Source organism: Drosophila hydei, unplaced genomic scaffold, assembly GCF_003285905.1.
Source record: "Drosophila hydei strain 15085-1641.00,03,60 unplaced genomic scaffold, DhydRS2 tig00000660-arrow-arrow-pilon, whole genome shotgun sequence".
Lineage (NCBI taxonomy): Eukaryota > Metazoa > Arthropoda > Insecta > Diptera > Drosophilidae > Drosophila > Drosophila hydei.
The window spans coordinates 1-60,177 of NW_022045781.1; the positions used below are offsets into that span (position 1 = coordinate 1).

Genomic DNA, 60,177 nt, shown 5'->3' on the forward strand with positions numbered 1-60,177 from the left:
ACCAATACACACATACACACATACACACATACACACACATACACACATGAAACCATACCAACTACATACCACACATACACACATACACACATACACCACATACAAAACACATACACACTACACACATACACACATACACACATACACACATACGACATACACATCATACACACGTCACACATAAACACATACACACATACAACATACACAATACACACATACAAACATACTCCACTACACAATCCACACATACACACATACACACATACACACATAAACACATACACATACATCACATACAACATAACACACAGACACCTACACACCATACACACATACACAAATACACACATACACACATACACAAACACATAAACACTACCACATACACACATACACACATACACACATACACACATACACACATACACACATACACACATACACACTACACAATACACACATACACACATAACACACATAAACACGTACAGACTTACAAACTTACACACATACTCACATTTAGTTAAGGGACGATGGATGCAGCTATGCACACATGCTGCGAGTCCTTAAGAACGACCCATCTCTAGAACACCTCAGTGCATATGTATACGGAATAAGAAAGACAGTTGAAGAGGAAGCCGGAGCAGTGCGCTGTGGTGCTACAAGCTGATTGCAAGGCCCTGGGAAATAGAGTAGTTGTAAAAACGCTGACCGAAACGGCTAACCATCGAGATTCGTGACTTGGACGAACTGGCCTGCAAAGAGGAGATCTCCGAAGCAATCAATGAAGCAGTACCGGACTGATCATTATCGGCGGATTTTTATAAACTCGCTCCAAACAGGTTTCGGCGGCCAGCAGAGAGCTACTGTCGAGCTCCCTGTGTGTAAGGTCAGAGCCCTTCTCGAGCTGTCGAAAGTGCTAATTCGATGGCTTGTATGCCGAATTTGCGCGGTGCATGGAGTATGGCTATGTCGCGGTAAACTGCACCAGAGATGAAAGCTTAAGAAGTGCTTGCTTCAGGTGCGGAGAGATGTGCCACATATCGAAAACTTGCGCCAAACCCCAAAACGTGGAGCCAACTGACCTCGCAGCAGGCAGCTTTAAGTGACCCTCATACCGAGAAGGTGTTCAAAAAATAACTGCGCAGCTGCACAGGATCTACTTGTACAGAATGTACAAGCCGCTCTGTGGATATGCGAGATCTCAACGACCAAGCTATTAAAAGCAGCCTGTGGGTGTACAGCTGCTACCTGACACCCAGCTTGCAGCTCAACGAATTCGTAGCAGTGCTCGATGAACTCGTAGAGGATGCGAGGGGACGGCGGGCCATTGTAGCACGAGACTTCAACGCATGGGCGATGGAATAGGGTAGCGAAAGGACTCATGCCAGTGGTCGCAGTCTTCTGGAATTCTTCGCGACCCTGGACTTGGCTCCGCTCAACACTGGAAACCAGTTCACTTTCAGCCGGTCTGGTTGCGGTTCTATACTTGACAAAACATTTGTCTCCTCATCGCTGGTTAGGGTGGCAAGGTGGTGCATCTGTGATAGCTACACAGGCAGCGAAGGCGTACAAAACAGTATTCAGTATTCAGCCTATGGATCGTGAGGATCATGGTTCTGGTTATACCACAGACAGCATATGCGTTTGCTGAGCAGTTCAATATGTGCCTGGTGCAGAGAACGTTTTCCGCAATCTGGAAGAGGCAGAACCTTGTTCTGCTACTTAAGGCTGGCAAACCGACGGAAGAGCCATCGTACTACAGGCCCATCTGCCTCCTAGATACAATAGGAAAGTGGTTTGTGAAGCTTCTTTGCTATAGGCTCGAGACCGGAATCGCTAACGGCGGTGGCCTATTCTCCAAATTTAATTAATTTGGCTTCAGAAAGGCCAGATCAACAACGGACGTTTGGGCAAAGTCTTGGACCTTTCAACTTCAGCAATCGAAGGTACCAAATGGAAGCATGGCGCGAAGTAGGTCAGCACCATAGCGACTCTGGATGTAAAAAATGCGTTCATCACGGCCAACTGGCATATGATACTTGATGCGCTAGCTCGATACAATATCCCTAAATATCCCAGAGAAATTGGTAAGAGCTACTTAGAAGGCAGAACAATAATATATAAAACGAGTGAGGGCGCTGAAATTTAATCAGTGTCTGCCGGAGTTCCCCAAGGGTCAGTGCTGGGGCCTCTGCTATGGAATGCGATGTATGATGGAGTACTGCGTCTAGATCTACCCGCAGGCTCGCACGCCATCGGCTTTGCTGATGATTTAGCCGTCGTCACCAAAGGAAGGGAGCTCAAGGATCCAGAGGATATATTTATCAGTTACATCCGAGATTGTCTAACAGCAGCAGGACTCGAACTAGCAGCTCATAAAACTGAAGCTGTCCTTGTCAGCAGCCGCTAGAGGGTGGAAACGGGCCATATAAAGATTGGCAGCACCACCATTGAGTCAAGGAGAGCGGTAAAGTATCTTGGAGTCCTGCTGGACACAAGAATGACCTTCCGCGAGCACCTGGAATATGTGCACAAAAAAGCTGCTGATTCCTGCAGAGCTATGTCTAGAATCATGCTGAATACAAGGGGATCGAAGCAACAACGGCGCCTTCTCTGAATGAGCGTCATAAGGTCCGTCATCCTCTGAGCAGCGCCAATCTAGGTATTTGCGCCGCATACCGTTTGAGCGCAATCCGAGTCAGCTGCGCCTACAGAACAGTCTCCGAAGAAGCAGCGCTCGTCATAGCAGGAATGGTTCCCCTAAAACACCTGGTCACGGAGGCCGCATAACGGAATACCAGAACACAATCCCGACGCTCGGACCGACTCAATAGCATCGCTCGATAGCAACTAAACTGGAGCAATTCAACGAAAGGACGCTGGACACACTCACTTATCCCGAAATTTTAAACCGTTGATCAACCTTAGGCATGGTAATACTAATTTTTATCTTTCATAGATATTTTCTGGCCATTGATGTTTCCGCAGCTATCTGAAGAGGTTTGTTAATGAGGACTGACGAGTGCTCCTGGTGCGGAAGAGGGATAGTGGAAGATGCCAACCACATAGTGCGGTCGGTTTCTGGAGGAGAGGCTGAGTTTCGAGGAAAAACTGGGCCGACCCGTCAGAGTGGAGAGCGTTGTTAACATCATGCTGAAGTCTAAGACAGCTGGGAACCTAGTTAGTTCCTTCGCAGCAACCATAATGATGGAACTGCGTAGAGTCGAGCGCAGTAGAAGGAGCATCTCCCACGTTTAAGGTAGAGAAAAGTGCTTGAGAAGCAATGCTTTACGGCCGTACCGCTAGCAACATTCTCTACCGTTTACCTACTAAAATATGTAATATATATTAAGTGCAAATAAACGAATACAAAAAAAAAACACATACAGGTTAATACGTCCATCTTAAAAAAAGTCAACGACTGCAACAAAGTTGCAGTAATGTTCTACCCAAGCAAATCGATAACTCAATAGGCGTGGGGAATGCTCAGTTAATACAGGAACATTTTGTACTTTTTGATTTCAGTATCGATTTTGTATTCTAGCTTTCAGAATTGATTGAAATACAAACTTTACTAGGGCTCTGCCGTCACTTTTTATTTAATACATTAATATATCACTGAGCCACAAGGCCAGTGATTGGAAGTAATTCCCAACGAAAGCTTCTCTGAAGTCCGCCAACCACTGGAGGAGATACAGAGGACGGAGGATCTTCAGGACGCAACTATTAACTTGCACATACAAACACTCACACACAACACAAGCGTCAGATATGATATAAACCGCCATTGAATTGCCAACCGTAATAGAAGGAAGGAATTATCGACAGCGTGCACTTCGCATAAGTTTCACTTATTCTGGCCCCAGGCCAGGCCAGGCTTTTTTTGGCACCCAGTGGAGGACTCTTCATCGCGAATTGTGTAGATCTTCAGACCAGGGACAACGAGGCTATCCGCTCTGCTTTGTCCGTCTGTCTGTCTGTCTGTCTGTTCGCCCGTCTGTCTATCCGTCTGTCCGTATGTGTGAACTCGTGGATTTCAGCATCTATAAGAGCTAGAGACTTGAAATTTTTTGTAGGTTCGTGTATAGCACGCGCATATCGAGTTTGTTTCAAATATTCGATAACTATTCACATTTAATTGTTATCGAATAAAAGCATGATTGAAATGCAGTTAATAAAATATATGTCGGACGTCTTAAGAACTAGAGCCTCCAAATTTTGTATTTAGTTTTATGTATATTTTATACAATTTTGTTTTTTGTTGGATTTTGGATACCGGCTCCAAAATTCCCCAATTTCTTAAAATTTATGTTCAGTTGGAAATAAGGCCAATATATAAGAGTCTTTGCATATCTATGAATATGTAGAGCATATGCTGAAAATATCATTAAAATCCACTATGTAATACAGAAGTTATTAAACAAAGCGTTTGCCCAATTTTCAAAAGCACATGTCAGCAGCGCCACGCGCACGCATTTTTCCTATGCGTGTGCATGCATACATTCAAATGCGTGTATTCTTTTCTATTCGAAGAATTGTGCTGATTTGCATTTAAAAAGTATTGAATTTTCAATCTACCTTATAATTTAAATGAACATGAAGCGATTGATTGCAATTAGTTTCGATCTAATCTTAGGTAAATTTACCCTTATTCTTTTTAATTGAAACCAAAATAGAGGTCAATCTCTGATAATGATAAAATTCAGAGCTATCTCCAATTAAGGAAGTGTGGTGTTCAAGTAAAAGCTGCTAACCTTTTTCTTTTAATGGTTAAATTCCATTTACACTTCTATTTATATAGTTTAAATAAGACTTTACATTTTCATTGTAAGAATAAAATTCTTTTTTTATAAATTATTCACTATATTCACTATATTCAAAGGTTTATACTCTAAATATGAGCTATTTGATTTATAAAACTATAAAAAAAAATATTGTTAAAACTAAAATTCAAAATACAAATAATATTAAAAAAATTTTTAATCTATTATTATGTATCAAGAATAATTTACTAATTTTCTGTATAAATGTTGACCCCCAAAATATTCAGACCAACCTTGGTCAAAACTTTTACAAACAATTTGACCATAATTTAAAGGAAAATAAATTAACCCATAAGTTCTAATACAAGGTATAAATCATATAGATCCTATAAAATTTGTTAAAGCATAAAATCTTAAAGATTTATTTACTCTGTACAAATTTCTTAAAGAAATTAAATAACCTATTAAACCCCCTACAATACAAACAAATAAAATTAATAATTTTATATAAATAGGTAAACAGATTATAAAACAGATTATAAAAATTAATCAATTTAATATTCTTCCTCCGACAATTCTTATAATTAATAAGCCTAATATGCCCCGCAATATAACTCAGCCTTCATCATTTAATATATTTAAACTTCTACAACTTAAATCCCCTGTTATTGAATAATAAACTAACCGAAAAGAATAACAAACAGTCAACCCGGTAGAAAAAAATAAAGAAAAAAAGAAAATATATTAATGCTTCTAATTATTACAACTTCTAAAATTAAATCCTTTGAATAAAATCCAGCTAAAAAGGGTATACCGCACAAAGCTAAATTAGAAACATTAAAACAAGTAGAAGTTAAAGGCATGTGAATTCTCAATCCTCCTACTAACCGAATATCTTGTGAATTATTTATTTTATGAATAATTGCTCCAGAACATATAAATAATAAAGCTTTAAATAATGCATGAGTTAATAAATGAAATAGTGCTAACTTATAAAATCCTATAGATAAAATTCTTATCATTAATCCAAGTTGACTTAAAGTAAATACAGCAATAATATTTTTTAAATCAAATTCAAAATTAGTCCCTAACCCTGCTATAAATATTGTTAACCCAGATAATAATAACAAAAATTGACCTAATCATCTATTTGCTAATAAAATATTAATCCGAATTAATAAATATACCCCTGCTGTCACTAAAGTTGAAGAATGAACCAAAGCAGATACAGGAGTTGGAGCTGGTATAGCCACTGGTAATCATGAAGAAAATGGAATTTGGGCTCTTTTTGTCATAGCGGCTAGTATAACCAAACTTCCAATTAATATTATTTCATGTTCATTTTATATAATTTCTAAATAAAATACATAATTTCATCTAACATAATTTAATATTCAAGCAATTGCTAATAATAAGCCCACATCCCCAATACGATTAGATAAATATTTTGAAAATAAATCACAAAACAATGTGAAACCAACCCTAAACCATCTCACTAAAGTAAAATTCTAATTAAATTAGGACTAATAATTAATATTATTATTGATAAAACAAATATTAATACTAATATAATAAATCGATTAATATTTACATCTCTTCTTATATACTCTTTTCTATAATAAATTACTAAATAAGCATTTATTAAAACAAAAGATATAAATAAAAGACTCATTCAATCAATCAAAAAAGTTATAACAATTGAAATCGAATTTAATGACACTAACTCTCACTCAATAAAATAAACTATATCATTCATTAAAAAATTTAATCCTAAAATAAAACATGATATTCTAATAAAAAATAAATTAAAAAATCTAATTCTACAAATTGATATATATTTCATGAACTAAAATGAATTCATCATAACACTAACACCACAAATTAGTATTTTTATTAAACTATTTAAGTAAAGTCATAATATACATGTTTCACTCTTTATAATTAATAAATTTAAAGGTAATCAATGTAGCAGTAATAATAAATATTCACGAATTTTACCCCCTCTAAATGCATAAGCCCCCGATTCTCTTGCCGCAGAAGAAGAAATTCTGGCAGCTGCTGTAACCCTTACGGACGGAATCCCCAATAAATAACGGACGGAATCCCAAACAGAGCGTTGAAGCCCTTGCATGCATATGCGTTTGCTGAGCTGTTCAATGTGTGCCTGGTGCAGTGAACGTTTTCCGCAATCTGGAAGAGGCAGAACCTATTTCTGCTACCCAAGGCTGGCAACCCGACGGAAGAGCCATCGTCCTACAGGCCCATCTGCCTTCTAGATAAAATAGGAAAGTTGTTTGAGAAGCTTCTTTGCTATAGGCTAGAGACCGGAATCGCTAACGGCGGTGGCCTATTCTCTAAATTTAATTAATTTGGCTTCAGAAAGGCCAGATCAACAACGGACGCTTTGGGCAAAGTCTTGGACCTTTCAACTTCAGCAATCGAAGGTACCAAATGGAGGCATGGCGCGAAGTAGTGCAGCACCATAGCGACTCTGGATGTACCAAATGCGTTCATCACGGCCAACTGGGATATGATACTTGATGTGCTAGCTCGATACAATATCCCTAAATATCTCAGAGAAATTAGGAAGAGCTACTTCGAAGGCAGAACAATAATATATAAAACGAGTGAGGGCGCTGAAATTTAATCAGTGTCTGCCGGAGTTCCCCAAGGGTCAGTGCTGGGGCCTCTGCTATGGAATGCGATGTATGATGGAGTACTGCGTCTAGATCTACCCGCAGGCTCGCACGCCATCGGCTTAGCTGATGATTTAGCCGTCGTCACCAAAGGAAGGTAGCTCAAGGATCCAGAGGATATATGTATCAGTTACATCCGAGATTGTCTAACAGCAGCAGGACTCGAACTAGCAGCTCATAAAACTGAAGCTGTCCTTGTCAGCAGCCGCTAGAGGGTGGAAACGGGCCATATAAAGATTGGCAGCACCACCATTGAGTCAAGGAGAGCGGTAAAGTATCTTGGAGTCCTGCTGGACACAAGAATGACCTTCCGCGAGCACCTGGAATATGTGCACAAAAAAGCTGCTGATTCCTGTAGAGCTATGTCTAGAATCATGCTGAATACAAGGGGATCGAAGCAACATCGGCGCCTTCTCTGAATGAGCGTCATAAGGTCCGTCATCCTCTGAGCAGCGCCAATCTGGTCGAGAGCAATGAAAACTCCCAGTTACAGCTGAGGTATTTGCGCCGCATACCGTTTGAGCGCAATCCGAGTCAGCTGCGCCTACAGAACAGTCTCCGAAGAAGCAGCGCTCGTCATAGCAGGAATGGTTCCAATAAAAAAACACGGGGTCACGGAGGCCGCATAACGGAATACCAGAACACAATCCCGACGCTCGGACCGACTCAATAGCATCGCTCGATAGCAACTAAACTGGAGCAATTCAACGAAAGGACGCTGGACACACTCACTTATCCCGAAATTTTAAACCGTTGATCAACCTTAGGCATGGTAATACTAATTTTTATCTTTCATAGATATTTTCTGGCCATTGATGTTTCCGCAGCTATCTGAAGAGGTTTGTTAATGAGGACTGACGAGTGTTCCTGGTGCGGAAGAGGGACAGTGGAAGATGCCAACCACATAGTGCGGTCGGTTTCTGGAGGAGAGACTGAGTTTCGAGGAAAAACTGGGCCTACCCGTCAGAGTGGAGAGCATTGATAATATCATGCTGAAGTCTAAGACAGCTGGGAACCTATTTAGTTCCTTCGCAGCAACCATAATGATGGAACTGCGTAGAGTCGAGCGCAGTAGAAGGAGCATCTCCCACGTTTAAGGTAGAGAAAAGTGCTTGAGAAGCAATGCTTTACGGCCGTACCGCTAGCATCATTCTCTACCTTTTACCTACTAAAATATGTAATATATATTAAGTGCAAATAAACGAATACAAAAAAAAAACACATACAGGTTAATACGTCCGTCTTAAAAAAGTCAACGACTGCAACAAAGTTGCAGTAATGTTCTACCCAAGCAAATCGATAACTCAATAGGCGTGGGGAATGCTCAGTTAATACAGGAACATTTTGTACTTTTTGATTTCAGTATCGATTTTGTATTCCAGCTTTCAGTATTGATTGAAATACAAACTTTACTAGGGCTCTGCCGTCACTTTTTATTTAATACATTAATATATCACTGAGCCACAAGGCCAGTGATTGGAAGTAATTCCCAACGAAAGCTTCTCTGAAGTCCGCCAACCACTGGAGGAGATACAGAGGACGGAGGATCTTCAGGACGCAACTATTAACTTGCACATACAAACACTCACACACAACACAAGCGTCAGATATGATATAAACCGCCATTGAATTGCCAACCGTAATAGAAGGAAGGAATTATCGACAGCGTGCACTTCGCATAAGTTTCACTTATTCTGGCCCCAGGCCAGGCCAGGCTTTTTTTGGCACCCAGTGGAGGACTCTTCATCGCGAATTGTGTAGATCTTCAGACCAGGGACAACGAGGCTATCCGCTCTGCTTTGTCCGTCTGTCTGTCTGTCTGTCTGTTCGCCCGTCTGTCTATCCGTCTGTCCGTATGTGTGAACTCGTGGATTTCAGCATCTATAAGAGCTAGAGACTTGAAATTTTTTGTAGGTTCGTGTATAGCACGCGCATATCGAGTTTGTTTCAAATATTCGATAACTATTCACATTTAATTGTTATCGAATAAAAGCATGATTGAAATGCAGTTAATAAAATATATGTCGGACGTCTTAAGAACTAGAGCCTCCAAATTTTGTATTTAGTTTTATGTATATTTTATACAATTTTGTTTTTTGTTGGATTTTGGATACCGGCTCCAAAATTTCCCAATTTCTTAAAATTTAAGTTCAGTTGGAAATAAGGCCAATATATAAGTCTTTGCATATCTATGAATATGTAGAGCATATGCTGAAAATATCATTAAAATCCACTATGTAATACAGAAGTTATTAAACAAAGCGTTTGCCCAATTTTCAAAAGCACATGTCAGCAGCGCCACGCGCACGCATTTTTCCTATGCGTGTGCATGCATACATTCAAATGCGTGTATTCTTTTCTATTCGAAGAATTGTGCTGATTTGCATTTAAAAAGTATTGAATTTTCAATCTACCTTATAATTTAAATGAACATGAAGCGATTGATTGCAATTAGTTTCGATCTAATCTTAGGTAAATTTACCCTTATTCTTTTTAATTGAAACCAAAATAGAGGTCAATCTCTGTTAATGATAAAATTCAGAGCTATCTCCAATTAAGGAAGTGTGGTGTTCAAGTAAAAGCTGCTAACCTTTTTCTTTTAATGGTTAAATTCCATTTACACTTCTATTTATATAGTTTAAATAAAACTTTACATTTTCATTGTAAGAATAAAATTCTTTTTTTATAAATTATTCACTATATTCACTATATTCAAAGGTTTATACTCTAAATATGAGCTATTTGGTTTATAAAACTATAAAAAAAATATTGTTAAAACTAAAATTCAAAATACAAAAATTATTAAAAAAATTTTTAATCTATTATTATGTATCAAGAATAATTTACTAATTTTCTGTATAAATGTTGACCCCCAAAATATTCAGACCAACCTTGGTAAAACTTTTACAAACAATTTGACCATAATTTAAAGGAAAATAAATTAACCCATAAGTTCTAATACAAGGTATAAATCATATAGATCCTATAAAATTTGTTAAAGCATAAAATCTTAAAGATTTATTTACTCTGTACAAATTTCTTAAAGAAATTAAATAACCGATTAAACCCCCTACAATACAAACAATTAAAATTAATAATTTTATATAAATAGGTAAACAGATTATAAAACAGATTATAAAAATTAATCAATTTAATATTCTTCCTCCGACAATTCTTATAATTAATAAGCCTAATATGCCCCGCAATAAATCTCAGCCTTCATCATTTAATATATTTAAACTTCTACAACTTAAATCCCCTGTTATTGAATAATAAACTAATCGAAAAGAATAACAAACAGTCAACCCGGTAGAAAAAAATAAAGAAAAAAAGAAAATATATTAATGCTTCTAATTATTACAACTTCTAAAATTAAATCCTTTGAATAAAATCCAGCTAAAAAGGGTATACCGCACAAAGCTAAATTAGAAACATTAAAACAAGTAGAAGTTAAAGGCATATGAATTCTCAATCCTCCTACTAACCGAATATCTTGTGAATTATTTATTTTATGAATAATTGCTCCAGAACATATGAATAATAAAGCTTTAAATAATGCATGAGTTAATAAATGAAATAGTGCTAACTTATAAAATCCTATAGACAAAATTCTTATCATTAATCCAAGTTGACTTAAAGTAAATACAGCAATAATATTTTTTAAATCAAATTCAAAATTAGTCCCTAACCCTGCTATAAATATTGTTAACCCAGATAATAATAACAAAAATTGACCTAATCATCTATTTGCTAATAAAATATTAATCCGAATTAATAAATATACCCCTGCTGTCACTAAAGTTGAAGAATGAACCAAAGCAGATACAGGAGTTGGAGCTGCTATAGCCACTGGTAATCATGAAGAAAATGGAATTTGGGCTCTTTTTGTCATAGCGGCTAGTATAACCAAACTTCCAATTAATATTATTTCATGTTCATTTTGTATAATTTCTAAATAAAATACATAATTTCATCTATATTAAAGCAATTGCTAATAATAAGGCCACATCCCCAATACGATTATATAAATATTTTGAAAATAAATCACAAAACAATGTGAAACCAACCCTAAACCATCTCACTAAAGTAAAATTCTAATTAAATTAGGACTAATAATTAATATTATTATTGATAAAACAAATATTAATACTTATATAATAAATCGATTAATATATACATGTTTCACTCTTTATAATTAATAAATTTAAAGGTAATCAATGTAGCAGTAATAATAAATATTCACGAATTTTACCCCCTCTAAATGCATAAGCCCCCGATTCTCTTGCTGCAGAAGAAGAAATTCTGGCAGCTGCTGTAACCCTTACGGACGGAATCCCCAATAAATATCGGACGGAATCCCAAACAGAGCGTTGAAGCCCTTGCATGCATATGCGTTTGCTGAGCTGTTCAATGTGTGCCTGGTGCAGTGAACGTTTTCCGCAATCTGGAAGAGGCAGAACCTATTTCTGCTACCCAAGGCTGGCAACCCGACGGAAGAGCCATCGTCCTACAGGCCCATCTGCCTTCTAGATACAATAGGAAAGTTGTTTGAGAAGCTTCTTTGCTATAGGCTAGAGACCGGAATCGCTAACGGCGGTGGCCTATTCTCCAAATTTAATTAATTTGGCTTCAGAAAGGCCAGATCAACAACGGACGCTTTGGGCAAAGTCTTGGACCTTTCAACTTCAGCAATCGAAGGTACCAAATGGAAGCATGGCGCGAAGTAGGTCAGCACCATAGCGACTCTGGATGTAAAAAATGCGTTCATCACGGCCAACTGGGATATGATACTTGATGCGCTAGCTCGATACAATATCCCTAAATATCCCAGAGAAATTGGTAAGAGCTACTTCGAAGGCAAAACAATAATATATAAAACGAGTGAGGGCGCTGAAATTTAATCAGTGTCTGCCGGAGTTCCCCAAGGGTCAGTGCTGGGGCCTCTGCTACGGAATGCGATGTATGATGGAGTACTGCGTCTAGATCTACCCGCAGGATCGCACGCCATCGGCTTTGCTGATGATTTAGCCGTCGTCATCATAGGAAGGGTGCTCAAGGATCCAGAGAATATATGTATCAGTTGCAGCCAAGATTGTTTAACAGCAGCAGGACTCGAACTAGCAGCTCATAAAACTGAAGCTGTCCTTGTCAGCAGCCGCTAGAGGGTGGAAACGGCCCATATAAAGATTGGCAGCATCACCATTTAGTCAAGGAGAGCGATAAAGTAACTTGGCGTCTTGTTGGACACAAGAATGACCTTCCGCGAGCACCTGGAATATGTGCACAAAAAAGCTGCTGATTCCTGCAGAGCTCTGTCTAGAATCATGCTGAATACAAGGGGACCGAAACAACAACGGCGCCTTCTCTGAATGAGCGTCATAAGGTCCGTTATCCTCTACGCAGCGCCAATCTGGTCGAGAGTAATGAAAACTCCCAGTTACACCTGAGGTATTTGCGCCGCATACCGCTCGTCATAGCAGGAATGGTTCCGCTAGAACACCTGGTCACGGAGACCGCATAACGGAATACCAGAGCACAATCCCGAAACTGGGACCGACTCAATAGCATCGCTCGATAGCAACTAAACTGGAGCAATTCAACGAAAGGACGCTGGACACACTCACTCATCCCGGAATTGAAACCGTGGATCAACCGTAGGCATAGTAATACTAATTTTTATCTTTCATAGATATTTTCTAGCCATGGATGTTTCCGCAGCTATCTGAAGAGGTTTGGTAATGAGGACTGACGAGTGTTCCTGGTGCGGAAGAGGGATAGTGGAAGATGCCAACCACATAGTGCGGACGGTTTCTGGAGGAGAGGCATATAGTTCTATTTATTCTTTAACAAGGGGAAATTTAACATCTTTGTGAATATTATTATTAGTCACATACCAGGGTGCACATGTTATCATTCTGATAGTCTTGTTCTGGTATCGCTGTATAATTTCGATATTTGAATTACTAGCAGTACCCCATAACTACAATGAGTAGGTCCATATTGGCTTCCTTACGGCCTTATATAGCCTTAATTTGATATCAAGTCTAAGCTCAGAACGTATCAGCCAATACATTTTCCTGGTTTTCATCTTGAACTGCTCGTTTCGATTTGATGTGCTGCTTCCGCCGGTCAAGATGAGTACCTAGATAGTTTACCGATTCACTAACAGGTATATCATAACCGTTTCTATTCGAAGAATCGAAATTGCGATTGAATTGTGCTGAATTATTAGCCGCTACTTAACTTTAAATTTAAATTTAAATTTTTTTTATACTCGATACAAACTACGGAAAATATAAAAAACGCAGGACTGGGAACAGGGTTTTCCTAAGCGGGCGCCCCGATTAGAGTTTTCATGTTTTTAATTGCTGTTTTTATTTGAAATCTGTCTTATACTAGACAATAAACAAATTTGTTAGTTAACCGAATGGCTTGGGCTCCAATGAGATCAATCCATATATTTACCAACTTTACACATTTGTCTATTTCTGTGGGGCAGGTCTAGGACAGGTAATCTTTTGAGTCGCCTATGTTTGCTTGAGTTATCCAGTAGTCAGCGCTATAGTAGTGTTGGAAAGCTTTGTATTATAGTTTAAATTTGAAAACTACAGCATTCAGGTTTTTCAAAAATCATTTTTTTTTTGTAAACTGAAAAAATTAATTGTAAATATTTTCTTTAGCAATGGGTCAACATTTTAATATTTCAACAGGGTATATACGACCAAAGTATTTACCAACAATACCAAATAATCCTCTTATCCGCCTTTTTGAAGTTATATTAATCAAACACAGCTAATGACAGCCTTTATGTGGGAGTACGCAAAACGAAGTCTGGAAGAGGAAGCCGGAGCAGTGCGCTGAGGTGCTCCAACAAGCTGTTGGCAAGGCCCTGGGAAATAGAGTAGTTGTAAAAACGCTGACCGAAACGGCTAACCATCGAGATTCGTGACTTGGACGAACTGGCCTGCAAAGAGGAGATCTCCGAAGCAATCAATGAAGCAGTACCGGACTGATCATTATCGGCGGATTTTTATAAACTCGCTCCAAACAGGTTTCGGTGGCCAGCAGAGAGCTACTGTCGAGCTCCCTGTGTGTAAAGTCAGAGCCCTTCTCGAGCTGTCGAAAGTGCTAATTCGATGGCTTGTATGCCGAATTTGCGCGGTGCATGGAGTATGGCTATGTCGCGGTAAACTGCACCAGAGATGAAAGCTTAAGAAGTGCTTGCTTCAGGTACGGAGAGATGTGCCACATATCGAAAACTTGCGCCAAACCCCAAAACGTGGAGCCAACTGACCTCGCAGTAGGCAGCTTTAAGTGACCCTCATACCGAGAAGCTGTTCAAAAAATAACTGCGCAGCTGCACAGGATCTACTTGTACAGAATGTACAAGCCGCTCTGTGGATATGCGAGATCTCAACGACCAAGCTATTAAAAGCCAAGTCGTTTAATGGGTTGGTACGCGCCCAATTTGGCAGCCTGTGGGTGTACAGCTGCTACCTGACACCCAGCTCGCAGCTCAACGAATTCGTAGCAGTGCTCGATGAATTCGTAGAGGATGCGAGGGGACGGCGGGCCATTGTAGCACGAGACTTCAACGCATGGGCGATGGAATAGGGTAGCGAAAGGACTCATGCCAGTGGTCGCAGTCTTCTGGAATTCTTCGCGACCCTGGACTTGGCTCCGCTCAACACTGGAAACCAGTTCACTTTCAGCCGGTCTGGTTGCGGTTCTATACTTGACAAAACATTTGTCTCCTCATCGCTGGTTAGGATGGCAAGGTGGTGCATCTGTGATAGCTACACAGGCAGCGAAGGCGTACAAAACAGTATTCAAGAAAATATAAGCCGGCAAGCAAGCGCAGCCTATGGATCGTAATCATGGATCGATCATGGTTCTGGCTATACCACAGACAGCATATGCGTTTGCTGAGCTGTTCAATGTGTGCCTGGTGCAGAGAACGTTTTCCGCTATCTGGAAGAGGCAGAACCTAGTTCTGCTACCCAAGGCTGGCAAACCGACGGAAGAGCCATCGTCCTACAGGCCCATCTGCCTCCTAGATACAATAGGAAAGTTGTTTGAGAAGCTTCTTTGCTATAGGCTCGAGACCGGAATCGCTAACTGCGGTGGCCTATTCTCCAAATTTAATTAATTTGGCTTCAGAAAGGCCAGATCAACAACGGACGTTTGGGCAAAGTCTTGGACCTTTCAACTTCAGCAATCGAAGGTACCAAATGGAAGCATGGCGCGAAGTAGGTCAGCACCATAGCGACTCTGGATGTAAAAAATGCGTTCATCACGGCCAACTGGGATATGATACTTGATGCGCTAGCTCGATACAATATCCCCAGAGAAATTAGTAAGAGCTACTTCGAAGGCAGAACAATAATATATAAAACGAGTGAGGGCGCTGAAATTTAATCAGTGTCTGCCGGATGGATGTATGATGGAGTACTGCATCTAGATCTACCCGCCGTCGTCACCAAAGGAAGGGAGCTCAAGGATCCAGAGGATATATGTATCAGTTACATCCGAGATTGTCTAACAGCAGCAGGACTCGAACTAGCAGCTCATAAAACTGAAGCTGTCCTTGTCAGCAGCCGCTAGAGGGTGGAAACGGGCCATATAAAGATTGGCAGCACCACCATTGAGTCAAGGAGAGCGGTAAAGTATCTTGGAGTCCTGCTGGACACAAGAATGACCTTCCGCGAGCACCTGGAATATGTGCACAAAAAAGCTGCTGATTCCTGCAGAGCTCTGTCTAAAATCATGCTGAATACAAGGGGATCGAAGCAACATCGGCGCCTTCTCTGAATGAGCGTCATAAAGTCCGTCATCCTCTACGCAGCGCCAATCTGGTCGAGAGCAATGAAAACTCCCAGTTACAGCTGAGGTATTTGCGCCGCATACCGTTTGAGCGCAATCCGAGTCAGCTGCGCCTACAGAACAGTCTCCGAAGAAGCAGCGCTCGTCATAGCAGGAATGGTTCCCCTAAAACACCTGGTCACGGAGGCCGCATAACGGAATACCAGAACACAATCCCGACGCTCGGACCGACTCAATAGCATCGCTCGATAGCAACTAAACTGGAGCAATTCAACGAAAGGACGCTGGACACACTCACTTATCCCGAAATTTTAAACCGTTGATCAACCTTAGGGATGGTAATACTAATTTTTATCTTTCATAGATATTTTCTGGCCATTGATGTTTCCGCAGCTATCTGAAGAGGTTTGTTAATGAGGACTGACGAGTGCTCCTGGTGCGGAAGAGGGATAGTGGAAGATGCCAACCACATAGTGCGGTCGGTTTCTGGAGGAGAGGCTGAGTTTCGAGGAAAAACTGGGCCGACCCGTCAGAGTGGAGAGCGTTGTTAACATCATGCTGAAGTCTAAGACAGCTGGGAACCTAGTTAGTTCCTTCGCAGCAACCATAATGATGGAACTGCGTAGAGTCGAGCGCAGTAGAAGGAGCATCTCCCACGTTTAAGGTAGAGAAAAGTGCTTGAGAAGCAATGCTTTACGGCCGTACCGCTAGCATCATTCTCTACCTTTTACCTACTAAAATATGTAATATATATTAAGTGCAAATAAACGAATACAAAAAAAAACACATACAGGTTAATACGTCCGTCTTAAAAAAGTCAACGACTGCAACAAAGTTGCAGTAATGTTCTACCCAAGCAAATCGATAACTCAATAGGCGTGGGGAATGCTGAGTTAATACAGGAACATTTTGTACTTTTTGATTTCAGTATCGATTTTGTACTCTAGCTTTCAGTACTGATTGAAATACAAAATTTACTAGGGCTCTGCCGTCACTTTTTATTTAATACATTAATATATCACTGAGCCACAAGGCCAGTGATTGGAAGTAATTCCCAACGAAAGCTTCTCTGAAGTCCGCCAACCACTGGAGGAGATACAGAGGACGGAGGATCTTCAGGACGCAACTATTAACTTGCACATACAAACACTCACACACAACACAAGCTTCAGATATGATATAAACCGCCATTGAATTGCCAACCGTAATAGAAGGAAGGAATTATCGACAGCGTGCACTTCGCATAAGTTTCACTTATTCTGGCCCCAGGCCAGGCTTTTTTTGGCACCCAGTGGAGGACTCTTCCTCGCGAATTGTGTAGATCTTCAGACCAGGGACAACGAGGCTATCCGCTCTGCTTTGTCCGTCTGTCTGTCTGTCTGTCTGTCATCCCGTCTGTCTATCCGTCTGTCCGTATGTGTGAACGCGTGGATTTCAGCATCTATAAGAGCTAGAGACTTGAAATTTTTTGTAGGTTCGTGTATAGCACGCGCATATCGAGTTTGTTTCAAATATTCGATAACTATTCACATTTAATTGTTATCGAATAAAAGCATGATTGAAATGCAGTTAATAAAATATATGTCGGACGTCTTAAGAACTAGAGCCTCCAAATTTTGTATTTAGTTTTATGTATATTTTATACAATTTTGTTTTTTGTTGGATTTTGAGCTGCTCTCGATTCGATTTGATGTACTGCTTCCAAGTTAACTATCGATCGAGATATTTTACCGATTCACTAACAAGTATAGCATGAGCAGGGTGGAAACGGCCCATATAAAGATTGGCAGCATCACCATTTAGTCAAGGAGAGCGCTAAAGTAACTTGGCGTCTTGTTGGACACAACAATGACCTTCCGCGAGCACCTGGAATATGTGCACAAAAAAGCTGCTGATTCCTGCAGAGCTCTGTCTAAAATCATGCTGAATACAAGGGGACCGAAACAACAACGGCGCCTTCTCTGAATGAGCGTCATAAGGTCCGTTATCCTCTACGCAGCGCCAATCTGGTCGAGAGCAATGAAAACTCCCAGTTACACCTGAGGTATTTGCGCCGCATACCGTTTGAGCGCAATCCGAGTCAGCTGCGCCTTCAGAACAGTCTCCGAAGAAGCAGCGCTCGTCATAGCAGGAATGGTTACCCTAGAACACCTGGTCACGGAGACCGCATAATGGAATACCAGAGCACAATCCCGAAACTGGGACCGATTCAATAGCATCGCCCCATAGCAACTAAACTGGAGCAATTCATCGAAGGGACGCCGGACACACTCACTTATCCCGGAATTTAAACCGTGGATCAACCGTAGGCATGGTAATACTAATTTTTATCTTTCATAGATATTTTCTGGCCATTGATCCGCAGCTATCTGAAGAGGTTTGTTAATGAGGACTGACGAGTGTTCCTGGTGCGGAAGAGGGACAGTGGAAGATGCCAACCACATAGTGCGGTCGGTTTCTGGAGGAGAGACTGAGTTTCGAGGAAAAACTGGGCCTACCCGTCAGAGTGGAGAGCATTGATAATATCATGCTGAAGTCTAAGACAGCTGGGAACCTATTTAGTTCCTTCGCAGCAACCATAATGATGGAACTGCGTAGAGTCGAGCGCAGTAGAAGGAGCATCTCCCACGTTTAAGGTAGAGCAAAGTGCTTGAGAAGCAATGCTTTACGGCCGTACCGCTAGCATCATTCTCTACCGTTTACCTACTAAAATATGTAATATATATTATGTGCAAATAAACGAATACAAAAAAAAAAACACACAAATTAATAAGTCCGTCTTGAAAAAAGTCGACGCCTGCAACAAAGATGCAGTAATGTTCTACCCAAGCAAATCGATAACTAAATAGGCGTGGGGAATGCTGAGTTAATACAGGAACATTTTGTACTTTTTGATTTCAGTATCGATTTTGTACTCTAGCTTTCAGTATTGATTGAAATACAAACTTTACTAGGGCTCTGCCGTCACTTTTTATTTAATACATTAATATATCACTGAGCCACAAGGCCAGTGATTGGAAGTAATTCCCAACGAAAGCTTCTCTGAAGTCCGCCAACCACTGGAGGAGATACAGAGGACGGAGGATCTTCAGGACGCAACTATTAATTTGCACATACAAACACTCACACACAACACAAGCGTCAGATATGATATAAACCGCCATTGAATTGCCAACCGTAATAGAAGGAAGGAATTATCGACAGCGTGCACTTCGCATAAGTTTCACTTATTCTGGACCCAGGCCAGGCCAGGCTTCTTTTGGCACCCAGTGGAGGACTCTTCGTCGCGAATTGTGTAGATCTTCAGACCAGGGACAACGAGGCTATCCGCTCTGCTTTGTCCGTCTGTCTGTCTGTCTGTCTGTCCGCCCGTCTGTCTATCCGTCTGTCCGTATGTGTGAACGCGTGGATTTCAGCATCTATAAGAGCTAGAGACTTGAAATTTTTTGTAGGTTCGTGTATAGCACGCGCATATCGAGTTTGTTTCAAATATTCGATAACTATTCACATTTAATTGTTATCGAATAAAAGCATGATTGAAATGCAGTTAATAAAATATATGTCGGACGTCTTAAGAACTAGAGCCTCCAAATTTTGTATTTAGTTTTATGTATATTTTATACAATTTTGTTTTTTGTTGGATTTTGGATACCGGCTCCAAAATTCCCCAATTTCTTAAAATTTAAGTTCAGTTGGAAATGAGGCCAATATGTACGTCTTTGCATATCTATGAATATGTAGAGCATATGCTGAAAATATCATTAAAATCCACTATGTAATACAGAAGTTATTAAACAAAGTGTTTGCCCATTTTTCAAAAGCACATGTCAGCAGCGCCACGCGCATGCATTTTTCCTATACGTGTGCACGCATACATTCAAATGCGTGTATTCTTTTCTATTCGAAGAATTGTGCTGATTTGCATTTAAAAAGTATTGAATTTTCAATCTACCTTATAATTTAAATGAACATGAAGCGATTGATTGCAATTAGTTTCGATCTAATCTTAGGTAAATTTACCCTTATTCTTTTTAATTGAAACCAAAATAGAGGTCAATCTCTGTTAATGATAAAATGCAGAGCTATCTCCAATTAAGGAAGTGTGGTGTTCAAGTAAAAGCTGCTAACCTTTTTCTTTTAATGGTTAAATTCCATTTACACTTCTATTTATATAGTTTAAATAAAACTTTACATTTTCATTGTAAGAATAAAATTCTTTTTTTATAAATTATTCACTATATTCACTATATTCAAAGGTTTATACTCTAAATATGAGCTATTTGAATTTATAAAACTATAAAAAAAAATATTGTTAAAACTAAAATTCAAAATACAAATAATATTAAAAAAATTTTTAATCTATTATGTATCAAGAATAATTTACTAATTTTCTGTATAAATGTTGACCCCCAAAATATTCAGACCAACCTTGGTTAAAACTTTTACAAACAATTTGACCATAATTTAAAGGAAAATAAATTAACCCATAAGTTCTAATACAAGGTATAAATCATATAGCTCCTATAAAATTTGTTAAAGCATAAAATCTTAAAGATTTATTTACTCTGTACAAATTTCTTAAAGAAATTAAATAACCTATTAAACCCCCTACAATACAAACAAATAAAATTAATAATTTTATATAAATAGGTAAACAGATTATAAAACAGATTATAAAAATTAATCAATTTAATATTCTTCCTCCGACAATTCTTATAATTAATAAGCCTAATATGCCCCGCAATATAACTCAGCCTTCATCATTTAATATATTTAAACTTCTACAACTTAAATCCCCTGTTATTGAATAATAAACTAACCGCAAAGAATAACAAATAGTAAACCCGGTAGAAAAAAATAAAGAAAAAAAGAAAATATATTAATGCTTCTAATTATTACAACTTCTAAAATTAAATCCTTTGAATAAAATCCAGCTAAAAAGGGTACACCGCACAAAGCTAAATTAGAAACATTAAAACAAGTAGAAGTTAAAGGCATGTGAATTCTCAATCCTCCTACTAACCGAATATCTTGTGAATTATTTATTTTATGAATAATTGCTCCAGAACATATAAATAATAAAGCTTTAAATAATGCATGAGTTAATAAATGAAATAGTTCTAACTTATAAAATCCTATAGATAAAATTCTTATCATTAATCCAAGTTGACTTAAAGTAAATAGAGCAATAATATTTTTTAAATCAAATTCAAAGTTAGTCCCTAACCCTGCTATAAATATTGTTAACCCAGATAATAATAACAAAAATTGACCTAATCATCTATTTGCTAATAAAATATTAATCCGAATTAATAAATATACCCCTGCTGTCACTGAAGTTGAAGAATGAACCAAAGCAGATACAGAAGTTGGAGCTGCTATAGCCACTGGTAATCATGAAGAAAATGGAATTTGGGCTCTTTTTGTCATAGCGGCTAGTATAACCAAACTTCCAATTAATATTATTTCATGTTCATTTTATATAATTTCTAAATAAAATACATAATTTCATCTAACATAATTTAATATTCAAGCAATTGCTAATAATAAGGCCACATCCCCAATACGATTAGATAAATATTTTGAAAATAAATCACAAAACAATGTGAAACCAACCCTAAACCATCTCACTAAAGTAAAATTCTAATTAAATTAGGACTAATAATTAATATTATTATTGATAAAACAAATATTAATACTAATATAATAAATCGATTAATATTTACATCTCTTCTTATATACTCTTTTCTATAATAAATTACTAAATAAGCATTTATTAAAACAAAAGATATAAATAAAAGACTCATTCAATCAATCAAAAAAGTTATAACAACTGAAATCGAATTTAATGACACTAACTATCACTCAATCAAATAAACTATATCATTCATTAAAAAATTTAATCTTAAAATAAAACATGATATTCTAATAAAAAATAAATTAAAAAATCTAATTCTACAAATTGATATATATTTCATGAACTAAAATGAATTCATCATATCACTAACACCACAAATTAGTATTTTTATTAAACTATTTAAGTAAAGTCATAATATACATGTTTCACTCTTTATAATTAATAAATTTAAAGGTAATCAATGTAGCAGTAATAATAAATATTCACGAATTTTACCCCCTCTAAATGCATAAGCCCCCGATTCTCTTGCCGCAGAAGAAGAAATTCTGGCAGCTGCTGTAACCCTTACGGACGGAATCCCCAATAAATAACGAACGGAATCCCAAACAGAGCGTTGAAGCCCTTGCATGCATATGCGTTTGCTGAGCTGTTCAATGTGTGCCTGGTGCAGTGAACGTTTTCCGCAATCTGGAAGAGGCAGAACCTATTTCTGCTACCCAAGGCTGGCAACCCGACGGAAGAGCCATCGTCCTACAGGCCCATCTGCCTTCTAGATACAATAGGAAAGTTGTTTGAGAAGCTTCTTTGCTATAGGCTAGAGACCGGAATCGCTAACGGCGGTGGCCTATTCTCCAAATTTAATTAATTTGGCTTCAGAAAGGCCAGATCAACAACGGACGCTTTGGGCAAAGTCTTGGACCTTTCAACTTCAGCAATCGAAGGTACCAAATGGAGGCATGGCGCGAAGTAGTGCAGCACCATAGCGACTCTGGATGTACAAAATGCGTTCATCACGGCCAACTGGGATATGATACTTGATGTGCTAGCTCGATACAATATCCCTAAATATCCCAGAGAAATTGGTAAGAGCTACTTCGAAGGCAGAACAATAATATATAAAACGAGTGAGGGCGCTGAAATTTAATCAGTGTCTGCCGGAGTTCCCCAAGGGTCAGTGCTGGGGCCTCTGATACGGAATGCGATGTATGATGGAGTACTGCGTCTAGATCTACCCGCAGGATCGCACGCCATCGGCTTTGCTGATGATTTAGCCGTCATCATCATAGGAAGGGAGCTCAAAGATCCAGAGAATATATGTATCAGTTGCAGCCAAGATTGTTTAACAGCAGCAGGACTCGAACTAGCAGCTCATAAAACTGAAGCTGTCCTTGTCAGCAGCCGCTAGAGGGTGGAAACGGCCCATATAAAGATTGGCAGCATCACCATTTAGTCAAGGAGAGCGCTAAAGTAACTTGGCGTCTTGTTGGACACAAGAATGACCTTCCGCGAGCACCTGGAATATGTGCACAAAAAAGCTGCTGATTCCTGCAGAGCTCTGTCTAGAATCATGCTGAATACAAGGGGACCGAAACAACAACGGCGCCTTCTCTGAATGAGCGTCATAAGGTCCGTTATCCTCTACGCAGCGCCAATCTGGTCGAGAGCAATGAAAACTCCCAGTTACAGCTGAGGTATTTGCGCCGCATACCGCTCGTCATAGCAGGAATAGTTCCCCTAGAACACCTGGTCACGGAGACCGCATAACGGAATACCAGAGCACAATCCCGAAACTGGGACCGACTCAATAGCATCGCTCGATAGCAACTAAACTGGAGCAATTCAACGAAAGGACGCTGGACACACTCACTCATCCCGGAATTGAAACCGTGGATCAACCGTAGGCATAGTAATACTAATTTTTATCTTTCATAGATATTTTCTAGCCATGGATGTTTCCGCAGCTATCTGAAGAGGTTTGGTAATGAGGACTGACGAGTGTTCCTGGTGCGGAAGAGGGATAGTGGAAGATGCCAACCACATAGTGCGGACGGTTTCTGGAGGAGAGGCATATAGTTCTATTTATTCTTTAACAAGGGGAAATTTAACATCTTTGTGAATATTATTATTAGTCACATACCAGGGTGCACATGTAATCATTCTGATAGTCTTGTTCTGGTATCGCTGTATAATTTCGATATTTGAATTACTAGCAGTACCCCATAACAAGATGAGTACCTAGATAGTTTACCGATTCACTAACAGGTATATCATAACCGTTTCTATTCGAAGAATTAAATTTAAATTTAAATTTTTTTTATACTCGATACAAACTACGGAAAATATTAAAAAACGCAGGACTGGGAACAGGGTTTTCCTAAGCGGGCGCCCCGATTAGAGTTTTCATGTTTTTAATTGCTGTTTTTATTTGAAATCTGTCTTATACTAGACAATAAACAAATTTGTTAGTTAACCGAATGGCTTGGGCTCCAATGAGATCAATCCATATATTTACCAACTTTACATATTTATCTATTTCTGTGGGGCAGGTCTAGGACAGGTAATCTTTTGAGTCGCCTATGTTTGATTGAGTTATCCAGTAGTCAGCGCTATAGTATTGTTAGAAAGCTTTGTATTATAGTTTAAATTTGAAAACTACAGCATTCAGGTTTTTCAAAAATCATTCTTTTTTTGTAAACTGAAAAAATTAATTGTAAATATTTTCTTTAGCAATGGGTCAACATTTTAATATTTTAACAGAGTATATACGACCGAAGTATTTACCAACAATACCAAATAATCCTCTTATCCGCCTTTTTGAAGTTATATTAATCAAACGTGAATGCTATATTAATGATTTATGGGAATTAGTGGGTCACGAGACGGTCTCCAATCGAGATATACGTGATGAACTGGATCGTGCTATTAAATGGCTTCTAAAGCAACTAGTTGCATTGAATGTAGTAGCATTTGGTGAACATATGGGTATGCAAATATTACCTGGTACATTGAAAATCAAACGTATGCCCAAAATTATTATTGGAATTCTTAAGAATAGTTCAGAGAAGCCGACAATTTTAGTGTATGTTAATCTTGATGTAGAGAAAGCACTATTAGAAGACGGTTGGGTTACTGATCCCTTTGTCATGTCTGAGGTAGGAAATTTTTTATATGGACGAGGTGTTGCGATTGATAAAGGACCTCTTATGTTCTGGCTGAATTCAATACAGGTATATCGAGATGCTCAGAACGTAACAACCAATGGTTGCTTGAGTCGTCCTGAACTCTTAGTGCTAGGACATTGGCGTGGTTATGTAGTTTATACATGTATCTGTTTGCATATAGTTGTATTTATTCTTTAACAAGGGGAAGTCTAACATCTTTGTGAATATCATTATTAGTCACATACCAGGGTGCACATGTAATCATTCTGATAGCCTTACTAGCAGTACCCCATAACTGCAATGCGTAGGTCCCTACTCGCTTCAGTACGGCCTTATATAGCCTTAATTTGTTTTCAAGACTAAGTTCAGAACGTGGTTCTAACAGCCAAAATATTTTCCTGGTTTTCATCTTGAGCTGCTCTCGATTCGATTTGATGTACTGCTTCCAAGTTAACTATCGATCGAGATGATCACCTAGATATTTCACCGATTCACTAACAAGTATAGCGGTTTGTTAATGAGGACTGACGAGTGTTCCTGGTGCGGAAGAGGGACAGTGGAAGATGCCACCCACATAGTGCGGTCGGTTTCTGGAGGAGAGACTGAGTTTCGAGGAAAAACTGGGCCTACCCGTCAGAGTGGAGAGCATTGATAATATCATGCTGAAGTCTAAGACAGCTGGGAACCTATTTAGTTCCTTCGCAGCAACCATAATGATGGAACTGCGTAGAGTCGAGCGCAGTAGAAGGAGCATCTCCCACGTTTAAGGTAGAGCAAAGTGCTTGAGAAGCAATGCTTTACGGCCGTACCGCTAGCATCATTCTCTACCGTTTACCTACTAAAATATGTAATATATATTATGTGCAAATAAACGAATACAATAAAAAAAACACACAAATTAATAAGTCCGTCTTGAAAAAAGTCGACGCCTGCAACAAAGATGCAGTAATGTTCTACCCAAGCAAATCGATAACTAAATAGGCGTGGGGAATGCTGAGTTAATACAGGAACATTTTGTACTTTTTGATTTCAGTATCGATTTTGTACTCTAGCTTTCAGTATTGATTGAAATACAAACTTTACTAGGGCTCTGCCGTCACTTTTTATTTAATACATTAATATATCACTGAGCCACAAGGCCAGTGATTGGAAGTAATTCCCAACGAAAGCTTCTCTGAAGTCCGCCAACCACTGGAGGAGATACAGAGGACGGAGGATCTTCAGGACGCAACTATTAACTTGCACATACAAACACTCACACACAACACAGGCATCAGATATGATATAAACCGCCATTGAATTGCCAACCGTAATAGAAGGAAGGAATTATCGACAGCGTGCACTTCGCATAAGTTTCACTTATTCTGGCCCCAGTTTGACGCGGCCGGAATATTTTTCCAGGCTTTTTTTGGCACCCAGTAGAGGACTCCTCGTCTGTCTGTCTGTCTGTCTGTCTGTCTGTCTGTCTGTCTGTCTGTCTGTCTGTCTGTCTGTCTGTCTGTCTGTCTGTCTGTCTGTCTGCCTGCCTGTCTGCCTGTCTGCCTGTCTGCCTGCCTGTCTGCCTGTCTGCCTGTCTGTCTGTCTGTCTGTCTGTCTGTCTGCCTGCCTGCCTGCCTGCCTGCCTGCCTGCCTGCCTGCCTGCCTGTCTGTCTGCCTGTCTGTCTGCCTGCCTGCCTGCCTGCCTGCCTGCCTGCCTGCCTGCCTGCCTGCCTGCCTGCCTGCCTGCCTGTCTGCCTGTCTGCCTGTCTGCCTGTCTGTCTGCCTGCCTGTCTGCCTGCCTGCCTGCCTGCCTGCCTGCCTGCCTGCCTGCCTGCCTGCCTGTCTGCCTGCCTGCCTGTCTGCCTGTCTGCCTGTCTGCCTGTCTGCCTGTCTGCCTGCCTGCCTGCCTGCCTGTCTGCCTGTCTGCCTGTCTGCCTGTCTGCCTGTCTGCCTGCCTGCCTGTCTGCCTGTCTGCCTGCTGCCTGTCTGCCTGCCTGTCTGCCTGCCTGCCTGTCTGCCTGCCTGCCTGTCTGCCTGCCTGTCTGCCTGCCTGCTGTCTGCTGCCTGTCTGCCTGCCTGTCTGCCTGCCTGCCTGTCTGCCTGCCTGTCTGCCTGCCTGTCTGCCTGCCTGCCTGTCTGCCTGCCTGCCTGCCTGCCTGCCTGTCTGCCTGCCTGCCTGCCTGTCTGCCTGCCTGCCTGTCTGCCTGTCTGCCTGTCTGCCTGCCTGTCTGCCTGTCTGCCTGCCTGTCTGCCTGCCTGTCTGCCTGTCTGCCTGTCTGCCTGCTGCCTGCCTGTCTGCCTGCCTGTCTGCCTGTCTGCCTGTCTGTCCTGTCTGTCTGTCTGTCCTGTCTGTCTGTCTGTCCTGTCTGTCTGTCTGTCTGTCTGTCTGTCTGTCTGTCTGTCTGTCTGTCTGTCTGTCTGTCTGTCTGTCTGTCTGTCTGTCTGTCTGTCTGTCTGTCTGTCTGTCTGTCTGTCTGTCTGTCTGTCTGTCTGTCTGTCTGTCTGTCTGTCTGTCTGTCTGTCTGTCTGTCTGTCTGTCTGTCTGTCTGTCTGTCTGTCCTGTCTGTCTGTCTGTCTGTCTGTCTGTCTGTCTGTCTGTCTGTCTGTCTGTCTGTCTGTCTGTCTGTCTGTCTGTCTGTCTGTCTGTCTGTCTGTCTGTCTTGTCTGTCTGTCTGTCTGTCTGTCTGTCTGTCTGTAAATTTTTTGTAGGTTCGTGTATAGCACGCGCATATCGAGTTTGTTTCAAATATTCGATAACTATTCACATTTAATTGTTATCGAATAAAAACATGATTGAAATGCAGTTAATAAAATATGCGTCGGACGTCTTAAGAACTAGAGCATCCAAATTTTGTATTTAGTTTTATGTATATTTTATACAATTTTGATTTTTGTTGGATTTTGGATACTGGCTCCAAATTCACCAATTTCTTAAAATTTAAGTTGAGTTGGAAATAAGGCCAATATGTAGGGGCATTTGCATATCTATGAATATGTAGAGCATATGCTGAAAATATCATTAAAATCCACTATGTAATACAGAAGTTATTAAACAAAGCGTTTGCCCAATTTTCAAAAGCACATGTCAGCAGCGCCACGCGCATGCATTTTTCCTATGCGTGTGCACGCATACATTCAAATGCGTGTATTCTTTTCTATGCGAATAACCGAAATTGTGATTGAATTGTGCTGAATTATTAGCCGCTACTAAATTTAATTTGTTTTAATACTCGATACAAACTACGGAAAATATTAAAAAACGCAGGACTGGGAACAGGGTATCTCCTAGTCGGGCACCCCGATTAGAGTTTTCTTGTTTTTAATTGCTGTTTTTATTTGAAATCTGTATTATACTAGACAATAAATAACTCAATATGTGTAGGGAATGCTGAGTTAATACAGGAACATTTTGTACTTTTTGATTTCAGTATCGATTTTTTACTCTAGCTTTCAGTATTGATTGAAATACAAACTTTACTAGGGCTCTGCCGTCACTTATTATTTAATACATTAATATTTGAAATCTGTCTTATACTAGACAATAAACAAATTTGTTAGTTAACCCAATGGCTTGGGCTCCAATGAGATCAATCCATACATTTACCTACTTTACATATTTATCTATTTCTGGGGAGTAGGTCTAAGACATGTAATCTTTTGAGTCGCCTATGGTTGCTTGAGTTATCCAGTAGTCAGTGCTAGAGCATTATTGGAAAGCTTTGTTTTATAGTTTAAATTTGAAAACTACAGCATACAGGTTTTTCAAAAATCATTCTTTTTTTGTAAACTGAAAAAATTAATTGTAAATATTTTCTTTAGCAATAGGTCAACATTTTAATAGTTCGACAGAGTATATACGACCGAAGTATTTACCAACAATACCAAATAATCCTCTTATCCGCCTTTTTGAAGTTATATTAATCAAACATGAATGCTATATTAATGATTTATGGGAATTAGTGGGTCACGAGACGGTCTCCACTAGAGATATACGTGATGAACTGGATCGTGCTATTGAATGGATTCTAAAGCGACTAGTTGCATTGAATGTATTAGCATTTGGTGAACATATGGGTATGCAAATATTACCTGGTACTTTGAAAATCATACGTATGCCCAAAATTATTATTGGAATTCTTAAGAATAGTTCAGAGAAGCCGACAATTTTAGTGTATGGTAATCTTGATGTAGAGGAAGCATTGCTAGAAGAAGGTTGGGTTACTGATCCCTTTGTCATGTCTGAAGTAGGAAACTTTTTATATGGACGAGGTGTTGCGCTTGATAAAGGAAACTGCTGATATACTATCATTTAGAAGTTGAGTGTGTAAATCGATCATTAAGTAGCTGCGAACACAAAGGGACTTTATATGAGATTTATTTTATTTGCTCAGCTCATTGGCTGACTGTCAATTGCATATTCTTTTTGAAAGCTCATTGGAATAATTTCAAATAGATCGAAATGTATTGCGCTTTACGGAATTTAATTACCACGAATTTGGACATTGTCTTGATATTCAAGACCTTCCTCATCAAGCTCAAAAGCAAGCAGCATTAGCTAAAAACTGGATCACGCCTCATTTATCAATACATGTAATAAAAGATGGTAATGTTGAAAGTGATGTACTCTTCATTATTCCGCATAAGGTTATAGGAATGTTTTCAATTTCAATGTCACCCAATCAGAAATCAGACCAGATAACAAATGCTTTGCAACAGCATCTTGGAAATGTATGGGTACAGAGGGTCTCCAAATAAGGTGAAGTTATGTGAGAAGTTAGTAATCCCATCATGGATTGGAAGCTGTGACAGTCCTGAGTATCAAGCAGCTTTTCGCGCAATGAATCGTACCTACAACACAAATCCCAACTTTATTCGGGATGGTGGTGCACTATTAGCCCCTTCTGTGTTTCAACGTTGTTTACAGAAGAATTTGCTAGTCTTGCCTATTGCAAGGAATGATTGTTTTGGTTGGCCAATTCACGAAAGAATTAGCGTACCGAATTATAAAATGGGAACACAGCTAATGACAGCTTTAATGTGGAAGTATGCTGAGCGAAGTCTGGAAGAGGAAGCCGGAGCAGTGCGCTGAGGTGCTCCAACAAGCTGTTGGCAAGGCCCTGGGAAATAGAGTAGTTGTAAAAACGCTGACCGAAACAAATCATCGAGATTCGTGACTTGGACGAACTGGCCTGTAAAGAGGAGATCTCCGAAGCAATCAATGAAGCAGTGACGGACTGCTCATTATCGGCGGATTCAATAAAATTGCTCCAACCTGGCTTCGGTGGCGAGCAGAGAGCTACTGTCGAGCTCCCTGTGTGTAAGGCCAGAGCCCTTCTTGAGCTGTCGAAAGTGCGGTTTCGATGGGTTGTATGCCGAATTTGCGCGGTAGAGCAACCTAAACGCATCTTCAAGTGCATGGACTATAGCCATTTCGCGGTAAACTGCACCAGCGATGAAAGCTTAAGAAATGATTACTTCAGGTACGGAGAGATGGGCCACATATCGAAAACTTGCGTCAAACCCCAAAACGTGGAGCCAACTGACAGCAGACAGCTGACATACCGAGAAGCTGTCCAAAAAATAACTGCGTAGCTGCACAGGATCTACTTGTATAGAATGTACAAGCCGCTCTGTGGATATGCGAGAACTCAACGACCAAGCTATCAAAAGCCAAGTCGTTTAATGGGTTGGTACGCGCCCAATTTGGCAGCCTGTGGGTGTACAGCTGCTACCTGACACCCAGCTTGCAGCTCAACGAATTCTTAGCAGGGCTCGATGAACTCGTAGAGGATGCGAGGGGACGGCGGGCCATTATAGCACGAGACTTCAACGCATGGGCGATGGAATGGGGTAGCGAAAGGACTCATACCAGTGGTCGCAGTCTTCTGGAATTCTTCGCGACCCTGGACTTGGCTCCGCTCAACACTGGAAACCAGTTCACTTTCAGCCGGTCTGGTTGCGGTTCTATACTTGACAAAACATTTGTCTCCTCATAGCTGGTTAGGGTGGCAAGGTGGTGCACCTAAAAACGGTACAAAACGGTATTCAAGAAAATATAAGCCGGCAAGCAAGCGCAGCCTATGGATCGTGAGGATCATGGTTCTGGCTATACCACAGACAGCATATGCGTTTGCTGAGCTGTTCAATGTGTGCCTGGTGCAGAGAACGTTTTCCGCTATCTGGAAGAGGCAGAACCTAGTTCTGCTACCCAAGGCTGGCAAACCGACGGAAGAGCCATCGTCCTACAGGCCCATCTGCCTCCTAGATACATTAGGAAAGTTGTTTGAGAAGTTTCTTTGCTATAGGCTAGAGACCGCAAATTAATTTGGACTCCAAATTAATTTGGCTTCAGAAAGGCTAGATCAACAACGGACCCTTTGGGCAAAGTCTTGGACCTTTCAACTTCAGCAATCGAAGGTACCAAATGGAAGCATGGCGTGAAGTAGTGCAGCACCATAGCGACTCTGGATGTATAAAATGCGTTCATTACGGCCAACTGGGATATGATACTTGAGGCGCTGGCTTGATACAATATCCCTAAATATCTCAGAGAAATTAGTAATTAGTGTCTGCCCCCAAGGAATCCGATGTATGATGGAGTACTGTGTGTGTGTGTCTCTATCTGTGTGTGTGTGTCTGTCTGTTTCTGTCTGTGTCTGTGTGTGTGTGCGTGTGTGTCTGTGTCTGTGTCGAGTTTGTTTCAAATATTCGATAACTATTCACATTTAAGTGTTATCGAATAAAAACATGATTGAAATGCAGTTAATAAAATATATGTCGGACGTTTTAAGAACTAGAGCCTCCAAATTTTGTATTTAGTTTTATATATATTTTATACAATTTTGATTTTTGTTGGATTTTGGATACCGGCTACAAAATTTCCCAATTTCTTAAAATTTAAGTTCAGTTGGAAATAAGGCCAATATGTAATGGTCTTTGCATATCTATGAATATGTAGAGCATATGCTGAAAATATCATTAAAATCCACTATGTAATACTGAAGTTATTATTCAAAAGCACATGTCAGCAGCGCCACGCGCACGGATTTTTCCTATGCGTGTGCAGGCATACATTCAAATGCGTGTATTCTTTTCTATTCGAAGAATCAAAATTGCGATTGAATTGTGCTGAATTATTATCCGCTACTTAACTTTAAGTTTAAATTTGAATTTTTTTAATACTCGATACAAACTACGGAAAATATTAAAAAACGCAGGACTGGGAACAGGGTTTTTCCAAGTAGGGTGCCCCGATTAAAGTTTACTTGTTTTTAATTGCTGTTTTTATTTTAAATCTGTCTTATACTAGACAATAAACAAATTTGTTAACAATAATATTACTTAACCCAATGGCTTGGGCTCCAATGAGATCAATACATATATTTACCTACTTTACATATTTATCTATTTCTGGGGAGTAGGTCTAAGACATGTAATCTTTTGAGTCGCCTATGGTTGCTTGAGTTATCCAGTAGTCAGTGCTAGAGCATTATTGGAAAGCTTTGTATTATAGTTTAAATTTGAAAACTACAGCATTCAGGTTTTTCAAAAATCATTCTTTTTTTGTAAATTGAAAAAATTAATTGTAAATATTTTCTTTAGCAATGGGTCAACATTTTAATAGTTCAACAGAGTATATACAACCGAAGTATTTACCAACAATACCAAATAATCCTCTTATCCGCCTTTTTGAAGTTATATTAATCAAACGTGAATGCTATATTAATGATTTATGGGAATTAGTGGGTCACGAGACGGTCTCCACTCGAGATATACGTGATGAACTGGATCGTGCTATTGAATGGATTCTAAAGCGACTAGTTGCATTGAATGTAGTAGCATTTGGTGAACATATGGGTATGCAAATATTACCTGGTACTTTGAAAATCATACGTATGCCCAAAATTATTATTGGAATTCTTAAGAATAGTTCAGAGAAGCCGACAATTTTAGTGTATGGTAATCTTGATGTAGAGGAAGCATTGCTAGAAGACGGTTGGGTTACTGATCCCTTTGTCATGTCTGAAGTAGGAAATTTTTTATATGGACGAGGTGTTGCGCTTGATAAAGGACCTCTTATGTGCTGGCTGAATGCAATACAGGCATATCGAGATGCTGGCCTACGACTTCCAATTAATATTGTATTCCTTATTGAAAGTATGGCTCATAGCGGCAGTTTAGGCTTGCAAGATGTGCTACAACAGCGTATTAGCTTTTTTCGTGAAGTATCCTGCGTTGTGATGGCTACAAGGCGTTGGCAAAGCAATATTACTCCATGTATTGTATATGGCTCCAGAGGGCTGATATACTATCATTTAGAAGTTGAGTGTGCAAATCGATCATTAAGTAGCTGCGAACACAGTGGGACTTTATATGAGGCACTTCCGGATTTATTTTATTTGCTTAGCTCATTGGTTGACTGTCAATTGCATATTCTTTTTGAAAGCTCATTGGAATCATTTCAAATAGATCGAAATGTATTTCGCTTTACGGAATTTAATTACCAGGAATTTGGACATTGTCTTGATGTTCAAGACCTTCCTCATCAAGCTCAAAAGCAAGCAGCATTAGCTGAAAACTGGATCACGCCTCATTTATCAATACATGGAATACAAGGTGGTAATGTTGAAAGTGATGTACGCTTCATTATTCCGCATAAGGTTACAGGAAAGTTTTCAATTTCAATGTCACCCAATCAGAAATCAGACCAGATAACAAATGCTTTGCAACAGCATCTTGGAAATGTATGGGTACAGAGGGGGTCTCCAAATAAGATGAAGTTATGTGAGAAGTTAGTAATCCCATCATGGACTGGAAGTTGTGACAGTCCTGAGTATCAAGCAGCTTTTCGCGCAATGAATCGTACCTACAAAACAAATCCCAACTTTATTCGGGATGGTGGTGCACTATTAGCCCCTTCTGTGTTTCAACATTGTTTACAGAAGAATGTGCTAGTCTTGCCTATTGCAAGGAATGATTGTGGTGGTTGCCCAGTTAACGAAAGAATTAGCGTACCGAATTATATAATGGGAACACAGCTAATGACAGCTTTTATGTGGGAGTACGCTGAACGAAGTCTGGAGGACCTGACGGATTGACATTGAATATAAGAAGTTACTTAATACAATACATACTCTTTTCTTTTTCTATTATTTTCATTAGTTTAGAAAATCATCAAACATTAATAACATAATTATGTCTGGGTATGAACTAACCATCTTAAAGTCGAAAGAACCAAAAGCTAAAAATTGAAATCCCACTGTAATTGGCCATCAAAATAATTCAAATTTAATTTCATATATACTATAAATTTATCGAAATTTAATATTAAATTTTTGACATTGGTAAATTAAATTTGTTAAGAGTATTATAATTTAAAAATACAAATATAAGTTGAACCAAAATATAATCATATATGCCAACCAATTTGTTGAAAAGGATTTTATCTACTGAATTCTTGGTATATATTGTTAATTCATAGTATATATCTGCTTTTTAAATATTCAATTGCATAAAAATATACTTATGTAGCTTAGTAGAAAAAGCTTATAGTATTTTATTTTATCAATACACAAAAAAATTACCTCTAAACATCCCATTGCGAAGGTTTTTCCATTAGTGATTGTAGTAGCGTTGAGTACCTATTACATGATAACATCCAGAATGATTTTAGCGATGACGAAAGAGACAAGAAAAATACGAAGAATAGTTAATAATAAGCAAATAATACCAAAATTCACACAATACACTTAACAAAGCTGTTAACAGCTTATAGCAACTAATTTAACCAGCTTTGTTCACATCTCCATTTCATTTCCCTTTCGTATAGGCGGGACCGTCTTGCTACCTTGAACTCTTAATCGTGGCATTGCTGGTATCGCCTTTATGTGCGAAGTAAAAGAGTATTAATTTTGTACAATGACCATACCAAAGCTGTTATCAGCTTATCTCAACTAATTTTACCAGCTTTGTTCAAATCCCCATTTCGTTTTACCTTCGTATAGGCGGGACTGTCTTGCTACCTTGAACCCTTAATCGTGACATCGGGCTCAGCGTCATTTACGTTAAAAGAATATTAATTTTGTATAATGCATATAACGACAGGGAAAACTATTTCACCGCTATTGCAGTTAGAGACTTGAAATTTTAAATGTAACACTCTGGCATTATAGTGTTAGGATTTTTTCGAAATTGTCACCAGGGGAGTGCAACTACAGCATATTAGAGATGCCAGAGACTTGAACAGTAGAAATGTAAATGTTCGGTGCATTTATAGACACACCTTTTTTAGGGAGGCTTCTTATTTTACACAGTTTCGGTACTTCATTTTAAACCTCTTTGAATGTATTTAAAATCGGTATATCGTGATCTGACCATATATTCATATTAAATTTAATTGATTTATAATATTAAGAAGTATTTAAGTTACTAAGTTGTATAGTCCACTTCAGACATCGTAAGAGATAATTAGGTTATAAGGGGTTAAGAGATTTATTCCAGTTCCTAATTACTCGCATTGTATCGTAACAATAAGATAATTGGATTATTGTGCGGCCAATCGCCAGGCCATTACGTTATGTTCTTACAATTTATACCACAATATGATTTGATTAAAAGAATTGAAATGAAATTAAAGTTGCACAGGTACTTGTACAGTATGTAAGAGAAAAACGGATAGACGTTGCTATTCTCAGTGAGCCGCACCACCACATGTCCAGCTGCCCAAGAACATGAGCCATATATATGAGAGGTAAAGCCGCGATGTGGATATGCGAGAACTCACCGACCAAGCTATTAAAAGCCAAGTCGTTTAATGGGTTGGTACGCGCTCAATTTAGGATTTATGTGAGGCACTTCCGGATTTATTTTATTTGCTTAGCTCATTGGTTGACTGTCAATTGCATATTCTTTTTGAAAGCTCATTGGAATAATTTCAAATAGATTGAAATGTATTTCGCTTTACGGAATTTAATTACCAGGAATTTGGACATTGTCTTGATGTTCGAGACTTTCCTCATCAAGCCCAAAAGCAAGCAGCATTAGCTGAAAACTGGATCACGCTTCATTTATCAATACATGGAATAAAAGGTGGTAATGTTGAAAGTGATGTACGCTTTATTATTCCGCATAAGGTTATAGGAAAGTTTTCAATTTCAATGTCACCCATCATGGACTGGAAGCTGTGACAGTCCTGAGTATCAAGCAGCTTTTCGCGCAATGAATCGTACCTACAACACAAATCCCAACTTTATTCGGGATGGTGGTGCACTATTAGCCCCTTCTGTGTTTCAACGTTGTTTACAGAAGAATGTGCTAGTCTTGCCTATTGCAAGGAATGATTGTTTTGGTTGGCCAGTTCACGAAAGAATTAGCGTACCGAATTATAAAATGGGAACACAGCTAATGACATCTTTTATGTGGGAGTATGCTGAACGAAGTCTGGAAGAGGAAGCCGGAGCAGTGCGCTGAGGTGCTCCAACAAGCTGTTGGCAAGGCCCTGGGAAATAGAGTAGTTGTAAAAACGCTGACCGAAACAAATCATCGAGATTCGTGACTTGGACGAACTGGCCTGCAAAGAGGAGATCTCCGAAGCAATCAATGAAGCAGTACCGGACTGATCATTATCGGCGGATTCAATAAAATTGCTCCAGCTCCCTGTGTGTAAGGCCAGAGCCCTTCTCGAGCTGTCGAAAGTGCGGATTCGATGGGTTGTATGCCGAATTTGCGCGGTAGAGCAACCTAAACGCATCTTCAATTGCATGGACTATAGCCATTTCGCGGTAAACTGCACCAGCGATGAAAGCTTAAGAAGTGATTGCTTCAGGTACGGAGAGATGGGCCACATATCGAAAACTTGCGTCAAACCCCAAAACGTGGAGCCAACTGACAGCAGACAGCTTTAAGTGACCCTCATACCGAGAAGCTGTCCAAAAAATAACTGCGTAGCTGCACAGGATCTACTTGTATAGAATGTACAAGCCGCTCTGTGGATATGCGAGAACTTAACGACCAAGCTATCAAAAGCCAAGTCGTTTAATGGGTTGGTACGCGCCCAATTTGGCAGCCTGTGGGTGTACAGCTGCTACCTGACACCCAGCTTGCAGCTCAACGAATTCTTAGCAGGGCTCGATGAACTCGTAGAGGATGCGAGGGGACGGCGGGCCATTATAGCACGAGACTTCAACGCATGGGCGATGGAATGGGGTAGCGAAGGGACTCATACCAGTGGTCGCAGTCTTCTGGAATTCTTCGCGACCCTGGACTTGGCTCCGCTCAACACTGGAAACCAGTTCACTTTCAGCCGGTCTGGTTGCGGTTCTATACTTGACAAAACTTTTGTCTCCTCATCGCTGGTTAGGGTGGCGAGGTGGTGCATCTGTGATAGCTACACAGGCAGCGAAGGCGTACAAAACAGTATTCAAGAAAATATAAGCCGGCAAGCAAGCGCAGCCTATGGATCGTAAGGATCATGGTTCTGGCTATACCACAGACAGCATATGCGTTTGCTGAGCTGTTCAATGTGTGCCTGGTGCAGAGAACGTTTTCCGCTATCTGGAAGAGGCAGAACCTAGTTCTGCTACCTAAGGCTGGCAAACCGACGGAAGAGCCATCGTCCTACAGGCCCATCTGCCTCCTAGATACAATAGGAAAGTTGTTTGAGAAGCTTCTTTGCTATAGGCTAGAGACCGCAATCGCTAACGGCGGTGGCCTACTCTCCAAATTAATTTGGCTTCAGAAAGGCTAGATCAACAACGGACGCTTTGGGCAAAGTCTTGGACCTTTCAACTTCAGCAATCGAAGGTACCAAATGGAAGCATGGCGTGAAGTAGTGCAGCACCATAGCGACTCTGGATGTAAAAAATGCGTTCATTACGGCCAACTGGGATATGATACTTGAGGCGCTGGCTCGATACAATATCCCTAAATATCTCAGAGAAATTAGTAATTAGTGTCTGCCAGAGCTCCCCAAGGAATGCGATGTATGATGGAGTACTGTGTGTGTGTGTGTCTCTGTCTGTGTGTGTGTGTCTGTCTGTTTCTGTCTGTGTCTGTGTGTGTGTGCGTGTGTGCGTGTGTGTGTCTGTGTCTGTGTCTGTGTCGAGTTTGTTTCAAATATTCGATAACTATTCACATTTAATTGTTATCGAATAAAAACATGATTGAAATGCAGTTAATAAAATATATGTCGGACGTCTTAAGAACTAGTTTTATATATATTTTATACAATTTTAATTTTTGTTGGATTTTGGATACCGGCTCCAAAATTTCCCAAAATTTAAGTTCAGTTGGAAATAAGGCCAATATGTAATGGCCTTTGCATATCTATGAATATGTAGAGCATATGCTGAAAATATCATTAAAATCCACTATGTAATACAGAAGTTATTATTCAAAAGCACATGTCAGCAGCGCCACGCGCACGCATTTTTCCTATGCGTGTGCAGGCATACATTCAAATGCGTGTATTCTTTTCTATTCGAAGAATCAAAATTGCGATTGAATTGTGCTGAGTTATTAGCCGCTACTTAACTTTAAATTTAAATTTGAATTTTTTTAATACTCGATACAAACTACGGAAAATATTAAAAAACGCAGGACTGGGAACAGGGTTTTTCCTAGTCGGGCTCCCCGATTAAAGTTTTCTTGTTTTTAATTGCTGTTTTTATTTTAAATTTGTTAACAATAATATTACTTAACCCAATGGCTTGGGCTCCAATGAGATCAATCCATACATTTACCTACTTTACATATTTATCTATTTCTGGGGAGTAGGTCTAAGACATGTAATCTTTTGAGTCGCTTATGGTTGCTTGAGTTATCCAGTAGTCAGTGCTAGAGCATTATTGGAAAGCTTTGTTTTATAGTTTAAATTTGAAAACTACAGCATTCAGGTTTTTCAAAAATCATTCTTTTTTTGTAAACTGAAAAAAATAATTGTAAATATTTTCTTTAGCAATAGGTCAACATTTTAATAGTTCAACAGAGTATATACGACCGAAGTATTTACCAACAATACCAAATAATCCTCTTATCCGCCTTTTTGAAGCTATATTAATCAAACATGAATGCTATATTAATGATTTATGGGAATTAGTGGGTCACGAGACGGTCTCCACTCGAGATATACGTGATGAACTGGATCGTGCTATTGAATGGATTCTAAAGCGACTAGTTGCATTGAATGTAGTAGCATTTGGTGAACATATGGGTATGCAAATATTACCTGGTACTTTGAAAATCATACGTATGCCCAAAATTATTATTGGAATTCTTAAGAATAGTTCAGAGAAGCCGACAGTTTTACTGTATGGTAATCTTGATGTAGAGGAAGCATTGCTAGAAGACGGTTGGGTTACTGATCCCTTTGTCATGTCTGAAGTAGGAAACTTTTTATATGGACGAGGTGTTGCGCTTGATAAAGGAAAGTGCTGATATACTATCATTTAGAAGTTGAGTGTGTAAATCGATCATTAAGTAGCTGCGAACACAGTGGGACTTTATATGAGATTTATTTTATTTGCTCAGCTCATTGGCTGACTGTCAATTGCATATTCTTTTTGAAAGCTCATTGGAATAATTTCAAATAGATCGAAATGTATTGCGCTTTACGGAATTTAATTACCACGAATTTGGACATTGTCTTGATATTCAAGACCTTCCTCATCAAGCTCAAAAGCAAGCAGCATTAGCTAAAAACTGGATCACGCCTCATTTATCAATACATGTAATAAAAGATGGTAATGTTGAAAGTGATGTACTCTTCATTATTCCGCATAAGGTTATAGGAATGTTTTCAATTTCAATGTCACCCAATCAGAAATCAGACCAGATAACAAATGCTGTGCAACAGCATCTTGGAAATGTATGGGTACAGAGGGTCTCCAAATAAGGTGAAGTTATGTGAGAAGTTAGTAATCCCATCATGGATTGGAAGCTGTGACAGTCCTGAGTATCAAGCAGCTTTTCGCGCAATGAATCGTACCTACAACACAAATCCCAACTTTATTCGGGATGGTGGTGCACTATTAGCCCCTTCTGTGTTTCAACGTTGTTTACAGAAGAATGTGCTAGTCTTGCCTATTGCAAGGAATGATTGTTTTGGTTGGCCAGTTCACGAAAGAATTAGCGTACCGAATTATAAAATGGGAACACAGCTAATGACAGCTTTAATGTGGAAGTATGCTGAGCGAAGTCTGGAAGAGGAAGCCGGAGCAGTGCGCTGAGGTGCTCCAACAAGCTGTTGGCAAGGCCCTGGGAAATAGAGTAGTTGTAAAAACGCTGACCGAAACAAATCATCGAGATTCGTGACTTGGGCGAACTGGCCTGCAAAGAGGAGATCTCCGAAGCAATCAATGAAGCAGTGACAGACTGCTCATTATCGGCGGTTTCAATAAAATTGCTCCGGCTCCCTGTGTGTAAGGCCAGAGCCCTTCTCGAGCTGTCGAAAGTGCGGATTCGATGGGTTGTATGCCGAATTTGCGCGGTAGAGCAACCTAAACGCATCTTCAATTGCATGGACTATAGCCATTTCGCGGTAAACTGCACCAGCGATGAAAGCTTAAGAAGTGATTGCTTCAGGTACGGAGAGATGGGCCACATATCGAAATTTGCGTGAAACCCCAAAACGTGGAGCCAACTGACAGCAGACAGCTTTAAGTGACCCTCATACTGAGAAGCTGTCCAAAAAATAACTGCGTAGCACAGGATCTACTAGTATAGAATGTACAAGCCGCTCTGTGGATATGCGAGAACTCAACGACCAAGCTATCAAAAGCCAAGTTGTTGTTGGTACGCGCCCAATTTGGCAATCGCTAACGGCGGTGGCCTACTCTCCAAATTAATTTGGCTTCAGAAAGGCTAGATCAACAGCGGACGCTTTGGGCAAAGTCTTGGACCTTTCAACTTCAGCAATCGAAGGTACCAAATGGAAGCATGGCGTGAAGTAGTGCAGCACCATAGCGACTCTGGATGTAAAAAATGCGTTCATTACGGCCAACTGGGATATGATACTTGAGGCGCTGGCTCGATACAATATCCCTAAATATCTCAGAGAAATTAGTAATTAGTGTCTGCCAGAGCTCCCCAAGGAATGCGATGTATGATGGAGTACTGTGTGTGTGTGTGTCTCTGTCTGTGTGTGTGTGTCTGTCTGTTTCTGTCTGTGTCTGTGTGTGTGTGCGTGTGTGCGTGTGTGCGTGTGTGTGTCTGTGTCTGTGTCTGTGTCGAGTTTGTTTCAAATATTCGATAACTATTCACATTTAATTGTTATCGAATAAAAACATGATTGAAATGCAGTTAATAAAATATATGTCGGACGTCTTAAGAACTAGTTTTATATATATTTTATACAATTTTAATTTTTGTTGGATTTTGGATACCGGCTCCAAAATTTCCCAAAATTTAAGTTCAGTTGGAAATAAGGCCAATATGTAATGGCCTTTGCATATCTATGAATATGTAGAGCATATGCTGAAAATATCATTAAAATCCACTATGTAATACAGAAGTTATTATTCAAAAGCACATGTCAGCAGCGCCACGCGCACGCATTTTTCCTATGCGTGTGCAGGCATACATTCAAATGCGTGTATTCTTTTCTATTCGAAGAATCAAAATTGCGATTGAATTGTGCTGAGTTATTAGCCGCTACTTAACTTTAAATTTAAATTTGAATTTTTTTAATACTCGATACAAACTACGGAAAATATTAAAAAACGCAGGACTGGGAACAGGGTTTTTCCTAGTCGGGCTCCCCGATTAAAGTTTTCTTGTTTTTAATTGCTGTTTTTATTTTAAATTTGTTAACAATAATATTACTTAACCCAATGGCTTGGGCTCCAATGAGATCAATCCATACATTTACCTACTTTACATATTTATCTATTTCTGGGGAGTAGGTCTAAGACATGTAATCTTTTGAGTCGCTTATGGTTGCTTGAGTTATCCAGTAGTCAGTGCTAGAGCATTATTGGAAAGCTTTGTTTTATAGTTTAAATTTGAAAACTACAGCATTCAGGTTTTTCAAAAATCATTCTTTTTTTGTAAACTGAAAAAAATAATTGTAAATATTTTCTTTAGCAATAGGTCAACATTTTAATAGTTCAACAGAGTATATACGACCGAAGTATTTACCAACAATACCAAATAATCCTCTTATCCGCCTTTTTGAAGCTATATTAATCAAACATGAATGCTATATTAATGATTTATGGGAATTAGTGGGTCACGAGACGGTCTCCACTCGAGATATACGTGATGAACTGGATCGTGCTATTGAATGGATTCTAAAGCGACTAGTTGCATTGAATGTAGTAGCATTTGGTGAACATATGGGTATGCAAATATTACCTGGTACTTTGAAAATCATACGTATGCCCAAAATTATTATTGGAATTCTTAAGAATAGTTCAGAGAAGCCGACAGTTTTACTGTATGGTAATCTTGATGTAGAGGAAGCATTGCTAGAAGACGGTTGGGTTACTGATCCCTTTGTCATGTCTGAAGTAGGAAACTTTTTATATGGACGAGGTGTTGCGCTTGATAAAGGAAAGTGCTGATATACTATCATTTAGAAGTTGAGTGTGTAAATCGATCATTAAGTAGCTGCGAACACAGTGGGACTTTATATGAGATTTATTTTATTTGCTCAGCTCATTGGCTGACTGTCAATTGCATATTCTTTTTGAAAGCTCATTGGAATAATTTCAAATAGATCGAAATGTATTGCGCTTTACGGAATTTAATTACCACGAATTTGGACATTGTCTTGATATTCAAGACCTTCCTCATCAAGCTCAAAAGCAAGCAGCATTAGCTAAAAACTGGATCACGCCTCATTTATCAATACATGTAATAAAAGATGGTAATGTTGAAAGTGATGTACTCTTCATTATTCCGCATAAGGTTATAGGAATGTTTTCAATTTCAATGTCACCCAATCAGAAATCAGACCAGATAACAAATGCTGTGCAACAGCATCTTGGAAATGTATGGGTACAGAGGGTCTCCAAATAAGGTGAAGTTATGTGAGAAGTTAGTAATCCCATCATGGATTGGAAGCTGTGACAGTCCTGAGTATCAAGCAGCTTTTCGCGCAATGAATCGTACCTACAACACAAATCCCAACTTTATTCGGGATGGTGGTGCACTATTAGCCCCTTCTGTGTTTCAACGTTGTTTACAGAAGAATGTGCTAGTCTTGCCTATTGCAAGGAATGATTGTTTTGGTTGGCCAGTTCACGAAAGAATTAGCGTACCGAATTATAAAATGGGAACACAGCTAATGACAGCTTTAATGTGGAAGTATGCTGAGCGAAGTCTGGAAGAGGAAGCCGGAGCAGTGCGCTGAGGTGCTCCAACAAGCTGTTGGCAAGGCCCTGGGAAATAGAGTAGTTGTAAAAACGCTGACCGAAACAAATCATCGAGATTCGTGACTTGGGCGAACTGGCCTGCAAAGAGGAGATCTCCGAAGCAATCAATGAAGCAGTGACAGACTGCTCATTATCGGCGGTTTCAATAAAATTGCTCCGGCTCCCTGTGTGTAAGGCCAGAGCCCTTCTCGAGCTGTCGAAAGTGCGGATTCGATGGGTTGTATGCCGAATTTGCGCGGTAGAGCAACCTAAACGCATCTTCAATTGCATGGACTATAGCCATTTCGCGGTAAACTGCACCAGCGATGAAAGCTTAAGAAGTGATTGCTTCAGGTACGGAGAGATGGGCCACATATCGAAATTTGCGTGAAACCCCAAAACGTGGAGCCAACTGACAGCAGACAGCTTTAAGTGACCCTCATACTGAGAAGCTGTCCAAAAAATAACTGCGTAGCACAGGATCTACTAGTATAGAATGTACAAGCCGCTCTGTGGATATGCGAGAACTCAACGACCAAGCTATCAAAAGCCAAGTTGTTGTTGGTACGCGCCCAATTTGGCAATCGCTAACGGCGGTGGCCTACTCTCCAAATTAATTTGGCTTCAGAAAGGCTAGATCAACAGCGGACGCTTTGGGCAAAGTCTTGGACCTTTCAACTTCAGCAATCGAAGGTACCAAATGGAAGCATGGCGTGAAGTAGTGCAGCACCATAGCGACTCTGGATGTAAAAAATGCGTTCATTACGGCCAACTGGGATATGATATTTGAGGCGCTGGCTCGATACAATATCCCTAAATATCTCAGAGAAATTAGTAATTAGTGTCTGCCAGAGTTCCCCAAAGAAATGCAATGTATGATGGAGTATTGTATGTGGGTGTGTCTCTGTCTGTGTGTGTGTCTGTCTGTTTCTGTCTGTGTCTGTGTGTGTGTGCGTGTGTGCGTGTGTGTGTCTGTGTCTGTGTCTGTGTCGAGTTTGTTTCAAATATTCGATAACTATTCACATTTAATTGTTATCGAATAAAAACATGATTGAAATGCAGTTAATAAAATATATGTCGGACGTCTTAAGAACTAGTTTTATACATATTTTATACAATTTTTGTTGGATTTTGGATACCGGCTCCAAATTCCCCAAAATTTAAGTTCAGTTGGAAATAAGGCCAATATGTAATGGCCTTTGCATATCTATGAATATGTAGAGCATATGCTGAAAATATCATTAAAATCCACTATGTAATACAGAAGTTATTATTCAAAAGCACATGTCAGCAGCGCCACGCGCACGCATTTTTCCAATGAGTGTGCAGGCATACATTCAAATGCGTGTATTCTTTTCTATTCGAAGAATCAAAATTGCGATTGAATTGTGCTGAGTTATTAGCCGCTACTTAACTTTAAATTTAAATTTGAATTTTTTTAATACTCGATACAAACTACGGAAAATATTAAAAAACGCAGGACTGGGAACAGGGTTTTTCCTAGTCGGGCTCCCCGATTAAAGTTTTCTTGTTTTTAATTGCTGTTTTTATTTTAAATCTGTCTTATACTAGACAATAAACAAATTTGTTAACAATAATATTACTTAACCCAATGGCTTGGGCTCCAATGAGATCAATCCATACATTTACCTACTTTACATATTTATCTATTTCTGGGGAGTAGGTCTAAGACATGTAATCTTTTGAGTCGCCTATGGTTGCTTGAGTTATCCAGTAGTCAGTGCTAGAGCATTATTGGAAAGCTTTGTTTTATAGTTTAAATTTGAAAACTACAGCATACAGGTTTTTCAAAAATCATTCTTTTTTTGTAAACTGAAAAAATTAATTGTAAATATTTTCTTTAGCAATAGGTCAACATTTTAATAGTTCGACAGAGTATATACGACCGAAGTATTTACCAACAATACCAAATAATCCTCTTATCCGCCTTTTTGAAGTTATATTAATCAAACATGAATGCTATATTAATGATTTATGGGAATTAGTGGGTCACGAGACGGTCTCCACTCGAGATATACGTGATGAACTGGATCGTGCTATTGAATGGATTCTAAAGCGACTAGTTGCATTGAATGTATTAGCATTTGGTGAACATATGGGTATGCAAATATTACCTGGTACTTTGAAAATCATACGTATGCCCAAAATTATTATTGGAATTCTTAAGAATAGTTCAGAGAAGCCGACAATTTTAGTGTATGGTAATCTTGATGTAGAGGAAGCATTGCTAGAAGACGGTTGGGTTACTGATCCCTTTGTCATGTCTGAAGTAGGAAATTTTTTATATGGACGAGGTGTTGCGCTTGATAAAGGACCTCTTATGTGCTGGCTGAATGCAATACAGGCATATTGAGATGCTGGCCTACGACTTCCAATTAATATTGTATTCCTTATTGAAAGTATGGCTCATAGCGGCAGTTTAGGCTTGCACGATGTGCTACAACAGCGTATTAGCTTTTTTCGTGAAGTATCCTGCGTTGTGATGGCTACAAGGCGTTGGCAAAGCAATATTACTCCATGTATTGTATATGGCTCCAGAGGGCTGATATACTATCATTTAGAAGTTGAGTGTGCAAATCGATCATTAAGTAGCTGCGAACACAGTGGGACTTTATATGAGGCACTTCCGGATTTATTTTATTTGCTTAGCTCATTGGTTGACTGTCAATTGCATATTCTTTTTGAAAGCTCATTGGAATAATTTCAAATAGATCGAAATGTATTGCGCTTTACGGAATTTAATTACCACGAATTAGGACATTGTCTTGATATTCAAGACCTTCCTCATCAAGCTCAAAAGCAAGCAGCATTAGCTAAAAACTGGATCACGCCTCATTTATCAATACATATAATAAAAGATGGTAATGTTGAAAGTGATGTACTCTTCATTATTCCGCATAAGGTTATAGGAATGTTTTCAATTTCAATGTCACCCAATCAGAAATCAGACCAGATAACAAATGCTTTGCAACAGCATCTTGGAAATGTATGGGTACAGAGGGTCTCCAAATAAGATGAAGTTATGTGAGAAGTTAGTAATCCCATCATGGACTGGACGCTGTGACAGTCCTGAGTATCAAGCAGCTTTTCGCGCAATGAATCGTACCTACAACACTAATCCCAAATTTATTCGGGATGGTGGTGTACTATTAGCCCCTTCTGTGTTTCAACATTGTTTACAGAAGAATGTGCTAGTCTTGCCTATTGCAAGGAATGATTGTTTTGGTGGCTCAGTTAACGAAACAATTAGCGTACCGAATTTTATAATGGGAACACAGCTAATGACAGCTTTTATGTGGGAGTACGCTGAACGAAGTCTGGAGGACCTGACGGATTGACATTGAATATAATAAGTTACTTAATACAATACATACTCATTTCTTTTTCTATTATTTTCATTAGTTTAGAAAATCATCAAACATTAATAACATAATTATGTCTGGGTATGAACTAACCATCTTAAAGTCGAAAGAACCAAAAGCTAAAAATTGAAATCCCACTGTAATTGGCCATCAAAATAATTCAAATTTAATTTCATATATACTATAAATTTATCGAAATTTAATATTAAATATTTGACATTGGTAAATTAAATTTGTTAAGAGTATTATAATTTAAAAATACAAATATAAGTTGAACCAAAATATAATCATATAAGCCATCCAATTTGTTGAACAGGATTTTATCTACTGAATTCTTGGTATATATTGTTAATTCATAGTATATATCTGCTTTTTAAATATTCAATTGCATAAAAATATACTTATGTAGCTTAGTAGAAAAAGCTTATAGTATTTTATTTTATCAATACACAAAAAAATTACCTCTAAACATCCCATTGCAAAGGGTTTTCCATTAGTGATTGTAGTAGCGTTGAGTACCTATTACATGATAACATCCAGAATGATTTTAGCGATGACGAAAGAGACAAGAAAAATACGAAGAATAGTTAATAATAAGCAAATAATACCAAAATTCACACAATACACTTTTAACAAAGCTGTTAACAGCTTATAGCAACTAATTTAACCAGCTTTGTTCACATCTCCATTTCATTTCCCTTTCGTATAGGCGGGACCGTCTTGCTACCTTGAACTCTTAATCGTGGCATTGCTGGTATCGCCTTTATGTGCGAAGTAAAAGAGTATTAATTTTGTACAATGACCATACCAAAGCTGTTATCAGCTTATCTCAACTAATTTTACCAGCTTTGTTCAAATCCCCATTTCGTTTTACCTTCGTATAGGCGGGACTGTCTTGCTACCTTGAACCCTTAATCGTGACATCGGGCTCAGCGTCATTTACGTTAAAAGAATATTAATTTTGTATAATGCATATAACGACAGGGAAAACTATTTCACCGCTATTGCAGTTAGAGACTTGAAATTTTAAATGTAACACTCTGGCATTATAGTGTTAGGATTTTTTCGAAATTGTCACCAGGGGAGTGCAACTACATCATATTAGAGATGCCAGAGACTTGAACAGTAGAAATGTAAATGTTCGGTGCATTTATAGACACACCTTTTTTAGGGAGGCTTCTTATTTTACACAGTTTCGGTACTTCATTCTAAACCTCTTTGAATGTATTTAAAATCGGTATATCGTGATCTGACCATATATTCATATTAAATTTAATTGATTTATAATATTAAGAAGTATTTAAGTTACTAAGTTGTATAGTCCACTTCAGACATCGTAAGAGATAATTAGGTTATAAGGGGTTAAGAGATTTATTCAAATTCCTAATTACTCGCATTGTATCGTAACAATAAGATAATTGGATTATTGTGCGGCCAATCGCCAGGCCATTACGTTATGTTCTTACAATTTATACCACAATATGATTTGATTAAAAGAATTGAAATGAAATTAAAGTTGCACAGGTACTTGTACAGTATGTAAGAGAAAAACGGATAGACGTTGCTATTCTCAGTGAGCCGCACCACTACATGTCCAGCTGCCCAAGAACATGAGCCATATATATGAGAGGTAAAGCCGCGATGTGGATATGCGAGAACTCACCGACCAAGCTATTAAAAGCCAAGTCGTTTAATGGGTTGGTACGCGCTCAATTTAGGATTTATGTGAGGCACTTCCGGATTTATTTTATTTGCTTAGCTCATTGGTTGACTGTCAATTGCATATTATTTTTGAAAGCTCATTGGAATAATTTCAAATAGATTGAAATGTATTTCGCTTTACGGAATTTAATTACCAGGAATTTGGACATTGTCTTGATGTTCGAGACCTTCCTCATCCAGCCCAAAAGCAAGCAGCATTAGCTGAAAACTGGATCACGCTTCATTTATCAATACAAGGAATAAAAGGTGGTAATGTTGAAAGTGATGTACGCTTTATCATTCCGCATAAGGTTATAGGAAAGTTTTCAATTTCAATGTCACCCAATCAGAAATCAGACCAGATAACAAATGCTGTGCAACAGCATCTTGGAAATGTATGGGTACAGAGGGTCTCCAAATAAGATGAAGTTATGTGAGAAGTTAGTAATCCCATCATGGACTGGAAGCTGTGACAGTCCTGAGTATCAAGCAGCTTTTCGCGCAATGAATCGTACCTACAACACAAATCCCAACTTTATTCGGGATGGTGGTGCACTATTAGCCCCTTCTGTGTTTCAACGTTGTTTACAGAAGAATGTGCTAGTCTTGCCTATTGCAAGGAATGATTGTTTTGGTTGGCCAGTTCACGAAAGAATTAGCGTACCGAATTATAAAATGGGAACACAGCTAATGACAGCTTTAATGTGGAAGTATGCTGAGCGAAGTCTGGAAGAGGAAGCTGGAACAGTGCGCTGAGGTGCTCCAACAAGCTGTTGGCAAGGCCCTGGGAAATAGAGTAGTTGTAAAAACGCTGACCGAAACAAATCATCGAGATTCGTGACTTGGGCGAACTGGCCTGCAAAGAGGAGATCTCCGAAGCAATCAATGAAGCAGTGACAGACTGCTCATTATCGGCGGATTCAATAAAATTGCTCCGGCTCCCTGTGTGTAAGGCCAGAGCCCTTCTCGAGCTGTCGAAAGTGCGGATTCGATGGGTTGTATGCCGAATTTGCGCGGTAGAGCAACCTAAACGCATCTTCAATTGCATGGACTATAGCCATTTCGCGGTAAACTGCACCAGCGATGAAAGCTTAAGAAGTGATTGCTTCAGGTGCGGAGAGATGGGCCACATATCGAAAACTTGCGTGAAACCCCAAAACGTGGAGCCAACTGACAGCAGACAGCTTTAAGTGACCCTCATACTGAGAAGCTGTCCAAAAAATAACTGCGTAGCTGCACAGGATCTACTAGTATAGAATGTACAAGCCGCTCTGTGGATATGCGAGAACTCAACGACCAAGCTATCAAAAGCCAAGTTGTTGTTGGTACGCGCCCAATTTGGCAATCGCTAACGGCGGTGGCCTACTCTCCAAATTAATTTGGCTTCAGAAAGGCTAGATCAACAGCGGACGCTTTGGGCAAAGTCTTGGACCTTTCAACTTCAGCAATCGAAGGTACCAAATGGAAGCATGGCGTGAAGTAGTGCAGCACCATAGCGACTCTGGATGTAAAAAATGCGTTCATTACGGCCAACTGGGATATGATACTTGAGGCGCTGGCTCGATACAATATCCCTAAATATCTCAGAGAAATTAGTAATTAGTGTCTGCCAGAGTTCCCCAAAGAAATGCAATGTATGATGGAGTATTGTATGTGGGTGTGTCTCTGTCTGTGTGTGTGTCTGTCTGTTTCTGTCTGTGTCTGTGTGTGTGTGCGTGTGTGCGTGTGTGTGTCTGTGTCTGTGTCTGTGTCGAGTTTGTTTCAAATATTCGATAACTATTCACATTTAATTGTTATCGAATAAAAACATGATTGAAATGCAGTTAATAAAATATATGTCGGACGTCTTAAGAACTAGTTTTATACATATTTTATACAATTTTTGTTGGATTTTGGATACCGGCTCCAAAATTCCCCAAAATTTAAGTTCAGTTGGAAATAAGGCCAATATGTAATGGCCTTTGCATATCTATGAATATGTAGAGCATATGCTGAAAATATCATTAAAATCCACTATGTAATACAGAAGTTATTATTCAAAAGCACATGTCAGCAGCGCCACGCGCACGCATTTTTCCTATGAGTGTGCAGGCATACATTCAAATGCGTGTATTCTTTTCTATTCGAAGAATCAAAATTGCGATTGAATTGTGCTGAGTTATTAGCCGCTACTTAACTTTAAATTTAAATTTGAATTTTTTTAATACTCGATACAAACTACGGAAAATATTAAAAAACGCAGGACTGGGAACAGGGTTTTTCCTAGTCGGGCTCCCCGATTAAAGTTTTCTTGTTTTTAATTGCTGTTTTTATTTTAAATCTGTCTTATACTAGACAATAAACAAATTTGTTAACAATAATATTACTTAACCCAATGGCTTGGGCTCCAATGAGATCAATCCATACATTTACCTACTTTACATATTTATCTATTTCTGGGGAGTAGGTCTAAGACATGTAATCTTTTGAGTCGCCTATGGTTGCTTGAGTTATCCAGTAGTCAGTGCTAGAGCATTATTGGAAAGCTTTGTTTTATAGTTTAAATTTGAAAACTACAGCATACAGGTTTTTCAAAAATCATTCTTTTTTTGTAAACTGAAAAAATTAATTGTAAATATTTTCTTTAGCAATAGGTCAACATTTTAATAGTTCGACAGAGTATATACGACCGAAGTATTTACCAACAATACCAAATAATCCTCTTATCCGCCTTTTTGAAGTTATATTAATCAAACATGAATGCTATATTAATGATTTATGGGAATTAGTGGGTCACGAGACGGTCTCCACTCGAGATATACGTGATGAACTGGATCGTGCTATTGAATGGATTCTAAAGCGACTAGTTGCATTGAATGTATTAGCATTTGGTGAACATATGGGTATGCAAATATTACCTGGTACTTTGAAAATCATACGTATGCCCAAAATTATTATTGGAATTCTTAAGAATAGTTCAGAGAAGCCGACAATTTTAGTGTATGGTAATCTTGATGTAGAGGAAGCATTGCTAGAAGAAGGTTGGGTTACTGATCCCTTTGTCATGTCTGAAGTAGGAAACTTTTTATATGGACGAGGTGTTGCGCTTGATAAAGGAAACTGCTGATATACTATCATTTAGAAGTTGAGTGTGTAAATCGATCATTAAGTAGCTGCGAACACAAAGGGACTTTATATGAGATTTATTTTATTTGCTCAGCTCATTGGCTGACTGTCAATTGCATATTCTTTTTGAAAGCTCATTGGAATAATTTCAAATAGATCGAAATGTATTGCGCTTTACGGAATTTAATTACCACGAATTTGGACATTGTCTTGATATTCAAGACCTTCCTCATCAAGCTCAAAAGCAAGCAGCATTAGCTAAAAACTGGATCACGCCTCATTTATCAATACATGTAATAAAAGATGGTAATGTTGAAAGTGATGTACTCTTCATTATTCCGCATAAGGTTATAGGAATGTTTTCAATTTCAATGTCACCCAATCAGAAATCAGACCAGATAACAAATGCTTTGCAACAGCATCTTGGAAATGTATGGGTACAGAGGGTCTCCAAATAAGATGAAGTTATGTGAGAAGTTAGTAATCCCATCATGGACTGGAAGCTGTGACAGTCCTGAGTATCAAGCAGCTTTTCGCGCAATGAATCGTATCTACAACACTAATCCCAAATTTATTCGGGATGGTGGTGTACTATTAGCCCCTTCTGTGTTTCAACATTGTTTACAGAAGAATGTGCTAGTCTTGCCTATTGCAAGGAATGAACGAAGTCTGGAGGACCTGACGGATTGACATTGAATATAATAAGTTACTTAATACAATACATACTCTTTTCTTTTTCTAATTAATGAAAATTCTAACTAATGAAAATAAGTTTATAAAATCATCAAACGTTAATAACATAATCATGTCTGGGTATGAACTAACCATCTTAAACTCGAAAGAACCAAAAGCTAAAAATTGAAATCCTACTGTAAATGGCCATCAAATAATTCAAATTAAATTTCATATATAATATAAATTTATCGAAATTAGTGTTAAATATATGATATTGGAAAATTAAATTTGTTAAGAGTATTATAATTTAAAAATACAAATATAAGTTGAAGCAAAATATAATCATATATGCCAACCAATATGTTGTAAAGGATTTTATCGACTGAATTTTTGGGATATATTGTTAATTCATAGTATGTAACTGCTATAAATATTCAATTGCATAAAAATATACTTATGTAGCCTAATAGAAAAAGCTTATAGTATTTTATTTTATCAATACACAAAAAAAATACTTCTAAGGAATCCATTGGAAAGCTTTTCCATTAATGATTGTAGTAGCGTTGAGTGCCTATTACATGATAACATCCAGAATGATTTTAGCGATGACGAAAGAGACAAGAAAAATAAGCTTCAGGGGGCATGCAACGCGAGCATCCAAACAGTTCCGAAGGCGTCAAGCGCCTGTGTACTGGTGGAATGATGAAATATGTTAATTCCGACGAACTTGTATTTAGGCGAGAAGAAACTACTAGCGTGCCCGCGGAAGGCCTACATACGCTACTAGGCAGTCGGAGTACCAGACGTCAAGAAGGCAGCTTAAGAAGGCAATACTAGGAAGCAAGCGTAGACACTTCCTGGAGCTCTGTGACTCCGCTGAATTTGACCCCTGGCGAAGGCGTACAAAACAGTATTCAAGAAAATATAATCCGGCAAGCAAGCGTAGCCTACGGATTGTGAGGATCATGTTTCTGGCTGTACCACAGACAGCGAGGAGTCACCCGGCACACACCCGATTCTCTTGCCGCAGAAGAAGAAATTCTGGTAGCTGCTGTAACCCTTACGGACGGAGTCCCAAAGAAATAACGGAAGGAATCCCACACAGAGCTTTGAAGTCCTTGCATGCATATGCGTTTGCTGAGCTGTTCAATATGTGCCTGGTGCAGAGAACGTTTTCCGCAATCTGGAAGAGGCAGAACCTTGTTCTGCTACTTAAGGCTGGCAAACCGACGGAAGCGCCATCATCCTACAGGCCCATCTGCCTCCTAGATACAATAGGAAAGTTGTTTGTGAAGCTTCTTTGTTATAGGCTAGAGACCGGAATAGCTAACGGCGGTGGCCTATTGTCCAAATTCATTTGGCTTCAGAAAGGCCAGATCAACAACGGACGTTTGGGCAAAGTCTTGGACCTTTCAACTTCAGCAATCGAAGGTACCAAATGGAAGCATGGCGCGAAGTAGTGCAGCACCATAGCGACTCTGGATGTAAAAAATGCGTTCATCGCGGCCAACTGGGATATGATACTTGATGCGCTAGCTCGATACAATATCCCTAAATATCTCAGAGAAATTAGTAAGAGCTACTTCGAAGGCAGAACAATAATATATAAAACGAGTGAGAGCGCTGAAATTTAATCAGTGTCTGCCGGAGTTCCCCAAGGGTCAGTGCTGGGGCCTCTGCTACGGAATGCGATGTATGATGGAGTACTGCGTCTAGATCTACCCGCAGGATCGCACGCCATCGGCTTTGCTGATGATTTAGCCGTCGTCATCATAGGAAGGCAGCTCAAGGATCCAGAGGATATATGTATCAGTTGCATCCGAGATTGTTTAACAGCAGCAGGACTCGAACTATCAGCTCATAAAACTGAAGCTGTCCCTGTCAGCAGCCGCTGGAGGGTGGATTGGCAGCATCACCATTTAGTCAAAGAGAGCGATAATGTAACTTGGCGTCTTGCTGGACACAAGAATGACCTTCCGCGAACACTTGGAATATGTGCACAAAAAAGCTGCTGATTCCTGCAGAGCTCTGTCTAGAATCATGCTGAATACAAGGGGACCGAAACAACAACGGCGCCTTCTCTGAATGAGCGTCATAAGGTCCGTTATCCTCTACGCAGCGCCAATCTGGTCGAGAGCAATGAAAACTCCCAGTTACAGCTGAGGTATTGGCGCCGCATACCGTTTGAGCGCAATCCGAGTCAGCTGCGCCTTCAGAACAATCTCCGAAGAAGCAGCGCTCGTCATAGCAGGAATGGTTCCGCTAGAACACCTGGTCACGGAGACCGCATAACGGAATACCAGAGCACAATCCCGAAACTGGGACCGATTCAATAGCATCGCTCGATAGCAACTAAACTGGAGCAATTCAACGAAGGGACGCTGGACACACTCACTCATCCCGGAATTGAAACCGTGGATCAACCGTAGGCATAGTAATACTAATTTTTATCTTTCATAGATATTTTCTAGCCATGGATGTTTCCGCAGCTATCTGAAGAGGTTTGGTAATGAGGACTGACCAGTGTTCCTGGTGCGGAAGAGGGATAGTGGAAGATGCCAACCACATAGTGCGGACGGTTTCTGGAGGAGAGGCATATAGTTCTATTTATTCTTTAACAAGGGGAAATTTAACATCTTTGTGAATATTATTAGTCACATACCAGGGGGCACATGTAATCATTCTGATAGTCGTGTTCTGGTATCGCTGTATAATTTCGATATTTGAATTACTAGCAGTACCCCATAACAAGATGAGTACCTAGATAGTTTACCGATTCACTAACAGGTATATCATAACCGTTTCTATTCGAAGAATCGAAATTGCGATTGAATTGTGCTGAATTATTAGCCGCTACTTAACTTTAAATTTAAATTTAAATTTTTTTTATACTCGATACAAACTACGGAAAATATTAAAAAACGCAGGACTGGGAACAGGGTTTTCCTAAGCGGGCGCCCCGATTAGAGTTTTCTTGTTTTTAATTGCTGTTTTTATTTGAAATCTGTCTTATACTAGACAATAAACAAATTTGTTAGTTAACCGAATGGCTTGGGCTCCAATGAGATCAATCCATATATTTACCAACTTTACACATTTATCTATTTCTGTGGGGCAGGTCTAGGACAGGTAATCTTTTGAGTCGCCTATGGTTGCTTGAGTTATCCAGTAGTCAGCGCTATAGTAGTGTTGGAAAGCTTTGTATTATAGTTTAAATTTGAAAACTACAGCATTCAGGTTTTTCAAAAATCATTCTTTTTTTGTAAACTGAAAAAATTAATTGTAAATATTTTCTTTAGCAATGGGTCAACATTTTAATATTTCAACAGGGTATATACGACCAAAGTATTTACCAACAATACCAAATAATCCTCTTATCCGCCTTTTTGAAGTTATATTAATCAAACGTGAATGCTATATTAATGATTTATGGGAATTAGTGGGTCACGAGACGGTCTCCACTCGAGATATACGTGATGAACTGGATCGCGCTATTAAATGGCTTCTAAAGCAACTAGTTGCATTGAATGTAGTAGCATTTGGTGAACATATGGGTATGCAAATATTACCTGGTACATTGAAAACGTATGCCCAAAATTATTATTGGAATTCTTAAGAATAGTTCAGAGAAGCCGACAATTTTAGTGTATGTTAATCTTGATGTAGAGGAAGCATTGCTAGAAGACGGTTGGGTTACTGATCCCTTTGTCATGTCTGAGGTGGGAAATTTTTTATATGGACGAGGTGTTGCGATTGATAAAGGACCTCTTATGTTCTGGCTGAATGCAATACAGGTATATCGAGATGCTCAGAACGTAACAGCCAATGGTTACTTGAGTCGTCCTGAACTCTCAGTGCTAGAACATTGGCGTGGTTATGTAGTTTATACATGTATCTGTTTGCATATAGTTGTATTTATTCTTTAACAAGGGAAAGTTTAACATCTTTGTTAATATCATTATTAGTCACATACCAGGGTGCGCATGTAATCATTCTGATAGTCCTGTTCTGGTATCGCTGTATAATTTCGATATTTGAATTACTAGCAGTACCCCATAACTGCCATGCATAGGTCCATACTCGCTTCAGTACGGCCTTATATAGCCTTAATTTGTTTTCAAGACTAAGTTCAGATCGTGGTTCTAACAGCCAAAATATTTTCCTGGTTTTCATCTTGAGCTGCTCTCGATTCGATTTTATGTACTGCTTCCAAGTTAGCTGCCGATCGAGATGAACACCTAGATATTTTACCGATTCACTAACAGGTATAGCATGACCGTTTAGTGTGACACCAGGACAACGTCCAAAGAAAATTTAACTTGCACTGACTTTTGCGTGTTTTTCTTTTATTTTTATTTTATTATTCTCCACTTTTGAAGCCATACTTCAATCAGACCGAGTTCTTCTTGGAGTAAGTTGGATGCAACTTGTGTTCGTAGCACTGATTGCGGTATCATCAGCATATATTGCTATCTCAACAGCGTTTGTTGTAGGTAGGTCAGCTGTGTAAATTGTATACAAAATTGGACCCAAGACACTCCCTTGCGGAACATCAGCTTCAGAAGTGTATATATTGGATGATTCGTCATGTTCTTGTACATAAAAAGATCTGTGTGTTAGTTACGCTTTGTAAAGAAGACCTGCGTGCCAGACTTTATCAAACGCTTATTTAATGTCTAAAAAGACACTTGTGTAATATTTTTGGCATTCAAATGCATCAATAATTGCATGCGTTATCCGATGGCATTGCTTGAGTGTTCCATGCCGTCTTATAAACCCAAACTGATGTTCCGGTAAGATATTTAGTTAATCCAGCACCACTGACATTTTTCTTAGAAGCATTCTTTCGAATACTTTAGAGGATATCACCAGCAAACTAATGGGACGATATGACAATCTGCAGCTCTCTGGCTTGTTGGGTTTTAGAATAATAATTACTTCTGCACATTTCCACTGTCTTGGGAAGTATTCCACTCTTAGCATAGCATTGTATATTTGAGTAAGCAATCGGATGCATTGCGGCGGAAGATGTCTAATGGTATTTAGGCATATTTCATCATATCCTGGAGCTTTCTTGTGTAGGAACTCTATTTCCTGTTCCACTTCTGCAATAGTCGTGTGACGCATCGGTAGGGTCATCTGACAGGCAGTTTCTGGAAATAGCCAGTTTTTAAATCCGTTTATGTTGGTTTTACCATTAACAATTCTACAAGACTTCTGCTTGTGACCCACTGTAGTTCCATAGGTTGCTACAATCGGTGAGCGGTCAGAGATCAGATCAAAGTTCTCTTCTATTTTAAAATTATTTTGCGGTAGCTGAGAGTAAAGAGTGAAATCCAACAAATCTGGGATCTTACGTGGATCAGTTGGATCAGTTGAAGGTGATACATTTGTATAATTCAGCACCTTTTGGATTTACAAGCCTTGACCCCACCATGGATGCTTTGCGTTATAGCCACCTCCAGCAATAAAGCATCTACAAAGTCGTTGTAATAGCGAATTGAAATCGTCTTCTTTGCATGCATATTTTGGTGTTAGATATACGGTAGCAATAGATATAGCGGAGTACATGCATTCTACTTGAATCGCTGCAACTTGTATAATATTTGTGTGTATACAGTCTAATGCTGTGAATTTTAAACTATTTTTACAATAATTAGCATTAATGATGTTGAACCCGCTAATGGCCGTATAATTACTGTTACTAAAATGTGTTTTTGAAATAAGTAATATATCAATTTTTTTGATTTTAATAAATAAGATTATTTCATTACGATGACTGGAAAGCCCGTTAGCATTCAATATGGCTATGCGGGGATCTAATTGCATTACTTATTTTCAAGTAAAATTATCACATTAAGTAAATTATTTCGTAGTTTAAATTGTATTACGAACAGTTTTTCAATATTTCTAGAGAAGAGTTTTTTGTTATCTATAGATTTGTTTATTTTGTAATAGACTGATTGACTCTGCATTAATGATGTTAAGCCCGCTAATGGATATATAATTTCTGTTAGTAAAATGTGTTTCGGAAATAAGTAATATATCAATTTTGTTGAAAATATGTAACATATATTAAGTGCAAATAAACGAGTAAAAAAAAAGAACACATACACATACACACATATACACATACACACATACACACATACACACATACACACATAACCTACCACATAGCAACAGACACACATACACCATAACACACAATACACCGACATACACACATACACACAATACACACATAACACACATACAGCACAACATACACACATACAACACATACCAACACATACACACATACACACATACACACATACACACAACATAAACAACACATACACACATACACACATACACACATACACACATACACACATACACACATACACAACATACACACATACACACATACACCACATACACACATACACACATACATACACACATACACACAGACACACATACACACATACACAACATACACACATACACACATACACACATACACACATACACACATACACACATACACACATACACACATACACACAGAATACACACATACACACATACACACATAGCCACACATACACACATACACACATACAACATAAGACATACACACACATACACACGTAACACGTACACACAATACACAACATACACAACATACACACATACAACACATAACACACATACACACATACACACATACACACATACACACTACACACATACACCATAACACACATAAACACACCATCAGACATGCCACACAGATACAACACATACACACATACACATCATACACCAAAAATACACACATACAACACATACACACATACACCACATACCACACATACACACATTAACACATACACACATACACACATACACAACATACAACACATACCACACATATCACACATACACACATACACACATACACACATACACACAGAACCACACATACACACAAATACACCATACACACATAACACACATACACACATACACACCATAACACCATACCACACATACCAACACATACAACCACATACACACATACACACAGACACACAGTACCCATGCCACATACACACATACCCTACACACATCCACACAATAACACACATACACACATACACACATACAACACATACACACATACACGCATACACACATACACACATACACCATACACCATCACACATAAACACATACATACATACACACATACACACATACACACATACACCATAACACACATACACACATACACACATACACCATACACACATACACACATACCACATACCCACATACACACATCACACATACAACATACACACATACACCACTACACACATACAACATAACACTACACACCATACACACATAACACACATACCACATAAAAACACTACACACTACACACATACACACATAAAAAGAAAAACACACTACCACAATACACAATACACACTACATACACACATACACACAATCCGATACACACATAACACACCTACACAAATACACCTACCACATACACACATACACACATCACACATACACACATACACACATAAACACATACACACATACACACATCACACAATACACACATACACACATACACACATACACACATACACACATATGACACATAACACTATACACATACATACCACATACACACATAACACACATACACACATACACAAATACACACATACACACATACAAAAATACACACATACACACCATACACACATACACACATACACACATACACACATACACACATACAACATACACACATAAATACACACATACACACATATACACATATACACACATACACATATACACATATACACAGACACACATA

At 39.0% G+C, this 60,177-nt stretch overlaps 1 protein-coding gene and 1 pseudogene across 1 annotated transcript; both read left to right on the forward strand.

Annotated features, from left to right (window-relative positions):
* The first annotated feature begins 32,590 nt into the window (after window positions 1-32,590).
* Window positions 32,591-34,374, forward strand: LOC115483170 (cytosolic non-specific dipeptidase-like). Its single transcript, XM_030224330.1, has one exon. The coding sequence runs from the start codon at window positions 32,671-32,673 to the stop codon at window positions 34,162-34,164; it is 1,494 nt and encodes a 497-aa protein (XP_030080190.1). The 5' UTR covers window positions 32,591-32,670; the 3' UTR covers window positions 34,165-34,374.
* Window positions 34,375-45,277: 10,903 nt separating this feature from the next.
* LOC115483169 lies at window positions 45,278-46,985 on the forward strand (annotated as a pseudogene).
* The last annotated feature ends 13,192 nt before the right edge of the window (window positions 46,986-60,177 follow it).

What these genes read in the sequence shown, in the direction of transcription:
- LOC115483170 (XM_030224330.1), top strand. Translation starts at nt 32,671, where the DNA reads ATGGGTCAACATTTTAATAGTTCAACAGAGTATATACAACCGAAGTAT.